The sequence below is a fragment of the Perca flavescens genome, chromosome 6, assembly GCF_004354835.1.
Source record: "Perca flavescens isolate YP-PL-M2 chromosome 6, PFLA_1.0, whole genome shotgun sequence".
Taxonomy (NCBI): Eukaryota; Metazoa; Chordata; class Actinopteri; order Perciformes; family Percidae; genus Perca; species Perca flavescens.
This window is the reverse complement of record NC_041336.1, coordinates 10,271,437-10,332,384: the sequence shown is the minus strand read 5'-3', so window position 1 is coordinate 10,332,384 and position 60,948 is coordinate 10,271,437. Positions and strand designations below refer to the sequence as shown.

The 60,948-nt window shown below is 39.2% G+C and overlaps 3 protein-coding genes across 5 annotated transcripts; all 3 read left to right on the top strand.

The window, feature by feature from the left end:
- Nucleotides 1–639: 639 nt before the first annotated feature.
- On the top strand, nucleotides 640–9,065 carry nr1d2a (nuclear receptor subfamily 1, group D, member 2a). Its single transcript, XM_028580120.1, has 8 exons — nucleotides 640–891; nucleotides 3,839–4,054; nucleotides 4,168–4,256; nucleotides 4,377–4,521; nucleotides 5,061–5,764; nucleotides 6,216–6,401; nucleotides 7,171–7,381; nucleotides 8,239–9,065. Exons 1-8 carry the CDS (start codon nucleotides 861–863, stop codon nucleotides 8,436–8,438), a joined length of 1,782 nt encoding a protein of 593 aa, XP_028435921.1. The 5' UTR covers nucleotides 640–860; the 3' UTR covers nucleotides 8,439–9,065.
- A 1,272-nt stretch (nucleotides 9,066–10,337) lies between these two features.
- Nucleotides 10,338–27,091, top strand: LOC114557681 (macrophage mannose receptor 1-like). 2 transcript variants are annotated; one of them, XM_028581292.1, is made up of 6 exons: nucleotides 10,338–10,444; nucleotides 22,735–22,780; nucleotides 23,155–23,560; nucleotides 23,926–24,267; nucleotides 25,756–25,843; nucleotides 25,956–27,091. In XM_028581292.1, the coding sequence occupies exons 3-6, from the start codon at nucleotides 23,284–23,286 to the stop codon at nucleotides 25,969–25,971; spliced, it is 723 nt and encodes a 240-aa protein (XP_028437093.1). In that variant the 5' UTR covers nucleotides 10,338–10,444; nucleotides 22,735–22,780; nucleotides 23,155–23,283; the 3' UTR covers nucleotides 25,972–27,091. The 2 variants fall into 2 exon arrangements, with proteins under 2 accessions (XP_028437093.1, XP_028437094.1); XM_028581293.1 differs by lacking the exon at nucleotides 10,338–10,444 and adding an exon at nucleotides 17,624–17,695.
- A 14,731-nt stretch (nucleotides 27,092–41,822) lies between these two features.
- On the top strand, nucleotides 41,823–59,842 carry LOC114556893 (retinoic acid receptor beta). Of its 2 annotated transcripts, none has more exons than XM_028580010.1 (8): nucleotides 41,823–42,409; nucleotides 46,655–46,809; nucleotides 47,772–47,913; nucleotides 54,575–54,738; nucleotides 55,561–55,737; nucleotides 57,409–57,613; nucleotides 57,760–57,918; nucleotides 59,206–59,842. In XM_028580010.1, exons 1-8 carry the CDS (start codon nucleotides 42,244–42,246, stop codon nucleotides 59,370–59,372), a joined length of 1,335 nt encoding a protein of 444 aa, XP_028435811.1. In that variant the 5' UTR covers nucleotides 41,823–42,243; the 3' UTR covers nucleotides 59,373–59,842. The 2 variants fall into 2 exon arrangements, with proteins under 2 accessions (XP_028435811.1, XP_028435810.1); XM_028580009.1 differs by having other exon boundaries at nucleotides 54,572–54,738.
- The last annotated feature ends 1,106 nt before the right edge of the window (nucleotides 59,843–60,948 follow it).

The window sequence follows — 60,948 nt, the reverse complement described above, 5'->3', positions numbered from 1 at the left end:
TGTGGTCCGTGAAACCTACAGGGACGGTATTTGAGCATAGTTCAGGGACATTTGTGTATATGTCATCAATGCACGTAGAGGAAGTATGACCTGCTTGATGAGTAAAAACTCTAGTAGGCAGGGAAACAATTTGTCATAAATTACAAGCATTTATGAATGATAATATTCTTTTCTTCCTATAGGGCAATTACTGGCTAACCAGTGTATGTTCAAATCACCAATCAAAAATATTTGATGTATATATCAAGTACAATTTTGAGGTAGCTTACTTGTACTTCACTTAAGTTTTTACTCATAGTTACTCCACTATATCTTTACATTTGACATTTATAGTTACTACAGAGTCCTATTCAACGTGAGTAATTCTTCCAACTCTTAAGTCAATGTGTACAGCGTCTTAGTTGCTAAAAAAAAAAAGAAGAAGTGATTTAATTGACTCAAAACAAGAATAACTTGAGACGTCAACATTCACGTTGTGCTCTGCAACGTGAGCTCCGGGTTACCATTCCTGTTACGTCCACAAAAGCGCTTGGCTCCGCCCCTCAGAATGTCCTGAAAGTGTGTCACTGGGTTAAAGTGGTAGGCTCAAGGAGGGGGCGTGGCTACGGCCGCCAAAATGGGTCAATATTGAGAGAACATTTAGTTCTTCTGACTGAACCGCAGTCACACAACAATAGTGGAGCTCCTCCGATTCAGACGCATCCAGCGGACTTGCTCTCTATCGGAGACTCGGACCTGTAGTTTAATATTTATTCTTCTCCCGTCGTCTTTTCGTGACAGTGGCAAAATTCGTGACAGACAGTTGAGTTTAGCTGAATTATCCGTTGGAGGTTAGTTTTTTTTGTTTTCTCGGAACAGAGATGCCTGAGGACATCCGGACAGCCAAGCCTGGTAAGGGGACACTCTTTGATACATTGTCGCTGTAAAATACAAAGGAATGTCATGTTTTCATTGCATGCATTGTGCACATACTTTGTTGCAGTGATGGTTTAACATGTAAGGAAATTACATCTCCTCTATAGAGGTCTAATTTGTTCTTAAAAACTGATATCACACATATAAAGCATCAAGTTTTATTACGCTTTATCTAATGTATGATACCAGTGGAAAGGAAGCCCATACAGTCATTTGTGGCATAAATATATATTTGTGGGTTTAATTGACTGAATGCATCATACTGAGCATATTTAAATACATCCAGGCAATAAGAAACTCTTTTTAGGAGGGCAGAACACAAATAAATGGCGTCCAGCCATTGAAACAATATTTTTCTTTTTTTGTTGGTTTTTTGCTGTAGTGCAGGATCATACACACTGTCCACTCTGTCAGAAAAATGACACCATTTTAGAAGTTATTTTATTACACTGTCGTGAAGGCTATTGTTGCCCAGAAACCGTGTTTTTTAAAAATGGGGTTAGGAGTGCCAGTGCGGCGCTGCGTCGGTGCTACATTTACATCGGTCACACAACAACAGTATTTATCTTCCCCGTTCTGCTCACATGGACAGCGTAGCCTGGTCATGTGTCCGTGTGTACACGCTTTCTTGGAACACTCCTCTGATTGGTCGAGGGGCGTTCCTCTCTGCACTCACGCTTTCAATTAGAGCTCTTCTCTCATTGGCCGGAGCGGGACCCGTGACGCAGAACATTGTATATAATCCACACTGTACCAGAGCACTCCAGGCGCGAGGCTGCACTGCAAGGTACACGTGAGATGGTGAAGACACAAAAGCCACTGACCTAGATTTGATCTACTCGCTCGCGCTTCGCTTTCGCAGGAATGCATGACAGGTCCACGTGTGGCTGGGCTGTGAAAGAGAGCAGTCATGGTTGGGGTTAGGTAATCCTCTGCTCTGGCCTTTTAAAGGTACTTCTTTTTTTAAATGTTGGAGAAGGAAAATCGCACAAATATTCAAGTAAAGTATATAAACATTTAATTTTTAAATGGAAACTTACTTAAGCAAAGTATGCTATTTGAAAATTGCACTGCCCTACTTTAACACCTCACACTGGGAGGAGCATCTTACATTCTAGTGCTTTGCCCAAGGCCCTTAGATAACAGAACTTTTAAGATAAGATAAGCCTTTATTGATCCCCCAGAGAAAATAAAATAAGAGGTATAGAATATAGGTATACGAATACAAGTATCATTATAAACTAGAGCAAACTCATTGTTTAATGAATTTGTAATTATTAAATAGTCAATCTCTTGTTACTCTGAAAGCTAATTCTTTGTATCCCATCTCATGTTGGAAAGTTTTTTATTTATATATATATATATATATATATATATATATATATATATATATATATATATATATATATATATATATATATATATATATATATATATATATATATATACATACATATACACACACACACACACACACACAATTCCTCAGTGTTATAACAGGGTTGCAGGCTACATGGTTCCACCAAAACTTTAAATTCCACATTCTTGTAACTAAAGAAAGCGCTAAGAGCTGTTTTCTGGCCAAGCATGTCCTTACATAACCCAGTGGTGGATGTTTTCCCCTCTGCATCATTTTATTCTACACAACAGTTGTGTTACTCCATGTGCTGAGTGACCCTGTCGGGAGCGCACACACACACACACACACACACACACACACACACACAAACTCCCTTTGCATGCAGACCTTTGTATGTTATGCAATTGTGTTATCCAACCAGCAAGCACTGGAGGTGATAAACCAGGTCAATCTTAGCAGCAGTGAATAACCCAACTAGGAATCACACACATTCTGGGCTGCTTCGCTGTCCAGGCCTGTCTAAAGGCACATGCTGTCCTGCCAAGAGTTAGTTTATTTGGCACACGGGACTATTTTTTGTCTTTTCTTCAATACTGCTGTTTCACTCCGGTGATCATCTCTGGGTTACAGTGACTTTGGCAAGCTTGATGTGCAGTAGAGTTAGTGTGTGTGTGTGTGTGTGTGTGTGTGTGTGTGTGTGTGTGTGTGTGTGTGTGTGTGTGTGTGTGTGTGTGTGTGTGTGTGTGTGTGTGTGTGTGTGTGTGTGTGTGTGTGTGTGTGTGTGTGTGTGTGTGTGTGTGTGTGTGTGTGTGTGTGTGTGTGTGTGTGTGTGTGTGTGTGGACCCGAGATACCAGTTTCCCGTGGGTGTTTGCTGAATGGTTCATATTAGAACGAAAGCAGTCGTCTGCGTCTAATACCAATTGGTAAGAGATTAAGTATAGGATATTGGATGCAACAAATACTATTTTATTACATTATTATAACAATACACTCAACTTAAAGGTGCAGTAGGTAAGACTTATAAAACTAACTTTCTGTCATATTTGCTGAAACTGACCCTATGTTCAAGTAGAACTACATGAAGCAGGTCATTTAAAATAAAATCCAGCTCCTATGTCCCCAGGGGGGGTATCTAACTGTGTGTCAATCACTGCTCATGCACACACATTCATTCTCCCTTGTGGGGGGAGGGGCTTGGGAGACCGTTTTGGGCTTTAGCGGAAAGGGGGGAGGGACTGAGAAGTTGTTGATGTTCAAATTTTTTGGGCTAAGTCCTAGATCTTCACAGTCCTACCTACAGCACCTTTTTAAGGTTCGATACGATTTTAAGTTCGCAATACGATTTATATCTTATACATGATGAAGTCAAACGAGTGTAATCAAAAGTAGATTACTCTTTAGGCCATTTAAAAATTGCATCGTGGTTCATTTTTCATCTTAACCGGTTGTAATCTTTACACATTTATATAAACTTTTCATTACATCCCCAATCGACAGCCTTAATAAGTAGTAATTAAGTAATGAATCTGCTATAACAAGTCACCGTCTCTCCCTCTCTACAGGAGGAGTCATTGCCTATATTTCCTCCAGCCCAGAGTCCTGCCTGAACAGGGGCTACCTGTCGACATCACAGACAGCGCCCCGCCCGTCGCTGCCCAGCAGGGCTGTGGGCATGGTGGTGGATATCTCTCGGCCGGCCAAGAGTGGCCACCAGCGCGGCGGCCACGGCACGGAAAAGGCCGGGCGCTCCTCCACGTCTGCCAAGAGCAGCATTACCAGTAAGCGCAACATCAAAGTCTGATTTTTAAAATGTGATGCTACTGAGAAGGAATGTGGCACATGTGATGTGGTGCGGTGCACGTGAATCACGGCTTGCCTTTCGTTTTTGCAGAAATCAATGGCATGGTGCTGTTGTGCAAGGTGTGTGGTGATGTGGCCTCGGGCTTCCACTATGGTGTCCATGCCTGTGAGGGCTGCAAGGTGAGACAAGTTCCCAGAGTGAAGGGTTGCCCCTCTGCAAGTTGAACTCATATCCTCCTGCTGACTTTTTTACATGCTCACATATGACTAATGCTGCCCGTGGGGATGTTGCTTCATTAGGGATTCTTCAGGAGAAGCATCCAGCAGAACATCCAGTACAAGAAGTGTCTAAAGATGGAGAACTGCACCATCATGAGGATCAACAGGAACCGCTGCCAGCAGTGTCGGTTCAAGAAGTGTCTGGCTGTCGGCATGTCCAGAGATGGTAAGCTCTACGTTTAGTTTCACTCACATTTACTCTTAAAGCCTATTCTTTCTTTTTTTTTTCAATCAATCAAGCTTTATTTATATAGCAACTTTCAGACATAACACAATGCAATTCAAAGTGCTGTACAGTGATTGAAAAACAGTAGACAAAACAGAGGAAAAAAAAGTGGATTTAGAAACCAGTGCATACTAAGACAAAAATAATAAATAATAATAATAAATATAGATAGATAGATAGATAGATAGATAGATAGATAGATAGATAGATAGATAAAATAAACCATATAAACAATATCAATAATTATAAATTAAATAAAACCATATAAATCTTTAGAAAAATCAAACTGTTAAGTATAAAATCCGTAAGACATACTTGAAAGCCAGACTAAAGAAGTAGGCTGTTAGTCTTCGTTTAAAGGTATCAGTATTTCTAGCTCTTCTCAGATCCGCAGCATCACCACCATAAGTCTTCTTAATCTTGACACAATCTAATGGCTGTCCTTTTTTTATTTATTTTTATTTATTTTTTAATCCTAGCTGTCCGATTTGGCCGCATTCCAAAGAGGGAAAAGCAAAGGATGCTGCTGGAGATGCAAAACGCGATGAACAACATGATGAGCAACAACAGCCAGCTGCACAGCATGCTGCACGGCCACCCGAGCCCAGCACTTTCCATGGAGGCCATGACCAGCGACGCCAGCTCTTCAGCCTCCTCATCTTCCTCCTCCTCCTCCTCCTCCTCTGCTTCTGAGTCCCCGACGTGCTCCAACCCTTCCTCCCCGCAGTGCCCCCAGGACTCCGAGTCCGTGGTTTCTATGGACACCAACTCCAGCTCTGCGTCCTCCTGCGCGTCAGACAGCGGCGAGGACGAGGCCGTCGCCACATTGAGCAGGCAGCACCGGGACGCCTTCGGCCAACAGAGGTCCCAGGCCTCGCCCTTGTCCGGCCCCGTCACCCTGGAGACGAGGTGCGACGGCCGCCTGGAGGCTCAACAGGAGAACTGGAGCTGCTGGAACAACAACGTGGTTGTGGGAGGTCACCAGCCGAGTTCATACAGTACCAGTCAACACGTCGCCGACACTGCTTACAGGGAGGAGAGGCCAGTGAACCAGCAGCAGCTCAACAGCACCCCTAGCTGTGAACTACCAGAAGACAGCCAAAGACAGCACGTATATCACACACAACCTGCCTCAAGAGGTTTTAACGGGCCGACCAGCTGTGTGAATAATAGAGCACACTTGGTGAGCATTTTACACTTTTTCTCATTCTTGAAATTCATATTACTATTTTGTTTGTAGTTTGTAAAAAAAACAAAAAGAAAAAATATATAATAAGATTAAAATAACCGATAAATGAGAACATGTACATCTCAGCACAATCTTCCAAAATTATTGTAAGTGATTCAAATAAGAAATTCCCATGTTTAAAAAGGAGTAGGAAGAAGTTCCAAAAAAACTACTCCCTTTTTTTTCTATTTTTATCCTTTAGTTAAATACAAATCAATTTGATGCTTCACTTATTTGTACGTGTTTACATACACATACATGTACCGTAAATCTACCTACCTACACTCATATAAACACATGCATACGCATAGACACAGATGCATACACACACACATTTACACGTGTAATGTATGTGTATGATCACCCTCCCTGATTGGCCTTCTGTCCTCGTGTTTTTTATCCCCAGGTCTGTCCGATGAACACGTCACCCTTCGTGGACCCCAACAAGCCGAGCCAAGAGATCTGGGAGGAGTTCTCCATGAGTTTCACCCCCGCCGTGCGGGACGTGGTCGACTTCGCCAAGGGGATCCCGGGCTTCTGCGACCTCCCCGAGCACGACCAAGTCAGCCTGCTGAAAGCTGGAACTTTTGAGGTAAGAGAGCAAACAAGCCAAAACGTGAACACACTTTTTCTATTTTTGCGCTCGCTTTGAAGTCAAACATGGCCGATTCTTCAGATACTCTGAATATAGGAGCCGCTGTGGCTTTCCCAAACAGAGCAGACGTTCAGCTGTGTGTGCTGAATAATATTAATAACTAATTAATAACAGTTGGAATGGAAATGAAAGACTTGACCAATTCTCTTTTGGTGCAATTTTTGAGATAACAAAGTTTCACATCATAAAACCAGTGATTTCTTATACGTGCAGTATAGTCCATATCGACGACTTTATCTACGGGATAGTTCCACCGGATGCCCCTAACCTTCTGCTTTCTTGGTGTTGGCATTCTAATTGATTCTTGATTCGGGAAACTAGAGCTAGAAGTGGCAATCAAATTACATTTATCTTTTTTAGAGTAAAGTTCTCATCACTCCATACGTACACACCTACGTGCCACCAAAACAAGTTCCTCCCCGAGGCTATTTTGCACTTTTGCGCCGCCCAAGACGATTGCGATATGGTTTAAAGAAATGCCAGTGAACCAGAGCCCGTTTTGGACTGTGTGGACTAGCCAGACCTTCCTTTGCAGCGCTGTGGAGGAAGGTCTGAGCCTAGACTTTTCTAGTTGTAAGAGACGGGGCTAGGCTAACGGAGTCAGTTGGATCTACAAACGTATCATAAGATGTCTCTGAGTCCTTGTTTACCTGCACAAATCCAAACCATAAACTAAATATCCTGCTCCCCTTCTCTCGACTCCCAGGTGCTGATGGTCCGATTCGCCTCTCTGTTCAACGTGGTCGAGCGGACGGTGACCTTCCTGAGCGGCAAGCGCTACAGCCTGGACACGCTGCGGTCGCTGGGCGCCGGCGAGCTGCTCAACTCCATGTGCGAGTTCAGCGAGAAGCTGGCGCTGCTGGGGCTCGACTCGGACGAAATGAGCTTCTTCACCGCCGTGGTGCTCGTCTCAGCCGGTAAGACCACTGCAGTCTGAATTTAGTGATGGGTGTGAGCAGGGTGCGATTTGCGGGGGGGGCGCTGAATAATTTGTATTCAAAATGTATCCCCCCCCCCCCTCTCAAAGTGATTAATGCTACTTCACCAATAGACCATATATTATACACCTAAAATAGAAGTATTTTAAACTAAGTCAAGCGCTGTAACGTGAACAGTCTAAAGTGCGATTTAACGATAAAATCCGAGCGGCAGTTGCTGGTTGTATTTACCGCTACCGAGCTCCGGGACACCGGCTACCAACGGAAGTCGTTTAGCCGCCAATAGGTGACTGCGAGCCGTGTACCGGCACCGCTAGATGACGGTCCTTCCAGGGGCCATGGTAGTTAGGTTTAGCCAGAAAAAGTGAGCGTCATGCGGTGCTGACCGTTAAGTTTAGGCACAAAAACGACTGGTTAAGTTTATGAAGAAGAGGATGGTTTGGGTTGAAACATTCCAGAGGAACTAACACGCGTTTCCTGGGTGACGTTTTGTTTTCACCGCAAAGTGAACTCACGCTCTCCGACTTTAAAGTGCTGTGTTTTATGTTGACACCACCTTGTGCTGTTTTATTTTCCAGTAAATATTGAAAGTGCATATTTAAGTGTTTTGGCATAGCTGGCCGAGCGGCTCTATATCCATGGTATTGAAAGAGGGATTTCATTCTTGCATGTTTTGTTTTATTGTGCATGATCCAAAAACATCTATTTTTTTCTTTTCTTTTTCACAAATCGCACCCTGGATCACATTGGAATTTGTTTGAAAATCTAAAAACATTATCCAAACCCTGTTCTGTCCTCCCGCATTAACCCTTTTCTCCCTTCTTGTTGTGGCTCAGATCGCTCAGGGATCCAGGACCTGGACTCAGTTGAGGCCCTGCAGGACAAACTGATCCGGGGGCTGCGAAACCTGGTGATGCAGAACCACGGCGAGGAGTCCGCCACCACCTTCACCAAGCTGCTGCTCAAGCTTCCCGAGCTGCGTTCGCTCAACAACATGCACTCCGAGGAACTGCTCTCCTTCAAAGTGCACCCATGAACGCTTCCTGACCTTATCCACACGCCTCCACCTCCACCAGGACCTGCCTCTCACTGGCCCCTGACTCTCCATATTCAGACCAACCCATATGCGTTTTCTCGAATGTATCAAAAGTTGTTTTTTTTATTCTATTTTCCTTGGGTAGGCCATGTGGGGTCTAAAGAGAGAAGAATATAAAATCTATTGTATTTATAGAAAAGATAGCTTACACTTGTTGCACACAAGCACACGCAAGTGCATGCGTGTCAGAGGTTTTTATTTTCCAGAGAACGAAAGAGTATTTAACTGGCTTTACGAAATGACATGAGTAGAAAACAATTAGTCCGAAAGCCATTCAAAAGTGTATTCTCTGACGAGCGGGTAAATGTGAGAGACGGTATATACCTTAACGTATGTCATATTTTTAACTGATACATGTCGGCAAGAAAGGCAAGCTATCAGAAAAGTATCGAAGAATGTGTGATGATCGCTGCTAATGCATGGCTGTACTTAATGCAAACAATTATTACTTGGATCTTCTCCCCTTTGCCTCAGAAAGCATCAGTTCATAGTTTCAGTGTATATATATATATATTGTTTGTTTTTATTTAATTTTGTACATGTTTATGTCATCTGCCTGTACACTGCCTGGTGATAAAAAATTTTTGGGAGTCGCTGGCTTCATTTTCACCAACACTACATTTGCACGTTCTGGAAAAACCAAGTAACATGTAAAGGCTACATGTAAACATAGTCACACAGGTGTGTTTGCAATTTTCCTACTTTCCGGATTTTTAGTTTTTTAATCAAACTCTGTGTATTTTCAGCAAAGCACTGAATCTGATGTGTTTGTCATGCAATTTTGTTGAAATATCTGTTAAACATAGACTATAAATAAATACAAGTGTCAAACACTATTTGTACTTTGTGTTTTTATTGATATCCAAGTATTTTTGAATGAATAAAAAAAATGAGCACAAAAATGACTCTTCAGAGCCGTAGTGACTGTTGTTCTCCACTAGGTGGAGCTATTTGCCCACAGCCACTGATTTCAATTTTAACTTGAAAATCCAGTTTGTCTTTGCAACTAGTTTCATAATATAACTTTAGTGTCCAGTGATCCATGAGGAGCCTGCAGGCTGACTTTCTAATTTACTTGCTTGCATTTCAAATCAGCTGAACTCCGAAAACAAGATGCTATAAGGTGTGTGTGTGTGTGTGTGTGTGTGTGTGTGTGTGTGTGTTTATATATAGCAGGGGTGTCAAACCCAACTTCACTAAGGGCCACACTGGAAAATAAGAATCACATCAAGGGCCAGACATATTTAGTTTATTGATAGGCTTTTATTTGATCAAAAAAGTAAAATATATTTGACTGTATTATTGGATGTGTCATATAGTCTTCTCACTTATAGTTGGTCAACATAAAGTCCTAAAGAAGTCAGGAAAAAGTTCCTCAGCCATCATAGAAAAGAAGCGCCCAAAAATGTTGGAAAAAGTGACAAAAACTAGGTGGGCCAAAATGTATTGTGAACCTAAATTGATATGTGGGCCGGATCATAATCTGCGAGGGGCCAGATTTGGCCCACGGTTCTTGACTTTGACACATGTGATATATAGTATAATAGGTAGTCAACAGGGGGACATTTTAGATTATTTTTTGGGGCATTTTTAAGGATGGCTGAAGACATGAAAGGGGATAGAGATAGTTGAGTATACAGAGGCAGCCTCAGATTTTCAACTATAAGCACAATTCTGGCCGTCTGTATTTGAAGGCCAGCAGAGGCTTATTTTCCACAAAAAATCAATGTTTTAACAAGAGATTGTATTTGTATTTGTCAAAGCTCTCCAAATGTAAATTTTCAGCAAATATTAATGACTTCAGAGTCCAACGATCCATGGGCAGCCTGCAGTCGATTTTCTAACTCACCTGCAATTCATCAAGCACAAAGGGAAAACACCTGTAGAAGTGCATGGTGCGTTTGTAGGGGCTTTCTTCAAATCATCTCCATATAAACAATGAACAGGTAAATATTGACCGTATACTTGACTGTGCTCACATAGAGACTTAAAATATGTCATGATTTTAAAAATGTAAGTCCTGAATGCTGACCTAAAAGTGTTTTTTTAGGTCAGCTTAGACTCCTTCTCACGATTAGATCCTCTTTGTATTCAAATGTCTTCATATGTAACATTCAAATCGGAGTGACCACACAGTATCAACATCCACTCTGATCTGATTAAGATGGAAATGTGGCAATCAAAGAGAAAAGTACTGGGGGGTCTGATGTTTATGTTTGTATTAAAACATACAGGTATAATTTAACTAAACAATGTGCAATACATTTTTATTGAATCAGCTCTCACCTTGTGTTAGGAGGCCAGATTTAGAAACTTGAATGTGGCTCAAAAGGACTCAAAATAGGCCAATATGCACATTCAGCAGACCGTCTTCATGAGTTTAACCCTCCTAAATAAAGAAATCTCCTGCTTCCTTTTACCTGGCTCAGCTGGCTGGATACTAACACAGGCTTTTCTGGTGTAACAAAGAAATCTGTGACCCATCAGAATGTGTTACTGTAGCGCCGTCTACCTGCCGCAAATCATTCTGTGATTGCGCGGGAAAAATCAAACTAAAAGCTATGTAAAAATAGCGTTCTTTTCACTGTTTGCTGTTACAGGTCATTTAAGACCATTGTATGAAAAATGACAGAGCTTCAGAAACATTCAAAAGTTACATATAGTCACTTTAAGGATCAAATATGTTGTGTTTTATGATTTAACCCTTGTGTTGACTTCGGGTCAAATTTACCCGTTTTCAATTTTTGTTTTATATCAGAAAATATGGGACGTAGAAATAAGCGCTGAAAATGTGTAGAAGAAAAATTTTACAATTTAAAACGTTGGAAAAAGCAAAAACAAAGATTCAAGGTTGACGGGAAGACAACACAAGTTAAAGGTGCCCTGTTGAGTTTTTTCTTGTGTTTACATTCAGTGTTAGCCTACTCACCAAAACCCACTGTGAGAAATCCTTAATATTAAGATGTTACTGGTCACAGCATACCTTAAGAATTGTTTCTGATTTGCGTGATCGCTTCAGGTAAATCATTCTTGAACCTGATCACCCAAAAAACAGTCAGCCCATTTGCAAACTTCAGACCATTTGCATTCAAGGCTTTTCAAGATGATTCATTCAAATCTAACTGCCCACATAATGTCACCATCCACTCAGGTCCGATGGCGATGTAAATGTGGCAAACCACTCGTAAACATGAATCTCCAGTCTGATGTTTTGAGTCATAAGTGTAGTTGGAATTAAATTAAAATGTTTCACTGAGTTTTTAAACATTCATGAGTTAATACAATTGAATCCTGTGGGAATACAGACTCTTTGAGTCCCTTTTGAGCTTCATTTAGGCTCTTAAAATAGGATTTTCAAGATAAAATAGATTTTTACCGTATAATGTTGCATTTAACATGTCAGAGGTTGGAGGATTTGAAGGAAAAGCACTTCTAGTAAGTCTAACCCTCTTCTCAGTTATGTACAACTACTTACATTTTTATTCCCAACTTGTACATACGTTTGTACATTCTTTCCTTTGTACTTTTTTGTCTTTATTTTTTTGAACATTTGTTCTTGTATTCTATCCTATTTATTGTTTCTTGTATTTTCTGTATATGTGCTGTGTGTCTGATATTTTGCTGCTGTAGCACTAACATTTCACAAATTGGGATCAATACAGTCTATGTAATCTAATCTATTTAACAATTCATACTCCAAAAATTGTTCTGGTCCTTAGGACTTTAAGGATATTTGAAATTTACTTTAACTCCACTTTTTTTGCTCTGACATTAAGGTTCGGAGATCTACAGATCTAATGTTATTTCATATCTTATATATGCACGTATAAAGATTAAACAAAGCTCACCTTCAAATGTTTAAATTTACATTCTTTTGTGTCACAGTTTGTCATCCAATCTGTGTCATTCTAAGTGAGTCATTCGGCTGTAGATCGTACTGTACTGATTTGCATTAATGTATAAAAACAGCCTCCGACACGTCGTAGTCAAGCACTGAAGATGGGCACACAGCTGTTCATGTTCGGCAACTGAAGACGTTTTGTTGGTAAGTGAACGTCTAAGTAAATACGTAGCTTCATATATTGTCATTGGTTTTGTAACTATCTTCCATTGCTTTATTTCTTAGTGCAATGTGACATAAAAGATTAAAGGATAGAAAAAGCGTATATAAATATGATTTTGTTTTATGCAGCTTGTCAAAATTGTTATCACCAACAGGATACAAAACGGATTGTTTATAAAGCACAGAAAAGTATAATTCATAACCCTTTAATTCTGTGTTACTACTTTTTAGCTCATTTTTAACTCATTACAAGTTTTACACTTTTTTTTTGTATATACAGTAGTTGAAATTAGCCTTTCCTTCAACAGCTGCAACAATAAAGTGATGTAGAAATGAATGCATCAGTAATCAAAATACAATAATATAACATAAGCCTGTTATTCTAGGCCATTCTGCATTATAAATACTTTACTTTTGGTACTTGAAGTACATTTTGATCCCAATACGTTTGTACTTTGACTAGTTTGAATGCAGGACTTTTCATTGTAACAGAGTACTTTTAAACTGTGGTATTGCTACTTTTACTTAGTTAAAAAATCGGAATACCCCTGGCTACATTGCAGAGGATGTCTTATGATAGGAGTCCAAAAGACTCAGCAAAGTGAAGGATCTCATTCAAATGTCTTTAAATGGCCGTGTGCTGATTCTGCCCTCATGTTGGATCTTTTTTTTCGCCCACAGTTAATGAAAGCATCATGGACGAGGCTACGTTCGTGATCTTCCTGCTCGCAGGTGTGATTTATGTGATGATTGATGGATGATGAATTATTGAAACAGAACATCACATAGTCTGATGTTTCAGCCGTGGGGTGTATGGGCGTTTTGTATTTGTACGTCTTTATATAATGTTCCAATTTTTCCTTTTTTGGTAATTACAATTTTGTCCAAACAAGTACAGGTGTCAAAACATAGGATACACACATAGTATCTTCATAAAAATACATTTTAAATTCCAGTTTGACTTTAAAAAATCCTACATTTTTAACAAATCCACTTCCCTCCTCAGGTTTCTGCGTCCCCTCCACTTCCATATCAGAGTACTGCTTTATCGATGTTATGAGGACTTGGTTTGAAACGGAAAACTATTGCATCCCTCATTACACTGCAATGGCACAAATACAAAACACAGAAGACATCATGACGATGATGAACAGTGTAGTCTCGTTGGGAAATGACAAGGCCTAGATAGGACTGTATGGGGGCATTTCAGAATGGAACTGGGTGGATGGAAAACCAGCCCCATTTGTTTTTTGGAACGTTGGTGAGCCAGAAAACGTTGGTGCCAATGAGTTCTGTGTGACCATGACTTCGGATGGATACTGGCACAATGTCAACTGCTCAGCAACGAGACCTCATGTCAATTTGGGGGAAAGTACATTTTTGACATTCTGGTACTTTAGGTTCTCATTCCGGGCTTCTGAATCTTCTGCATTTCAGAGGGAACTTTACCTTTTACTCCACTAGATTGATCTGACAGCTGTACTTACTGTGCAGATTAAGATTGTTAAATTCAAAACTTGCAATATGTTCACAAAAATCTAGTGTCATTATAAATTTGGCACCGCTTATTTTTCTACAATCTGCTGCTTGACTGAAAAACATTTCAGTTGTTAAAGCTTTAGTGCGTAACGTTTTGATATTAATAGACGTCCGTTACATTCAAGCCGTTGTCAAATGAGTTGCTACAAAGCTAATTAAGACTATCAGCGCCACACAACTCTCTCTGTATTTCTCAGTATGGCTATGTTCAGAAGATTGTGTCGTCCGGTAACTTTTTCAGTGCAGAAACTCAAGTGAAGATAGTGACCTCTTCTGAAGAGTCTATCATGTTTTTTTTAATCCTCCGTGTCCTCCTTGGCTACTAGCAACTGTGTGGGGAAGGGGTGGGGGTGGTTCTTGATCACGGGAGGCTTGTATCATGTGGACGCGCCTACAGTGTTGTTGTCATTACTTAGAATTCCTCATGGGGGCGACAGAAACTACGCACTAGAGCTTTAAGCTTAAGTTATTATTTAATTAAATATCAGTGGGGGAAGATGTACTCAGATCTGATACGGCAGTGGAAAAATACAAGTCCTACATTTAAAATGTTACTCAAGTAAAAGTACAAAAGTATTAACATCAAAATAGCCTACTAAAAATAAAAAGTGAAAGTACTCATTATGTAGAAATGGCCTGTTTCAGAATTATAGGGTTAATATATTTCTGTGTTAATTAGTGATGTTTTAAGGATTGTATGAATTTAATATTGCACCTGGTAAAGGCGGGGCTAATTTTAACTACTTTATACACTGCTGGGTATTTTGATCAATAATAATGCATCATATTTTATCTTTTGTATTTTAATGGTATCAATAATCTGACAATCTAGTAACATGAATGCAGTGGAGTAAAAAGCATACAGTAGCATAAAAAGGAAATACTCAAGTAAAGTACCTCAAAAGTGTAGTCATGTACAGTACTTGAGTAAATGTACTGTATGATATGAATGAAGTTTATCTAAAAGAATGTGATTGAAATTTACGACGCGATCCAGTGATGATTTTACTGGACAAGACTTTGTTGCGCACACAAACAAAAATGCTCATTGTACATTCAGAAAAGGTTTAACTATTTCTTCCACTTCCTCTTTGTTTCAACAGGTGGTGAGTTCCGTGTTAGCACGCTGGAGATGACTTGGAATGAGTCCAAAACGTCATGTGAAGACGATGGTGGCATTCTGGCTATTATCCCTAATTAAGCTATGAATTCGGAGGTCAAGATCAGATTGTCAGAATTTAGTGAAGCGTGGATTGGCCTCAGTAGACACCAAATGAACTTATATCGTATTGGTCAGAATCTGGAGTAAACTATATGTTCACAAACTGGCAAAATGGACAACCTGAACGTAGCAGAATTCTGAGGAAATTCAAGGTGGAAACTTTCTATGGGAATTAATGGGAATAAAATAATTTTAATTAAACATATTATATATATATAATATGTTTAATTTTCAGAAAACACCATATTTTTGTTGTACTACACATTGCTGCAACTCCTCTTTTCTCCCTGTGTGTTGAACTCTCTGTTTTAGCTACAGAGTGAGACCTCTCACTTCTATTCCATCTTTGTTACTGCACATGCGCAGTACCTAGGTAAGGACTACTAGCCAGTCATAAGCAGAGTATGAGGGCTTGCCACGCTAGCAGCTAGCCTAGGCGTGCATTATAACGTGTTACAAAGTGACGCACGTTTGTCTCTGAAGTAAAAGCTGGACTACAATAGAGCTGTTTGGAGCAGTTGGTGAACAGTGTTTTCTGTTGGAGATGGTAAGTCCCTTTGGGGTGGACTTTGGGCTTTTTCACTTTGTAAACCTATAACATGCACAAAAAAAGATATATAACACAATAAAAGAAAGGGAAAAAGTCAAAAGCATAATATGAGCACTTTAACTGATCATTTGATCTATAAAATGACAGAAAACTGCAAAGCAAAAAGTGATCAAATTGTCTGTTTTGATCAACCAACAGTCCAACATATTCTATTAAAAAATGTAAAAGGCCACCAACGTGGTTCACACAAGTACGAACGCTGACACCTCGAGCTACTCAAGATTGATTTCACACACCTAGTTGTGCTCTGGAAGGCGTCAGCTGAAAAATCTTAGCGCAAGCTGACGATGCAGTCTGAGCGTTGCAGCTAGGGGGCGTTATAGCATGAAACAACATAAGAAAGCTGACCCCTTCTGTTTGGGTTTGCTTCTGCTTACTCCAATTCTCCACTGGGTGCGTCTGTGCTGCGTTCCGGTTTTGTTCCGTCCTCCGCCATGCGCCATACCACACCGGGAGTGCCTCAGAAGCGGAGCGTTTGCCTGCCCGACTCGCGTGTTCATTTAGCTAGTATCTACCTTCCACTCCAAGCACTCCTACATTTACACTCCATGCCTTCTCTTTTCTGGCGTTGTCCTGATAAAAAAGATCTGTGATGTCGTATTATGTGAAGGAACATGTTTTGGTGGAACATGTGTACTTTCAAAAGTTGTTGTTGGCTGGGCATGGGGTTGTCATTTCCATTTACGTACAATACAGGCCAAAAGTTTGGACACACCTTCTCATTTAATGTGTTTCTTTATTTTCATGACTATTTAAATTGTAGATTCTCACTGAAGGCATCAAAACTATGAATGAACACATATGGAATTATGTACTTAACAAAAAAGTGTGAAATAACTGAAAACATGTCTTATATTTTAGATTCTTCAAAGTAGCCACCCTTTGCTTTTTTTGATAGCGCTGCAAACCCTTGGTGTTCTCTCAATGAGCTTCATGAGGTAGTCACCTGAAATGGTTTTCACTTCACAGGTGTGCTTGGTCATGGTTAATTAGTGGAAGTTTTTCCCTTATTAATAAAAAAGCAAAGGGTGGCTACTTTGAAGAATCTAAAATATAAGACATGTTTTCAGTTATTTCACACTTTTTTGTCAAGTACATAATTCCATATGTGTTCATTCGTAGTTTTGATGCCTTCAGTGAGAATCTACAATGTAAATAGTCATGAAAATAAAAAGGAAACGCATTGAATGAGAAGGTGTGTCCAAACTTTTGGCCTGTACTGTACTTGTATGGGCCATGTTTGTGCCCTAAATAGCAGCAACACTCTACATATGATGAGCTGGAACTGGGGAACTTTAAAATTTGACGATAAATGATGAATCGAAAACCGTTGCCAATTTGTCAGGCTAGCTGTTAGAAAACGAAGATCTTGTGTGTGTGTGCGTGCGTGCGTGTGTGTGTGTGTGTTTTTTGCTGAAACGCCTGCCTGTTTGTGACCCTGCAGCAGATCAGAAATCACGGAAAACAGTGGTGTGGATGAGGATCCAGTCCAGCGCAAACATGAAAGATCCAGCTTGTAGTGCTGAGCTGCTGCAGCTGTGTGTGTGTGTGTGTGTGTGTGTGTGTGTGTGTGTGTGTGTGTGTGTGTGTGTGTGTGTGTGTGTGTGTGTGTGCGCTCTCAAACAAAAGAATAAATACTTTGATTATCATCTTTCTTCTTCTTTAGTTGCATAGAGCACTTGCTAATCAAGGTGTGACTGACTTTAAACTGACCTAGAAGAAACAGCCAGTGAAGCAGACCAGGCAGTGCAATGACAATAAAGGTACACACACACACACACACACACACACACACTCAATCTACTCTTTATATCAATTTTGTCTTTCCGTTTAGATGCTTGTTGACACTATAAGAGCAACTCCCATAAAGATGCACCACAGCATCGTTCATACAAAGAAGGTTCACTGTATGTAGTTCAGTAAATTACTCTGGAAACACATAACATATATTAATATGTGTGCCATTTTAAGTTAAAGATTGGAATCAGAAAAGCTCAGCCTCGCCATTTAACTGTTTTACTTCTTGTGTGTTATATGTCGCTCTGGATAAATCAATGTGTTTCATCTGTTAAGAGCTGATTTCAGTTTTGAATGAATTTCAATTAGACAGCAGCGTGTTGTGTGACTTGGAGGTAATTTTTAGTAATATAGTGACTTAGAACCAATATATAAATTCAGAAATATTTATTTTCCATTTAATGTCTTCCATAATACTGAACGTAATTGTCATTATTCTTTTATCTTGCACTGCTGTTTTTGTCCATCCTCATAATGCTTTAGTTCTAAAGGGAGTTATAAATAATGGCAGTGAATAAATACATCCAATAAGAATGAATGCATAAGTCTGGTAATAGCCCATATTTTTGTTATCATCAAAAAATCTCATGAAAAAAAACATAGAATTGATCCAACTAGCAAGATTGTGTTTGCATCCAAAGCCTGAAATGTCTTGTTGTCTAAAAACACTGCTGCACTGGGTGACATGTTTCTTCATTACCATGAACAAACACACTGTAGTTGATTTGGACTCAATCCCACATACACTCCCTGCTGCCCCAAATACTCACTCGAGCATCAAATGCGTGTTAATCCACGGTTGAAAATAGTCCCAAACAACTGCTCTATTTTCCCACCAGTTTGAGTAACGTTGCTAAAAACTACAGCTCAGCTGTTGTAGAAAACTACAATTAAATTAAAGTGTATATTGGTTTAAAACATGTAGACGCATGTCTTTGTGAAAGTACAGACTAGAACAGGGGTGGGCAACCAGTTCAGCATAAAGAGCCACAAAAAAAACACGCACCATAGCAAAAAGCCACACAACACCTGCACGTCCATATTACAACAGTGACTTCCAGATCTAATGAAAGTCATAATACATAGCAGTTTTCATAGGTTTTTTTTTTCTTACTTAGATTGACTCAGTGGGAAACCTGACAGTCTTTGTTATCCACAATCCTTTTTAGGTCTGGTTGTACTCGGTTGTGGCCACTCTTTCACTCATTTGTCACTAGAGGGGCTGTCGTGGAAGTTTCCTTTGCAGCAGGGGGGGAAATTTCAGAGTTTAGTAAATTGAAACAAATAAGACAGACTGAGACTAAAACCAAGTTGGGTTTTTGTATTTTATTAAAAAAGATATATTTGCAAATAGGATCAACATGATTTCACAAAAGGCCGCAGCCCAGTGTGGAGTCAGTTTCTCAAATGAGTGAACAGAAACACCAGGCTTATATGCATCTTCAGAGTGACAGCACACGCACTTGGATTATTATGACGCTACAATTTTGACAGGCAATCTGATACACATGAAGACAATCAGATGAATACAAGAGACATCTCGGAGCCATCTCACCTCCTCCTCCCTGTACGACTTTCACCCCCCCGTTACATCTTAACTGGCATGAGAAAACTAGAGATAGTTTTAGGGTGACCTTGTACCTTTATCGGTTCAGGCTCACATAATGTTCCAGACTGGATGTCTCACAAAGTTAGAATCAAAATCTGCATGTGGGAATGAGAGACTCTTTCAGCATTTGTGAGAGCAGTAAAGTAGAAATAAAACATAAAAATATAATGAATTGTGCTTAAATGTAATTTTGCCATTACAGGGCTTTCAAACAATCAGCAGTAAAAGGGTTAATGAGGAAGGTGATCTGTGGCCGCTTTTTTTCCTCAGGTTGCAGAATCTGTCCATAAAAAAACTCTGCTGCATTATTTTTTTATTTTAAAATAATTGGCAAATGCATCATTCAAATGCTTTATTTTTTGTTTTTAAACTTATCTGAAATGTTTCAAAAAGTAAAAAAAAATCTACCAATAACACAGCCCCCAGCCACACAGTAAGAGCCTCAAAGGAGCAGGCAAAGACCCGCATGTGGCTCAAGAGCCACAGGTTCGCCACCCCTGGACTAGAATATTGTTGGCGTTGGGGTTTTCATGGGCTTTGTTGACAATAACAAAAATATATCCTTATATGTGACAAAATAGAATCAATTTCAGGGAAATGTGTGAGTTTTTAACATTCCAATATGTTTTCTAGACAAAAGATATTGAACCATTCTGCATAATCACAGTTGATTATATATACAAATCTATATGTGTCATTTATTTTTGGAAAGTGCCTGCCCTTTTCCAAACAGTTTTCCAATGACAGATAATGAACAACTAAACACGTTACACACTGGGCCTCTAAGTTAAGTTTTAGTTAAATGAGTGACGTCTCACGACAGCCTGCAATCAGGAAATAAATTAAATGTAAGACTTTTTTTAAATACCTTCTAAGGTCTTTTTGTTCTTTTTAAAAGACTTTTCAAGACCTGCAGATACCTTGCAATTACAGTCAGAGGTTGGACACGGTAAAACGTACTTAAAAGACCTTCTTTGACATTAACAACCTGACCTCAGCACGGAGCTTAACTTCTGGTAAACAAAGGCTGCAGCAGCAGTGAAACTACAGATCTTTTACATTTAATTTTACTGCTTTGAATAAGAAATCACTTCCTAAAAGATTTGCTTGTTCATCTCCTTTCTTTTGCCGTCTGCAAACCAAAAAAAAAAAAAAAATGATGTTTTGATACACAAATTGATTCATTCAAATGTTCCTGTCCACATGTGTTTTTGTACTTAATGGTATACAGTGGTATTTAAGGCAAAAGTAATATTTGGGGAATACCCTTTCCTGTTTTTCATCATGACATTGCCTCTGTTCATAAAGTCAAGTTTCCCCAGTTTGGTGTTGGAGGAACTTGACTGGCCTGAACTCAACCCCGTCCAACACCTTTGGGATGAACCCAATGTGTAAAGCGTGTCTTTTTATTCCGCCTTGTGTGTCTTTTCTTTCATGTCTTTTATGTAAATCACTTTGAATGGCCTTCTTGTTTAAAGGTGCTATACAAATTACTTGCCTTGCTTGGTGCCCAAGTGGCCACCAAAAAATGATAAACTGATTTGCTGCTCACTTCAATGTATGATTATTGAAGCTTAACCTATACAAACTAAACAAAATGAGGTTAAAAAAAGAATTCAACTACGCTAAACTAATGGTCTGCACGGAGTAGAATATTTATGATACAACCAACCTCCAAAGTATGACTTTGACCAAAGTCATACTTTGCATATGAAAATATTGTCATACAGTATGGGGGTTATGTTTTCTTGCTCTATAAATCTGAGGATTAATTACGAAGACTTCAGATCTCATCCCTATACCAACATTCAACAGAAGGATTTTAAACTTGTGAGGATACTTTTATAATTTTATTGCACTTTTACAATAAACAAGGACTGCAGGTCCTTATCCAAGTTTTCTTTTATTTAAGAGCTGGTAGAGTGTAAGTTTCAAAATGAACATTTTAAAGTTGCTCCTGTTCTTTCACATTTGTTAATACTGAAACTAAATAGTTAGAATCTGAAATCTTTACATCATAAAATGTGGAGCATTGTTTTGATGATTTGCAGGTCAAATGGTGTTCTATATGTACAGGAACTGGGATAACTTTGCTTTATGTAGACAACTTGTTTACAAATGAACGTTATTTTAACAGCATTTACATTTTTCAACTTTATTTCAACAGAGAGCAAACTAGTGGTGTTGAAGGTTTTTTTTTTTTTCAACCTGAACCTATTTTCCATTGTTTTTGTGTGTGACTGACTGCTGGAAACAACAATCTTTAAAATGTGTCCAGTATTAAGCTAGAACGTGGTGATCAGCAGCCGCAGATCGTGCTGCAATGTAACCCTGTAGGGCAAATGTGCATCGTCAATTTCGTCAGCTAAAAGTGTCGTCTTTGCCACTGCAGGCTCAGATTATTTTTCTAAATGTCTGCGGAATTGCGATCGCTAAACCAAGTCGATAAACCCTACTTTTAGCGTGTATAGAGCCAACATATTTGTGAGTGTAAATTGATAAACTTTGTGTATATTTCAACCAAACTAGAGTGGTAGTTGTTGGAAATGTAGAAAGATGACCCAAAACGGCTTTTCAGAGTTTTATTTTGTGTCTATCGACTTTGAATAAAGTGTATTTTACGATGATAAAATTACTCTTTATTTACATGGAGTCTGGTGGGTTTAGTGATCGCAGTTTCATGGATGTTTTTATGTTTAAAAACAGGATCTTACTCTTTAAGAGAAAGGTCGACCTCCTTAGAAATTCTTTCCATAATGTTATCAGACACTTAGAATATTAATCTGAGCCTGTCAGGGGTAAAATGAGCAATTCTGTGGACATAAATTGAAGGTGCCGATTGCCCTAATGGTTTCTCTGACTGCCGACTGCAGCGGCCTTGCTTAATTCTAGAACAATGTCAAAGATTGTTGTTCCCATCAATCACTTAGACACAAAAACATAAGAAAATAGTTTAAAAAGTTAATTTAACCCAATTTTAAGCTGGACTCTAGACGTCTAGACTACCTTAGAGCTGCGACTCAACAAAATCATGATTATTAGGCATCACCAAAAACATTAGAATGATCCAATGAATACAAAGTAAACCAACAATACATCTTTACTTTGCAGTCCTATAAGGTGCCTCTACACACAACTTATAAAAGTACACAGGTGTTTTCACTTCTTTTCTCATATGACATTTTCTTCATCTGTCTCCCATTAATGTTGCAGCCACTTGGACTTTACCTATTCATTAATGAAGTTTGGTGACCTTACATTCTTAGCCTCTCCCAGTAACAACCAGTGCGGAGATCCCAATCAGCAACAATAACTGGAAACACCTGTGTGGTCACACAGAGGTTAGTAAGTCCAGTGTTACATTTGTTATTTACATCTTTTTCTTCTTGTTTGCAGTGAAAATCAGAAATGGATTGCGTGACTCTGATTCTGCTCTTCCTTGGTAAGGTCAAATAATTTACACAATGTCATGGATGAAAGATGTGTTTGTGTTCGCACACACACACACACACACACACACACACACACCACGGTATTGTAAACTTGATGAGTCAAATAAAAGTAAATTTACAGAGGGCAGATATTTATGCACTGTTAAAATTAGGATTCATTATGATCCTTGCTGGCACTTAAAATAAAACAATTTATAAAATAATTTTCACTAGAAGAAATTTGCTTTGTATTTAATATTTTAATACAAATCCTTACATACATTTTTCAGATTTTTCTTTTACTTTGAAACCTTTAAAATTGTGTTTTTAATCCGTTCAAATGATTCACTAAACAATAAATATGCCCTGTCTCACCAACCCTCAGGATTCAGCCTCCACTCCTGCTCTCTCTTCCCCCCCCCATAAGTACTACTATGTTAACTTGGCAAAGAACTGGACCGATGCTCAGCTTTACTGCAGAGGGAAATACTCTGACCTGGCGACCATTGTAAGCATGGATGATATAAGCAAGCTACAACCTGCTTTCACCTATTCATGGGCATGGATCGGAATGGCAGATGACCCAAAGTCCTGGAGGGATAGCATGGGCAATGACTCCAACTCCTGGAGATCATCAGCAACTGGTGAAACGAGCAAAACTGGTTACCAGAACTGGGCTGTAAGCAATCCATCAGACACAAATGGAAATGAAATGTGTGTGGAAATGTACCCTGATGGAACGTGGAATGATGCGCCCTGTGGACTACTCAACAGTTTTGTTTGTTACAATGGTAAGAAAAGATTTGAGTTTATGGATTTTTCTCACTGACTGCAATTGTTCACCCGTGAATTTAGGAGAAAATGTCACAGCTACAGGCAGGAAGCTTTTCAGATGCAGCTCAGCTCTCCTTGTGAACTTGTCTGGCTCCATCTTCGACCCTTTTTACACCAAGGTCGTTCATTGAATCCAAACTGTTTAATGAACGGATTACTTTTTAATGATTATTCAGTTTTACATTATTTTCAAGTAACACCAAACAATTCCTTTAACCAACCAATCTCATTCTCACCAATGCTTTAACTCTGAGTAGCTGTGATGCAGCAACAGGAATAATTGAATGAATTGTTAAGCTGGCTTCATTTCTGTCTGTTGCAGTTACAAACCAAAACACGAAAACCTACGTGTTCATCTCAACTTTGAAAACGTGGACCAACGCCAGTGACTACTGCAGAGAACACTACACAGACTTACCGATGATCGAGAATGATGTAGAAAACAATGCAGTCTATTCTGCAAAACCAGCCTCTGCTCAACCTTGGGTTGGTCTGTACCGAGTGCCGTGGACTTGGTCCGACAAAACCCAAAGCTCCTTCAAACACTGCCGAAGTGGTAGCCCAAATAACGATGGTGGTAACCAGTACTGTAACTGTGAGAATTCTCTCCATGAATGGGATGATGACACCTGTTCAGTCAAGTATCCTTTCATCTGTCATCAAGGTGATTGTTAAACAACACAAAGATATTGATGCAACATGATGTTATGAGGAAGGATATAGTGAGTTCTTGAAGATATGTAGTGAGTTAATAGTTCTGTAAGCTGGGAGTTTGTTTCAGTTGAAAGGTGCTCTAAATTTGAAGGCCAACTTTTTTATCGGTAAAATAAGGTTGCTGAATATGTCTGAGGATAAGCAGATACATAGGGGTGTGATCTTGTTTTAAGTAGGAGGGATAGTTACATAGGAGCCAGTGGTAATGTCTTTGAGTATATGAGGGTAACCAGTTCAAAGATTTTTAATGTACTGTAATAATACTGAGACGTTCAAGATGTAAATCAAAGGTATTTTGGTAACCAATGTCAGCGTAGTCCAATATAGGCAATAAAAACTGTGAAACTATTATTTTCCTCATCTGAAAGGTAAAGCAATTTATGGAACGATAAAGTATACCCAGATTACGGCTTAATTTGTTAAAGTGATGGTTCGGAGTAATTTCACCCTAGGGTCCTTTGCACCATGACCTCGAGCCAAACACCCCCCAAGAAGCTTTTTTCAGCTGGGTCTAACATTGGGAGAGTTAGCGTAGAGTAGCATTATCAGCTGAATTGCTTAGCGCAGGGGCTAATGGACCCACGTTTGTATCTCGTAAATGACCCCACTAATAATGCCCGAAATGATAACAAACGTTTACTTTAGTACAAATAGGTTATGTACTCATAAAACGATGGATTGGAAAGTTTGTAAGTACACCAGAAGTTTATGTAAATAACACTTGCCTGCTGGCTTCTGCTCTCTGTTGTTGTTGTTGCTGCTGTAAGACGAGTGCTTAGGGCTGTCTACAAATTACAACACCGAAAAGAGATGCAACAAAAACATTTTTTAACTAAGTGCTGTAATATAACTAGCAGGAGACAAGTAATAACTGAGGTAAGTTTGGAGACATTACCTTATTTAATCATTAAATTAATAAATATTTTGTTGTATCTCTTTTCGGTGTAGTAATTTGTAGACGGCCCTAAGCACTCGTCTAACAGCAGGTAGCAGCAGCAACAGAGAGCAGAAGAGAGCAGGCAAGTGTTCATAAACTTCTGGTGTACTTACAAACTTTCCAATCCATCGTTTTATGAGTGCATAACCTATTTGTACTTGTGTAGACGTTTGGTATCATTTCGGGCATGATTAGTGGGGTCATTTACGAGATACAAACGTGGGTCCATTAGCCCCTGTGCTAAGCTATTCAGCTGATAACGCTACTCTACGCTAACTCTCCCAATGTTAGACCCAGGTAAAAAAAGCTTCTCGGGGGGTGTTTGGCTTGAGGTCATGTTGCAAAGGACCCTAGGGAGAAATTACTCCGAAACATCACTTTAACAGTGCTCTCAATGTTTTTTAAAAGAAAGCATTGGATCCATCCTTTTGAGTTTTATCAACAAAAATTGACAGAATCTGTCTTATTGTTTTGTGTCTGCATGTTTGTTGTACTGTTCAGTTTCAAAAGTGAAGACTACTGTGAGGATGAAGTTCGAGACTAGAGCTGACATAACCGATCAGCTACTAACACCCAGATCCTCCAACAGGTACAACTCTTTCTCTGTTTAGTTTTTTGAAGATGTTAAATGGTAGGAAACAAAGTCTACTGGTACAGATTAATAAATAACACGTTTGTATATTTCTTTAATTCCTCTTCAGCTGGATGCAGAGCTAAAAAGACGTGGATGGACTGACTTCAAGCTGCGATGGAAGATTCAGCCCAAAAAACAGGAGGAAGAGAAACTCACAGAACCTCCATGTAGTTAACATGTTTAATATATTTTTTATCTGCAAAACTATTACATGATATTATAATTTTGTTGCGTTGTTAATTAAGTAATTTGCCTATATAATTATGCTTCAGCTATTAGAAGATAATATCATAAATTGAGATAATTAGGTTTTTGGTTGTGTGCTGCACATTGTCCTGCTGTTGATATTAAAGATGTCCTGACGCACAACCCAAAAATGTAGCAACTATTTTGATAATCCATTAATCATTTCAATCATTTCATTTGAATAATTTTACTTAGACCCAAAGTGAAGATTAGCTGCTTTTCTCTGTTATATATTTTTTTTATTTAAATTTTTTTTACTATTTTATGAAATTGTATAGACCAAATGGAATAATGGAAATAATCGTTATACATAAATAAGCACCTACAACAAAACGTTTGTGCTTTCATGTACTACAGCCTGATGAAAAATTAATTGAACTATTTTAATCGCTGTGTGATTTTATGTGTGTCTTCAATGATGTGAATGAGTGTGTTCCTCGTTTGCTGTTATAGTTGGTGAGTACAGTTTGGCTGTGTCCCATTCTCCTTTATGGGATATTATTAAGCCGCCTACACACGATACGCAATTTGCTCTCTGTGCACCGCTAGGTAGTGCGCAGAGAGCAAAGCGCAGCACAGGTAAACCTCATCAAGGGTGGCAAGGAAGCTATTTCCTGTTGCTAGGTAACCTGCTGTTATTTAATTGGGCGGCGCTTTCGAAAAGTCAGCAGCAACTAAGTCAAAGTTGAAAAAATTTGAACTTTGAGCGCAGCGCAAAGAGGCAAATCAGAGGAAGGAAGGAAATCAATGGACCAGCCGGCGCGAAGCAGTTTTGCCGTCCATCATGTGTAGGTGGCTTTAGGCTGCGAAGAGCTCACTGAATAGCTGCCTGTGTTATGTTTGTATTGGTTATGATGCTTCAGTGAACTATTCACATTCTAGGTGTTGACCTTTGACCCCATGAAGTCAGAAAAATGAGTAAGACGGTTTGATTTGAGTAAAACATGAGTAAAGTTACTTTGAGGTTGTCTTTGTTATTTTACCTATTTTGTTTATTACCCAGCTAGAATTTTTTGGTTCCAAGAATGTTGTGAGAATGTTATCGTGCACTGTTCTCGTAATGTTTTTAGTGGGAAGTTTTATTTTTTTAAATTTTTTTTAAAGGTAGAATAACATTCTATAAAAACATTCTCAAAATGTTTGATATTTTATTTGATTGTTAGAAAATGAAGCCCTAACATTCTTTAAATGTTTTCAGTGGCACTTTTTTAATGTTATTTTAGAATAGGATATGCTTTAAAACCATTATTCAAATGTTTTGTGGTAACATTTAGTTAAAATATGTTAACATTGTTAGAACATTATGTCACAACCTTCCTGTAACAGTTTGACATAAAATTTCCTGGACTACTGATCACTGTGGTCATTAGGATGACTTAGATAATTTACCCAACTACTGGACAATTAACACAAGAAAACAGTTGATATTCAAAAGTCTTTCAGCATAATTACTTTTTTCATTCATTTATCTACAGTATATTGTGTGTGTGAAAATACTAAACCTGGTAACCTCTGTAAAGAAAGTCCTAGCTATGACATCTAATATCAATATATTGCTGCAAGGGAAGCTAGCTAGCTGATCAATTTAAATAGATTCTATTGAGCCAACAATGTTACAAATTAAACATTACAACTCTCTGACACATATAAACAAACATAAAAATATAAACCACATGTGCCTATATCAATATTTAACAGAGTAGTATGCAACAATGTGTACAAGCTTGACAGACCATGGTCATATTTCACCCTGAAAACAAAGTGAGGTCCGTGTGGCCAGCAGATATGGCGGGGGGTTTCCTTCAGTTGTCAAGAGGTGATCTTCAAGGCTGTGGCAGGACTGAAACACAAATAAAAAAAACATCTCCATATAAGCCATACATTTAAAAAATACGGCATGGAACACAATATTTGAAATAGAATTATATTGTCTTGACAAACCTTGTGAAATTCGACCAAATGATCAGTTGCCTCTCCAAAACTGATCTTCTTGGACTGCTTCCTTCCAGCTGGTTGTGGCGTGAGAAGATGCAGCAAGATGAAAAGATAAGTCATGTTGCTGTCCCATTCTGCAGACAGTGCAAATAACAAAATTTAGTCGCATTGCTGGCGAGGCTGTTATTTCAACCAGAATTGTAAGGAAATGTACAAGTCTTTACCTGGCCTACATTTCTTCACTGTAGGTCCGTATCACGTCCATTGCCGTGCTGTCTACCATTAACCTAAAGGAAACAATGTAGGTTCAGTAAATTGATAGTTAAATATGTATGGCAACATCCAGAAGACCAAATTGATGCAGATTACAGTAGCGTGTACTACAGAAAACATTTACTGTATTTATAGTAAACAATTATTTTTGTTGTGTTTTTGACAGTATTGGATTAGACAAAACCTTACAGTAATGTTGCAATCCATTACAGTAAACCTGTGTTGCATTGATGATTGGGGAAGATGTCTTCATTGATCACACTTCTGATTATGGGATAGGAATTATGGAAATAGTTTGTTGTTCAATTTCATGGGTAATGTACAGTTACATTTTTGTCTACTATAATGTGAAAACAGTGAAGCAAACAGATCATCTTTAGCACTTCAAAGAGTAATTTGGAAACATGTATCTTACATTGTTTGGTATCGGACTAAGTGATTGTTACAATAAGTTAAAGAGTAACTACGGTTTTTTTTCAACCTGGACCCATTTTCCTTTAGTGTCTAAGTGTCTGATGGGAAAGAATTTTTGATATTGGTCTTCAGAGATAAACCTTTAAACATCTTTGAGACCTTTCTGTTTAACCAGAAACAGCTCTGAAGTCACTAGTGCTAAACCCACCAGACTCCATTAAAAAATCAATACTTTTAGCCTTCATAGGGCCAACATATTTTCACATGTATAACCGTAAACTATGTGTTTATTTCAACCAAAACTAGAGGTGATAACCCAAAATGGCTTTTCAGTTTTATTCTGTTTCTGTCAACTTTGAATAAAGTGTATTTTACGATGCTAAAATTATTGTTTATTTACATGGAGTCTGGTGGGTTTAGCGAACGCATTTTGTGGATGTTTTTATGTTTAAAAAAGGATCTTACTCTTTAACAGAAAGGTCGACCTCCTTATAAATCCTTTCCATAATGTTGGCAGACACTTAGAATATTAATCTGAGCCTGTCAGTGGCAACACGAGCACTTTTGTGAAGGCAAGGCAGCTTTATTTATATAGCACATTTCAGCAACAGGGCAATTCAAAGTGCTTTACATAAAACATGAAAGAGCAGTTAGAACACAATTAAAAACAATTTAAAAGACAATAATACATTTTACAGTGCAGTATGAGAATTTAAAGAACTGAGAGATAAAAGCACAGTTAAAACATTTAAACATTACCCATGATTGACAAAAACTTTTTAGTATACTATTTCTTTTTTTGCTGACTGCAGCGATCTTGCTTAATACTGGACCAATGTCACAGATTGTTGTTCCCATCAGTCACTTAGACAAAAAAAACATAAGAAAATAGGGTCCAGGTTGCAAAAAAAAAAAAAAAAAAAAAAAAAAAAAAAAATATATATATATATATATATATATATATATATATATATATAGTTACCCTTTAACTAAAATTGCAGTATGAAATGTTTCAAGGTAACTATATTGTCCCCAAGGGGCAATTGTTTGTACAGCCAGCAGACAGACATAAGGACAAGACACACAACAATACAGCAAAACATGAAATACCCACAGTATCTAAAACACAATAGTAAATAAATACATTTAACACAGTACTGGCAAATTGTTTAAAATGGAAATGACTTAACAAATGTACTCATTGTATTTCACCAGAAACTGAAACATTGGTCTTGTAGTGAAAGAAGTTTACGAGCCAAATGAAAGGAGAATCAGGCCTAGTCCACACGGACATGGGTATTTTTATAACCAGAGTTTTTTCTCCTCCGTTTTAAAAAAAAACAACCCGTCCACACATGCTCGGTTTAAAATAAATCTCCGTCCACATGAAAACGCAAAAACACGCTGTCAAGCCATTGCAAAGAATCATCAACAAAGCAGTTAGCGGCGCACAATATAATGTCAAACACAGCAGATAACGGCGCACACTCTGACGTCGCAAGGCAAAAAACCCGGTTATACTGTCCACACGTCAACACTGTAACCGGCGTTCCTGAAAATGCTCACCCTGGCCGGAGTTTTCAAAAATGTTCGGTTACAGTGCCCTGAAACTGCGTTTTCGTGTGGACGGAAGGCCAAACCGCGTAAAAAAAGTCACGGTTATAAAAATACCCGTGTCCGTGTGGACTAGGCCTCAGTTGCTTTGAATGCAAGATTTAATAATTTACAATTATGATCAGCTGGGAGTCTTGTGCTTTGAGTTTTGAAACACTGCACCATACTATTGATAATAGTACCATAGTGACTAAAAAAAACCTGAATTCTTTTAATTTTATGATAAATCTTACGATCCTACTTGGCAAATATCATATCCACTAATCCAAATTTGCCAATTCATCTCCTCACTTTTGTTTATAGATTTCTATAATTTGAATGCAGACTCTGGAACATGTTAATAATAACAAAAGTGTTTCTACCATTCATCATTATAAGCAATTATTTGGTGATCTATCCGGTATGTAATATTTTAATGCTGTTTATTTTATTAACTTTTTCTTCATCTCATTTATTTTTCATTATATTCTTTCATCTGTCTTTTTTGACTATATGTATGACAATATATATACGGACTTTGTAGGATTTACATTCCTTATAAAGTTCAAACTGGTTTGTCAAGTTAGCTGATGACTTCACTGTATGTTTAACCTAAACCAAGATAACAAAATAAGGTTAAGAAAAAAAATTCTGCAACTATTCTTAATTAATGGTAATGGTAATTAAAGAGTATATTTATGATGCAACCAACCTCCAAAGGATGACTTTGACCAAAGTCATAATTTGCATATTCAAATATTGTCAAACACTACTTGAAGACGTTTTCTTTCTCTGTAATCTGAGGATTAACTGCAAAGAGTTCAGATCTCAACCTTATAACAACATTCAACAAATGGATTTTAAACTTGTAAGTATACTTTTTATAATTGTATTGCACTTTTACAATAAACAAGGACTGCAGGGGAATACTTATCTAACTTTTTTAAGAGCTGGTAGAGGATGAGTTTATAATCAACATTTTAAAGGTGCTCATGTTGTTTCACATTGTTAATATTGAAACAAAATAGTTGGAATCTGAAAACAAATGATCAGATGATTTTGATAATTTGCAGGTCAAAGGGTGTTTGAACACCTCATCAGAAACTGGGATAACTTTGCTTTATTAAACTTGTTTGCATATAAACATTATTTATTTAACAGCATTTCAATTTTTCAACTTTATTTCAACAGAGAGCAAACTAGTGCTGCTAATTTGCAGTTTAAGGTGCTTCTATACAAAACTTATAAAGGTACACAGGCATTTTCATTTATTTTCTTGATAAACCTTTTCTTCCTCTTTCTCTCATTAATGTTGTTGCAGCTATTATATATTATCTTACCTATTCATTAATGAAGTTTGGTGACCTTACATTCTTAGCCTCTCCCAGTAACAACCAGTGCAGAGATCCAAATCAGCAACAATAACTGGAAACACCTGTGTGGTCACACAGAGGTTAGTAAATCCAGTGTTACGTTTGTTATTTACATCTTTTTCTTCTTGTTTGCAGTAAAAATCAGAAATGAATTGCGTGACTCTGATTCTGCTCTTCCTTGGTAAGGTCAAATAATTTACATGATGTCATGGATGAAAGATGTGTTTGTGTACACACACACACACACACACACACACACACGCACACGCACACACCACGGCATTGTAAACTTGATGAGTCAAATAAAAGTAAATTCACAGAGGGTGGAGATTCATGCACTGTTAAAATTAGGATTCATTATGATCCCTGCTGGCACTTAAAATAAAAAATTTATAAAATAATTTTCACTAGAAGACAATTTTTTCCTGTGGGGATTTTAAAATAATAAAAAATTAAAATTATGAACTGTGTTAATAATAATAATAATAATGTTTCAGTAATACTGGCCAGCTCTGGCTGTTATCATTCAGGACTTTCACTACTGTGAAGCCGAACGTTTATTTAGTGAAAGAATTAAATGGTGACAGTTATCATGTCATTGACAATCTGCATGAGTTGCTTTGTATTTACTACTATTTTATTTTAATACAAATCCTTACATACATTTTTCAGTTTTTTCTTTTACTTTGAAACCTTTAAAATTGTGTTTTAATCCGTTCAAATGATTCACTAAACAATAAATATGCCCTGTCTCACCAACCCTCAGGATTCAGCCTCCACTCCTGCTCTCTCTTCCCCCCCCCATAAGTACTACTATGTTAACTTGGCAAAGAACTGGACCGATGCTCAGCTTTACTGCAGAGGGAAATACTCTGACCTGGCGACCATTGTAAGCATGGATGATATAAGCAGGCTAAAACCTGCTTTCACCTATTCATGGGCATGGATCGGAATGGCAGATGACCCAAAGTCCTGGAGGGATAGCATGGGCAATGACTCCAACTCCTGGAGATCATCAGCAACTGGTGAAACGAGCAAAACTGGTTACCAGAACTGGGCTGTAAGCAATCCATCAGACACAAATGCAAATGAAATGTGTGTGGAAATGTACCCTGATGGAACGTGGAATGATGCGCCCTGTGGACTACTCAAAAGTTTTGTTTGTTACAATGGTAAGAAAAGATTTGAGTTTATGGATTTTTCTCACTGACTGCAATTGTTCACTCGTGAATTTAGGAGAAAATGTCACAGCTACAGGCAGGAAGCTTTTCAGATGCAGCTCAGCTCTCCTTGTGAACTTGTCTGGCTCCATCTTCGACCCTTTTTACACCAAGGTCGTTCATTGAATCCAAACTGTTTAATGAACGGATTACTTTTTAATGATTATTCAGTTTTACATTATTTTCAAGTAACAACAATGAATCCCTTTAACCAACCAATCTCATTCTCACCAATGCTTTAACTCTGAGTAGCTGTGATGCAGCAACAGGAATAATTGAATGAATTGTTAAGCTGGCTTCATTTCTGTCTGTTGCAGTTACAAACCAAAACACGAAAACCTACGTGTTCATCTCAACTTTGAAAACGTGGACCAACGCCCGTGACTACTGCAGAGAACACTACACAGACTTACCGATGATCGAGAATGATGTAGAAAACAATTCAGTCTATTCTGCAAAACCAGCCTCTGCTCAACCTTGGATTGGTCTGTACCGAGTGCCGTGGACTTGGTCCGACAAAACCCAAAGCTCCTTCAAACACTGGCGAAGTGGTAACCCAAAAAACGATGGTGGTAACCAGTACTGTAGCGTTGAGAATTCTCTCCATGAATGGGACGATGGCACCTGTTCAATCAAGCTCCCTTTCATCTGTCATCAAGGTGAATGTTAAACAACACAAAGACATTCTTTAAGTGAAGGTTTATTGAAGGGTAGCCCCTTGAGATACAAGGTCTAACATGAAACAAACACATACAACTTACATACACATAGTAAGAGAGTAAAGTACCCCCAAAAATGAATATTAATATTATTGATAACGTAAATCTGAAGACAGCCCAGGCTCCACAAACTGCGCCAACCTGCCCCACGAACCATAACAAACAGTGTTCCAGCCAATAGAAGGAGCTGGTTGAGCCATCACTATAGCCGCGTTAGCACGTAGGCTACTTCCACAATGCGTATTCATGACACAACCAGCTCCTTTTTGTCGGTTATTGGCTGGAACACTGTTTGTTATGGTTCGTGGTGCAGGTTGGCGCAGTTTGTTTTTGTTGACGTGTGTGGAGCCTGAGCTGTCTTTAGAGTCCGCGTTTTTTTACAGTGTGTTCAGGGGACAGGCAGCTGGCGGATAGTGAGGAGATGTTTGCTGTATGTGACAAAAAATGTTGTAGCCTAAAAAGCTGCGTCACATCACTTAGAGCACCTTTAACAGTGCCCTCAATGTTTTTTAAAAGAAAGCATTGGATCCATCCTTTTGAGTTTTATCAACAAAAATTGACAGAATCTGTCTTATTGTTTTGTGTCTGCATGTTTGTTGTACTGTTCAGATTCAAAAGTGAAGACTACTGTGAGGATGAAGTTCGAGATTAGAGCTGACATAACCGATCCAGCTACTAACACCCAGATCCTCCAACAGGTACAACTCTTTCTCAGTTTTGTTTTTTTAATTTGTATGACAGGAAACTACAGTCTACTGTACTGTAAGTCTACTGGTACAGATTAATAAATAAAACGTTTGTATATTTCTTTTATTCCTGTTCAGCTGGATGCAGAGCTAAAAAGACATGGATGGACTGACTTCAAGCTGCGATGGAAGATTCAGCCCAAAAAACAGGAGGAAGAGAAACTCACAGAACCTCCATTCTTTTAAAGAGCCCCTATTATACTCCTTTTCATCTTCATATTTGTACTCTTGTACTCTACTAGAATAGGTTTACCTGCTTTGATGTTCAAATAACATATTATGTTTCTCATACTGCCCATTGCTTCAGCGCCTCCTACTGAAACAGTCAGTTTGAGCTCTTGGCCCACCTTCCTGAAAAGCCCCATCTGGTCTGATTGGTCAGCTGCCCCACTCTATTGTGATTGGTCAACCAAATTCAAACAGGCCACATGTTTTAATCCAAACCAAGATCTTTTTCCTGAACTGAACTAGTCGTTTTGGTGCCTAAATATAACACATCTTTGTGGTTGTTGTTGTGTATCATCATGTAGAAACCAAAGTCACCTTTGTCTAACTCCTTATTTGTGTATTTAAATTTAAGCAAAACAATTGTAGCACAATACTGTCAATGTCACATTGAGGTTAGCAGATGTTTACCAGCAGATCTGCATTTATATTTAATATATTTTAAATCATATAATGATTTTGGTGTGTTTTTAATCAATTAATTTGTCCTTATAATTACGCTTCAGCTAATAGAAGATATCCATATAATAAATTGAGATAATTAGGCTTTTAGTTGTGTGCTGCACTTTGACTATTAACTATGTGAGCAACAATGCCCAAAACATTGACCTGATATTTAACCCCAAAACGAATTATATTTAGCTATTTTGATAATAGATTAAACATTGCAGTCATTTTAATAATTAATAATTAATTAGTTCCAGCTTGTAAATGTGAATATTAGCTGCTTTTCTCTGTCTTGTATGTCCAGAAACAGAATATTTTGAGTTCTGGTCAAGACATTTAAATACATAACCTTGGAATTCAATATATTGTTTTGTAACTTTTAACTATCTTCTGACAAATAGAATAATGGAAATATTTTTTAGCCCTACAAAAAAGGCTTGGCTATTCTGTGTTTTAGCTTTCATGTACTACAGCTAAATGAAAAAAAAAATTAAACAATTTTCATTGCTGTGTGATTTTATGGCTCAATGATGAGAATTATGTTGTTGCTCTCCTTGTTTGCTATCCGCATTACTGTTTTCTTACTTTTATTTGAATGTACTCACACCTGCACTTAAACAAATCTGTCAATTTCTTACTGATTGATTGACTTACTGTCATCACCAGCTTTGTTTTAAATTGCTTTTATTGTCAGACATCTTTTAAGATATGATATTCTGCTTCAAAAGTAAATAAAAACAGTTACTTAAGTACTCTACTTAATACTGTACTCAATATTGGTATGACTTTTTAGTTTTTGATGCAAACAACATTACGTAACCTTCCTCTAATTTCTCAATTGCATTTTAACAAATGACCTTGTCACAAAGCAGCAGCAGCAGCAGCAGCAGTGTTTTACTTTTACCTGTAAAATGATAAAATACTGTAAAATTATTGTTGTGTATCATCATGTAGAAACCAAAGTCACCTTTGTCTAACTCCTCATTTGTGTATTTAAATTTAAGCAAAAAATAGCACCACAATACTTTCAGTGTTACATTGAGGTTAACAGATCTTTACCAGCAGATCTGAGTGATTCCAACAGTGGGAAATGTGCAACTTTGGGGATTTAAGAGTTGAATATAAGGGAATGTTAAAACTTCTTACAACACTGTTCACCAGGATTTAAAGCTATAGTGCGTAGTTTCTGCCGCCCCCGTTTGGAATTCTAAGTAATGACAATAAAACTGTTTGCGCGTCAACATGAGACAAGCATAATGGCCATTTTATAGTCGTGCGAAAGCTTTTGAACAGTAGATACATATGTAAATGCAATACATTTATATATATATAGCTACAACCATTTTGTGAATTTTTGCTTCCAATAATTTGCATAACATCCAAAAATGATCATGAAACAGGTCTCTTTACTTTGACTAAATAGACCTACTAAGTAGGTCTATTTATCAAGCAGTGTTGATGTTTTCTGCCTCTACTTCAGTGTGAATGTAATAGATAATGGGTCTACAGTAAGCAAACACAATATGTGAGTTTATGGATAACTTACCGACTGTGAGTTGAAATCTACCAATTAATTTAGTTGTTTTAGGTTCAACATTATAAAAATGAATAAAGGATTTATCAGTTTGACTAATGTCATTGTATTCATTGTCATGAATGTATAACTTCCCGTAATCCCCAACAGGTCAGGGTTACAGTTTGGTTGGAGACCAGAGAATATAACTACCATGTTCCAAAACACACGGCAACCGTTTATTAATCGGCATGAGTGGCTTTGACTTTGATTTTCAGTTGTTTAATAGGCCAGATGCAATCCTTTAGAAAACTTCAAAGAAGAGCTTGACTTACAGAGAACCCTTTTAAACCTGTTCAGTCCTTGTCTTCCCATTGCTGCGTGTGTGACAGTGATAATAAAGAGATATATTGCACTAATAAATAACCACTCAGTGGTACCAGGCTCCAAGGTTTACAACTGCTTGTAAAGAATCGAAAGGAAGGCTGAGGATCTGTTATAGTTGGTCATTCTGCTCCTACTTACTATTTGGTGCAACGCCATATTTGGACAAAATGAGGAGAATTTTACAGTTTTAACAAACCCAAGATCTGATTTGTGTTTGTGGGGTTTTGTATATTTATGGTTTCCTTGGTGACTTTGACACAATCACAACAAACACCTTAATAATAATAGAGAAAATCTAAAAAGTAAATAGTTTCCAATGGTTTATGGTTAGGGTTATTTATGTATGTATGTACATGGTACATGCTCCTCTTTGGATAAATCCTAGTGACTTCGGAGATCCTCTGACTCATCTGGTACCACCAATAGATCAAAGTTTGGACTTGTCGAACACAACATGATACTCCTATCAACCTTAACTGTACTTCAATGTCAGTACTATAACATGGTTAATACACACTACCATGCTAAATGTACTCATTTCAATATAATATGTTAACATCAGTATGTAAGTATGCTAACAAGCCAGCATTTAAATGTTACATGTGAAAGTCAGCATACTGTAGTTGTGTCATGCATACTAATCATAATGTTAATGTTATGTTACGCGCAAAGCTAAGCCTTATTCCAGCTGGATGATAGCTCATTCACTGTGCAGGAGACAATCCCAGATGTTTCCCATAGAAAAGCTCACCAGACAAAAACCAACCAGTAATAGTCTTCATCAATCAGTAAGTCTTAATCCTTGAAACTTTTTCTCTTTTAAATCCGACACGTTAAAGGTGTTGACACTCAGTATGCCAGTTTCTTTCGGTAACCAGGGTCATAGAAATGTGGTCCTGAAAATGCAGCTTCCTCTACATTAGGAACATGTGGTGGGTGTTTTCTTCTCTTTGGCCACAGGGGTCAGTAGTAACAGTGTTGGTGCATCAGAATGAGGCACAGACAGATGCCACACTTGAAAACTTACTTGGACAAGTTGCACTAAGGTGGGATTCATGTTTTGGAATTGCTTTCAAACAATGTATTTCGGTTGTACAGGAGAGTAGGCTTCAAGGACGACGACTAACTGGTTTGGCAAATGTATGTCTTTAACTTAAGTTAATATAAGTATTTCCAAAGCATTTCTATGGGAAGTATCCAGGACATGCAGGGTACAGCCAGACTAAATACAATACCTCCATTTCTTACACTTGAGCTGTCAATCCAAATGGAGTTTAGTAATAGTCCTGCCCCAGAAAATAATTGATGAATAGCTGAATAGATGCACTGTCATCGCAGAATGAAAACAAATGAATGAGTGAACATTGGAAAGAGCGATCAAGATGGAGAGATAGGAAACGTGAGCGATTCTAAATGGGACAGAGGGATGAGGAGGAAGACAAGGAAACGGGGGAGGATGGATAAAGGAGGAGAATGGAGGACAGGGGAACAGCCAGACTAAATACAACAATACCTCCATTTCTTAAACTTGAGCTGTCAATCCAAATGGAGTTTAGTAATAGTAATTTTGAGGTACCTTTGGTAAACATTCTACCTGCTTAACTTCAGAAAGTTGGCATTGTCATTGTGAGCATGTTAGCATGCTGACATTAGCATTACTTCAAAGCACAGCTGTGTCTCAGTACAGCCTCAGAGACCTGTTATTTAATCAGAACAAATCAGTGTATCCGAACGTCCTGCCCCAGAAAATAATTGATGAATAGCTGAATAGATGCACTGTCATCGCAGAATGAAAACAAATGACTGAGTGAACATTGGAAAGAGTGATCAAGATGGAGAGATAGGAAACGTGAGCGATTCTAAATGGGACAGAGGGATGAGGAGGAAGGCAAGGAAACGGGGGAGGATGGATAAAGGAGGAGAATAGAGGACAGGGGAAGACTGAGCTGGGAGGGAGGTCCAGCAGCAGGCTGCAGGAATGTTTCACATGGCTGTCCTCTGGATGACCTGGCCTCCCTGGAGTGTGGGAGATACTGGGAGTAATTAGCCTCCTTTAACATTGGATCTGAGCTGCCTCTATGCCTCAATGGGGTTAGCAGTGGCATTGAAGGAGATCAAGTGTATTTATATATTCAAACAAAATAGCTTCAGCATTCTTCTTTGGCACCACCCGCCTGCAAAAATTTTATCATTTTGCAGACTATTCATTACAATAATTTTCTACGTATTTCTTTTTTGTTTTAGGTTTTTAGGGCAGTGAAGTTGTATTCAGTCATTTTCAGTTGATGAATGCCGTAAATTAGGTCCATTATTTTGAAGTGGAAAAGATTTCCTTCCCCCCACCCACCCATCTTGCAGCTGACCTACTTTATCTCTGTGTAGATTTAATTATGGATCCTCCTAGCTGCAAATATGTCTCACTTAAAGTCAAGGATCAAGAATTGAAGTGGACAGGAATGAAGAGAAACAGAGCCTAAAAAGTATTGATTTTGTAAAAGGCCACATGGTTTCAATCATGAAATGCCAATACGGGATCGTCAGTGTTAATCTGCTTTGCTTTGATGTCCTTTATTTAAAACAGGCAAGTGTCCCTTTATGGCAAAACATGAATTCAGAGCTAAAATCCTGAATGTTCTCCAGCATAATACTAATCTTACTGCACTTGTGTGATTTTGGGGGGAGTCGGAAGAGTATTTCACTCAGTTTAGGAATAATTTCAATATCATCAACGTCCAGTGAAAAAAACTATTCTTCTTCTTACACTTATGAAAACATTTTAAAAGTCACTAGAGTATTTAAAAAATGTATCCCCAAGATCAACAAGACACGTAGTTTTAAACCACTCTAATGTGGTAGCTAGAGCCACAAGGCTATTAGCTTAGCTTAGCATAAAGACTAATTGTTTATATTTTATAATTTGTACATGTAAGGTGTCCTTGAGTTTTGTGAAAGGTGCCTATAAATAAAAATGTATTATTATTTTATTAAAAGCAGGGGGAGCAGCTAACCTGATTCTGTCCTACCAAACAACTCAAAACTCACTAATTAAAAACACAACTTATCAATTTTACTTTTAAGTTTTTTGACAGTTTGACTAATACCTGGAGCAATCATTCCCATCCTATGAGGTTCTTATGCAACACAAATGTTGTTCACTCCTCCAGGAAATAGGAAGGACCTTAGATACGACTTGCTTCCCTTAGCAACGGGAGATATTTATAGTCCGCTCAGCTACGAGCCAGAAAGCTAACGCAATAGAGAGCCAAAGTCACGCCCCTTCCAGTGGACCTCATGGGACCTTAACTCGGAAAAAATATGAACGGTAGTGAACGGGGAGAGGCAAATTATCTTTTGATCCCATTTGAATTGAGCCATGGATTACAAATATGTTTGTCAATTTAAAAGCTAATTTTTCAACCGAAGAAAGTCTCAGTTAGCCATAGGTTTGTCATATGACCACTTAGTTTTGTGTGAAACCGCTCAGTGAACTACATCTCTCGTCTCACACAAATTATGTCACCTAGCTTGATTCTCAACTTGCTCGCTAGCTAGCTAGCTTAGCTCTGTTCCACAACACATGTAATGTTATCTTAACTGCTGTGTTTTATCCAGTGAAGTGTTTTCAGCACATAAGCAAAAGAACAAGCAAGATCATCTGCTCATTTGAGTAACGTTACATCCCCGGTACGATACACACAGACATTGTAGCTTCAGCGAGAAGTCATCCATGAGACATTGAAGTGTGTAGTCTTTCTAATTAAGTATTTTCACAGTCTTATACTTCAACAGTTTAACAATAAACTGAGACTTTCTTCAGTTAAAAAGTAATGTTTTAAATTGACGAACATCATATTTGTAATCCATGGCTCAATTTAAACGGGATCAAAAAAAATGTATTATCTCTCCATTGACTCTCGTTCATATTTTTTCCGAATTAAGGTCCCATGGACCGGAAGTAGAAGGGCGTGACTTCGGCTCTCTATGCTAGCGAGATCCAAAGTCAATAACATTGTGTAAAGTTGGCAATCAGTAAACATAATTTGACAGTATATTGAACAACAAGACAAGCAAGCTATCCAGCCATGTGATTGTCCCAAAAACAATATAACAACTTTAACAAACAATTTTATCCGTGATGTGTAGCTAACATTACAGTCGGCCACAGCCTGAAGTAGCGACCTGAACAGTGAACGGGATGTGAGATAACGTTATTCGCTGTGAAACTAAGTCAGTTCAGAGGGCAGTACTTCTTGCAGCTTGTGTGTTTTAGCGCCATCCTGTGGTGTTCAGAGGATGAGTTGGAAAAAACAGATCCACATTTCCTTCTTTTTTTAATGTAGCACATTAATTTAGAACAGTAAACAGTCAGTTTCACCGAAACTCGTTTAGTAGGTGTCCTACATCACTTTTTTATGGACACCCTGCAGCCAATCAGAATCGAGTATTCACCCAGACCATGGTATAATTTGCAGTAAAATCTGAGTCTGTAAAGTAACTAATGCTGTTAACTAATGTTGTCAAACAAATGTAGTGGAGTAAAAAGTATTGTAGCTTCAAATTGTACTTAAGTACAGTACTTTAGTAAATAAATGAAGGCTACAATTACAGTAACTTTAGATACATTGCACAGCTGATTCAGCTACTAGCATAACACACAGCCATTTTTTTCAACTGTTGACAGTTGCATTGTGGTAAGTGTAGGCGCCATGTTTTTAAAAATGTAACTCTGGTTCTGCTGCATATATTTTAATACTTTTTTCAAGTTAAACTTTAAATTGAGGTGGGCCACTTTAACTTTAGTCCACCGCGGTTGAGTAAAGGACTTTGTTTCCAACCGCTGCTGGTGATGTCAGACAGCGGCTGGGTCATGCGGAGGTCAGCAGCGGAGGAGGTTCACGGGGAGTTCACTCGCATACATTAGGCAACACCATCGCTCGCTCTGACATAACTAGTATGAAGCAGGTTGAGTTGAGACATTCGTCAATAAAGAAGAGATAAGAGGACGAAGTCCTGGGACTAACTTTGTTATGCAAAACAGCCTCCAAATCTGGTTGTGTTTAGCGGTTATCGTCTCTCTGCGGCAACATGCAAACCGTCTGTGGGAAATATAGGTCCGTTCCTGAGCGCTCACGCCCCTTTGAACGCATCACAGACATGTTTTACAGTTGAAACACCGTTTGCATTAAACTCAAAACCGAGAGAAAAAACCCTGCTGTGAAGGATTAACATCGACACACGGACTTCGCTAAGACTGAAACCAGAAAATGTTTGACTATGTTGAATTTCAAGCTTTCGGTCCGGGTGAAATCATGGACTTGTACGCTTCTACATCCAGCCCGGCATGCACGCTGCCGGACCAGGACCAGGATCTGGCAGCCTTCTTCCCCGAGCTGATCGAGGCGGACTGGCAGCAGCACCGGTGCTCGCAATGTAGGTGGAAAATATATGTTTGGGTTCAAATTTTTTGCAGTGATGTTATGGTGAACCTGTGGGTTTATAAGGAAAATATCAACTCGTTATCATTCACGTTATATCAAGTTATTTTATTCATGTGGCCCAAATTCAATCAAAAAGTGGTTTATTTTCAAATTTGTGGTAACCACAAATTTGCCTCGAAGGGCTTTTACAATTTGTGCTTAACACCCTCCATTCTTAGACTCTCAAAATACTTTAATATAATTGGCTAAACAAACATTATATCAGGTGAGTTTAGTCACAAAGAGGTCAACCATTTTTAGTCATGCATAATTAATTTTCAAGTGAAATCCCTTATCTGACTGTAGTCTGGTATTTACCTGGCTAGGTGTGCTAAAACAAGATAACACTTTATTTATTCAGAGGGAAATTGTTGTGCAGCAGTTGCACTACAAAGTAGTAAGAGTGTAAATATATAGAGTGACAATATAAAATAATAAGGTGCAAATACTAAATATACACAATGACAAAAACATCTAAACAGGTTAACATTACTGATCATAAAATATGAACAGGTTAATTTTAGGCCTGTTGGTTGCATATAGAAATGCATGTATAAGAACAACTGTCCCATTGGAATAACATTTCAAAACATTAGGGTGCACTGATAGGTAGATGGAAGATATGTGGCCCATCCCATTAAAATTCTCAAGGCCAAGGGCTTTTGCAGTAGGTTGCCATTGTCAGAAGGTGTGTACAGTATGTGTACAGACATGTGTTGTGTGTGTTGTGTTGTGTTGTTGAACTTCATGCAGAAGTTGACATATACTGTACATTAATAAACAGTTAAAAATGTCTTTATAGCTGTGTACAACTACATTATATTGTTATAATAACCCCATTTAATACTTGTTTTGTAAACTGCTTATATATGCCCAGTAGGGGAGGTTAAAGTAAAAGGAAAACACTCTTAAACTTTTTACTGTGATACTTTTCATGATGAGTTTCTACTTGCAGGAATTTTCTTTTAAGTAGAAAAGGGGGCATGGAGAGCAGCAGTAAACAGGATACAGTTTTAAAGCACAGAGGAGTTCATGGCAGTGTGGTGGTCTGTGTTTGGGACGGCAGGTTCACCGGACGGTCATTGGCTCAGGAGGTCAGAGGAAAGTCAGACTGTTGTCAGTGGTGGAAGACGTACAAGGACAACAAATGTTTAAAAAATTAAATTAAAAGTCCTGAATTTAAAATTAAATTCAAAAGTAAAAGTACAGAATGTAACTTGTTCTGCAGAAAGATGGCCCCTGTGACTGATGTATTGTGTATGTGACATTAGCAGAATCACAAAAGGATTTATTGCCAAGTAAGTAACACTTAGAAGTAATTTGCCTTGGTTGATGGTGCATACATAAACATAAATATATTAAAAGAAAATAAGCAATACATGTAAAAGAAACAAAAACATAAATAAACTAATATGTACACTATAACTGTTAAGAAAAAGACAATAAGAAGAAGGCTGTCATATATGACAGCAAATAAAAATTGTGTGGGCTTTGGTTTGTTGGTTGGACAATAAAAGCAATTTAAAGATGTCACTTTGGGCTCTAAGACATTATGAGCTACTTTTTGACATTTTATGGAATAAACAAATAGGCCTATACAAATAATTGAGAAAATAAGTTAATTAGTTGCTAGGGCTGCAACAGGGAATATTCTATTTAATTATGATTTATCGATGTTTAATTTAGCTTGAAGCGGTTTATCAAAAGAAATAGCCTCGTTCTTAATATCCGTACAACCAAAATAACATTAAGCAGCATGTAGCATCTACAAATAAGCTTATACACAACTTTTTTTTTGCCTTTTAAACTTATCTCCTTATCTTTCAGGCAGCTATTTGACTCACACAATGCATTGTCTCGTACATCACGTAACACCACCTAAATTGGGATGGGGGCAACCTCTTTCTCCCTTCCCCCCGACCAAATCACTTACACCGCCCCACTACACACATTTTCTGTTTCTTCTCCCTCCCTCTCATCAGTCAGCTGGGCTTGTGGCATGCTCCTGCATTGTTTTCTGTTGGGAGAGCACTCGGGCGGATGGGGGTGTCCTCAATTGACCCGCTGATTCCAGGTTCAATCAGAGGCCACGGGTTTGAGGGGACGTAGATGGGCAATTTTTCTCGTTTTGTCCCCATTTTCAAAAATGTCTTTCTCTGTTTTCGGTGGAGGCGATCAGAGAGCCGGCGGGGAGGCTGAGCGAGCCCCACAGAATGGAGCAATTCTCCTCTCGAAAGTGGTTTTAAAGTGGAACCGTAGACTGTTGTGAAATGATACAATCAATTGGAAAAATAGAGAAAAGGCTTTACTACAATATGTGCAGCTGTATATTATGGAGAGGTAAATTCTACATTAAATACATTTCCAAAAAAATACGGTTTAGGACTGGTGAATAGTCCAGTTTTCTCTGGACAGAGCACCAACTCTCCTTATTCATGAGACAGTTTGGGTTTCACTCGGTAGTTTTGGTTTCTTAGTTGCAGATATATGCTTTCTGCAAACAGCCTTATTTTCGTTAGTTTGTAATTTTGCAATCTACAGTGTAGAACCGAAAATATTTCCATGCACTGCTTCTCAGATGCTTCAGTGTTGTGATTTTCCAATTAGCTCGCTAGTATTTTCCATTTTCATTTATTAGCTTAGTTTACCGATAGGCGAAGAGGCAGTAGGCATTGACCTCGAATGGTTAGGGTCAGGATATCCCATTGGTCCGAGACCATTGTCAGGGACCTGAACAAATCGGGTTTCCGATACACTATAGTACCCAATACTATAGTGTAGGGTATACTATAGTGACAGGGCATGCCATACTTCAAGACAGCGCTGTATATTAGAGAGAGTTTGGCCAACTAGGGAATCAAATGTTCTGAGGTGGTCACGTGTTTCGTGGACTCCATGTTGGATACCAACATTCATCTGATTCCCATTGACATAGTGCAGGGAATAGTGGAAACATTTTATAAATAATTTAAAAAATGGCATAAATCACCGAAAAAATGCCCAAATGTTGCACGTTTGGCTGCACTGAAAGACAAGGAAGCGGCAAAAGATTTCACAAGTTCCCCCGTGAACCAAAAAGGCAAAAAGTTAGGGAGCTGAAGGTGAAAAGAGCAAACTGGAAGCTAGCTAAATGACTGCTCATTATTGTGTGAGGTAAATGTCAATTTCTCTCTTCGATATGATAACAAATTACATAGGACAAATATAGTAATACTATCGTTAATGTGTACCATGTTGTCAAAAAAGTTCTAACACTGCTTTAGAAATTAATGAAGTTTGAAGTTAGCCTTATGCTAGCGTTAGCTTTTTCGCTAGCACTCCATGTACCTAAATGCTTGTGATCTTGCCATAGTCATATGGCTTTTGGTCTCGACCGAGTCCAGGTGTCTTTATTATGTTCATAATAATATTGGAGGGAAAGTGAAACAGCTTGGACGGGGATGTTGTTCGGAGTTTCCTATAGCTGCTTCCATGTTGTCATCATAAGACTTGTGGCGTTAGTGCTCCTTTTGTACCATAATTTTATTGAATGAAATATTGAGCTTGGCTCCTCTGAGATGGGTGGGTTTTTGTTACGTTACGCACAAAGCTAGCTATAGTTAGCCTGTATGCTAGCGGACCTTAGAAAGGTAAACACTGCTAAGAGACTTATTAGGCGACAGTGGTCACTCACTACAATGGGCATTTTTTAGAGGCCCATTTACGATATAGAAGGTAAATATATACTGGAATATTTCCATAAGGGCCTTTTATATATTGACAAACGTTGATAATAACATGTATATACCTGTTTATGGTGAAGATAAGCAATTTATTTCAAGATAGCATATTCGTTGGTATCCAATATGGCGCCCATGATTTGAGTTGGCCACACTCTCTATATAAAGGGTGCTACTTCAAGAATTTTAAGAGCGCCCTCTTCTGGATCACAAGGAAAACTTCTTTAAATTATCTTACAGTTACACCAATGTTCAAACAAAAGTTCAAATTTTGATCAAAAAGTGACAGCCCCATAATAATCGATTGATGAAATGTCAAAAAGAATGGTGAAAAATGCTTGTTAACATTTCCCACGGCCAGACATACAAATAGCTTGTTTTAAAGAAATCAGATTTCTTTGATAAGCGAAAAGGTTTCGACCTATGAGTTTGAGTGCTTGTTTATGAGTGTTGTACGGTGTCATATTGTGTGTTTGCAGCCGTTGGAAGCCAGAGCTCCAGCTCCAGCTCAGACGACCTGTTCGCCAGCCCCGCCTCCCCGCTGCCGCCTCCTCGCACTTACAAGCCTTGTTTTGTGTGTCAAGACAAGTCCTCGGGTTACCACTATGGCGTCAGCGCCTGCGAAGGCTGCAAGGTAACATGTCAGCCCTGCTTCACAACATCTCTCCAAATGCTCTAAAAAAAAAAGTACAAAAAACTGTATTCTCATTTTGTAAATATGTGGCATGCTCTAAAAAAAGAAGATGTCTGTCTCATTTTGGGATGAAATATTTTAATTGACACCACCTCCAAAGCTCACAAGTAAATTTGTAAATCACATTAGTCAGTTAATGATTGCCATATTTGCTCGGAGAAAACACCAACATCACTACAGGGCCTGAACTTTGTCCTGATAAATAAACATGTGTGTGAGCAAGTTGTTGTCCGGTCAATATTACAGTAACTGTGACTTCCTTCTAGACACACTCTTTTAAATAATCTGATTTGTGTAATTCCAGATTTGTGTTGTTTCTACCCTACAGTTTTAAGTTTGTGTGACATTTTCTAGAGACATTCATGGTTCCCACATGAGGTACCCTAATTACTTTGGTAATCCCCTGACCATGAATGAAGTAAATATCTTAATGCCTAATACATTTATGCACAATGTCTTTTTGTGTCCTGTCACATTAGTTAGTTATTAGTCTGGCTCAATGGATCTACATTGCTGGGGTATAAAGCCTAAATTCCCTCCACTTCAGCTATCGCCACTATTTATTTTGCAAGGGCACTGTTGCTGGATGCGGGGCTTAGCGCTGCCCATGACGGTTGTGATTGATTTAAAGAAATACAAACAAGCCAGAGCGTCCCAGAATAGATAAGCAGTGTAGCCAGACCATACTCCAGCGCTGATACAGCACTGTGGAGATAGGTCTGGCAGTGCGAGATTAGTCAGTTATTGACTGCTGTATTTGGACAAAACATAACCCCAATATCACTATAAACACTCCAAGTATAACAGTAAATATACCTGTTCACGTTGTCAAAACGATTCCAGACGACTCTGGTCATTTAAATTAGTAATGTCTTCTCTTTACTCTCCTGTTGCCTTCGCAGGGCTTCTTCCGCCGCAGCGTGCAGAAAAACATGGTGTACACCTGCCACCGAGACAGAAACTGCATCATCAACAAGATCACGAGGAACCGCTGTCAGTACTGTCGGCTCCAGAGGTGCTTTGCAGCAGGAATGTCTAAGGAGTGTAAGTGTTTGATCCGCTCTGACTCACCAGGAGGCCTCTTAAGACATCCTCTTCAAGCTGAATGCTGTGAATAAATTTAAAGGACATGATGACACTTTCAAGGACAGGGTAGATAGTAGGTGGTGGACAGTGGATTATAAATGCCATTGATCAGAGAGAGGAAGATATAAGGCAAGGCAGCTTTATTTGTATAGCACATTTCAGATATGTGTAGCATAAAAACTGAGCGCTGCTTCTCCCTGTTCAGTTCTGACTCTGGGGACAGCAAGCAGACGTATCCCAGACGACTTGAGAGGTCTGAATGGTTCATAGTGTAGCAGCAGATCAGAAATGTATTTCGGCCCTAAACCGTTTAGTGATTTATAAACCAGCAAAAGTATTTTGAAATCAATTCTTTGAGGCACAGGAAGCCAGTGTAAAGACTTCAGAACAGGAGTGATGTGATCCACTCTCTTGGTCTTAGTGAGGACTCGAGCAGCAGTGTTCTGAATCAGCTGCAGCTGTCTGATTGATTTTTTAGGGAGACCTGTAAAGACACCGTTACAATAGTCAAGTCTACTGAAGATAAAAGCATGGACAAGTATTTCCAAATCCTGCTGAGACATAAGTCCTTTAACTCTTGATATATTCTTAAGGTGATAATAGGCTGACTTTGTAATTGTCTTAATGTGGCTGTTGAAATTCAGGTCTGAGTCCATGTCTGTTGTTTTTAACATTATCGTCTGAAGCTGAGCGCTGACTTTTAATTGTTCCTCTTTTGCTCCAAAAACAAGCAACTCAGTTTTTTCTTCATTTAATTTAAGAAAGTTCTAAGAGGTAACTGAAAGGACAGTATCACAAATGTGAATTATCAACTCCATGTTTTTGCGTAAGCAGTAACATGTTACATAAGTGATTTATAAAACAACAGTGCAAGTAATGCATATGAAAGAGAAATCTTTAATTATTACCATGTGCACTCATAATAAATCAAACTAAATGGGATTTTTGAGTAGGAATGGTGCTTTAATAATTTGGCAATTTGGAGAATTTCACATTTTTATCACATTATTTGAGTTTTTTGGAACTATAATTTTTTAATTATATTTTTGAAGACCTTCAACTTCAATGTTCTTCTGAAACCAAACTCACGCCCTTGTGTGGACCCACGAATACGGAGGCCGGGAAGGGTCATGGCAATATTTTATCAGGGGACTACTATTGCGTTCTCTCGCAAAACTTTTCTTCTATTTCCAGAGACAGTAACAGATAAATATATTCTTTGTCAGACAGTAAACAAACACTTACAGATCTAACCTATTTAGACACCACCTAAATTAGAAACCGCATAATATGCGGCAATAGACCCGAAATGTAGACACTATAAATTTAAAACCAAATATCCTAATACTTGTAAATTATTATAACACCATTTTATCTAATTTGAAAGCAAATACAATCCTATTAGATCCCACATGTGTTACAGTAGAAGCCATGCTACCAAATTGTAGACTTAGACACTTTTACCCACCTGGACATATACTTTAATTAGACAGCAGGTTGTTATAAGAATGTAATGCCATATCGGGTGTTTGGTGTTTTAAGCCTCCAATGTGATCTTCCAGGCAGCGGTGCCTGGAAGGCACAAGGATTAGGCAATGGTTAGGGTTAGGATTAGGGTTAGGTGCCTTGAAATCGACGGTCGCAGCGCTGCCTTGAAGTCAATGTTGGGGGCTTAAAACACCATTGAGCCAGTTGATTGTAACCACAGTGCAGGCTGGATTTTCACGTTTTTGTCCCTGAACTAACGTTCTCTCTTTGTAACACTACTAGGGAGCTGCACATTCTCTGATAATTAAGTGTTTGTTCATTGCCACGTCATGCGAACCTCTGACATCACACATTCTCTTTTATATACATTTATGAAATAGGCTATTGATTATACCCTATATTGGATACGAATGTGCCCATTGAGCAGTATATCAGCATAATTCCCAACTCAGAGTAAAATGCAATGAGCTGATTTATTGCGCTGAGCAGCTTAGTGGAAATAGACACATGGCTCAGAAGGAATGGAAAAAGAAAAGTTTTGCGTGGGAACGCAAAACACATTGCGAGGTAACGCAAAAATAGTCCCCTGAAAAAATCTCGCCATGACCCTTCCGGCGCTTCATACACGAAAGAGGTACAGCTAAAAGAACCGAAAAAATAACATCCAGTGAGTATCCGTGCTAACGTTAGCAAGCTGGGCTAATGTTGGCAAGCTGGGCTAACTAGCTTTCGCTTTTCACATGAAAAACTAACTTAACAGCACTAAATTATTTTTTCAGATTTCTTCATGAAAAGTGTTTTATTCAGTTTCTGGAAAGACAGGGTGCTGTTGAGTCATTGAAATGTCATTTTTAAATGCTTTGCGCATTTAATCCCTGCTATATATTTGGGGTGGCAGCAGAACTCCCTCAGGAAACCCATGTGGAACTCATTGAGAAATTCTCGGTGAACTTGAGCTCCAGCGGAACAAAGTCGTCGACCCAGATAACAAGAGTGTGTGTTATGTGTAGGAGGGCAACCATAGGGCAGCAGTGAAGGATCCACCCATCCTCATGTTCTCATTGTTGCTTGTTCACACTCAGACACACACACACACACACACACACACACATACCCATTACATAAATACATCACATGTAGCAGACAGGTGGATGCTATGTAACTGCTGGCTGGCCGCTTCAGTCACTCAGTGTGTAATATGATCTCACTTGGAGGGTTCACACAATGACGACTGAATGTAGGGCGCCCAGAGATGAGGAGGGAGGAGTGTGTGTGTGTGGGGGGGGGGAGGTTGGTGAGTAGCTCCTCTGACATGTGTGTAGCTGCCTGAGCCGAGTCAGTGGGATGCATTGAAACGTGTTGACGCGGTTACGAAGTGATTATGAAAGACTAACCTGGTTAGGCTGTGCCAGCCGGCTTCACATGCTCCCTGGATTAACAGTTAATCCACACAGTCTACTGCCAACTGCTTTCATTGGAAACTATTTTCCACCAGAGAAAGAGTTCCACTAAAAAATGTTATGTTATTTTTTAGAGGCTTTAAGAACCACCATTGAAATTCCATTCACCTCCATTGTATTGGAATGGAGGCATTCCTCTGAGTGACTGGTCTCTTAACCTCAGTAATAAAACCAAAACTTAACTATCTGGCTAAAATCTGTCTACATACTTGTTTTTACTTTTGGTCTGGTTTTACAGGCTTAGTTTGGAGCAACACTTAAGGCCGTTTTATGGTTGTGCGGAGGCTCCACGCAGAGCTTTCGCCGTAGCCTACATAAGTGGCCTGATGTTTATACTTGTGCGCTGGCGTGTGTTGAGACGGAATGGGTGTGTGTGTGTGTGTGTGTGTGTGTGTGTGTGTGTGTGTGTGTGTGTGTGTGTGTGTGTTTGTGTGTGTGTGTGTGTGTGTGTGTGTGTGGGGGATTATGTGTTAGAGCGAGGGAGAAGTGAGAGAGTGACAGCGATTACCATTGGAGCAAGTACTGACTCTAGAGTCACAGTGAGAGAAACAAAGTGTCTCCCCTGTTCTTTCTGACCACTGGGGGAAATCTGGAGCAGGAGAAGTTAACCCTATCCTTGATTTCATGTTGTTTACGGAGAAGGAGAACCAGGAAATGCGTCAGGAGAAATGCAACGCTACCAAACCACGGCCGAGCGACGTGTGTCGCCGCAACGTGTATTTTTCGAGAGGTGCACGCCAGGCTACGGCGTAGGGTCCGGCAGTAAGAGTCCAGTCGGACCTCAGCAGCCACCCAGTCTGCTGATGTCCACACTGCGACAGAATGGGGATGAGTTCAAAAGTTTGGTTAACTTTGCCCGCCCAGAAAATTTAGCCCACCCATGAGAGAGAGACATCATGGCTTTCAAACAAGCAAAGTGGCAGTTGGTCAAGGCCACACCCCCACCTTGCCCCCCCCCCCCTCTCTCCTCCTCAATAGCTACAGACACAGAAATGGCACATCCTAAGGAAAGCTCATTGTGAGACTGGCTCTAGTGGCTGTAATTCTGCACCAAGGCTGAATTTCGGGAAAGAGACTTTAGATACAGTATTAGGGGACCACTAAGGTCTATATAAAAGAGACTTCAGATACAGTATTAGGGGACCATCCAAAGAGCACCATGTCATGTGACCTTTAACGTTAGCTACTTGTCGACCAGCACATACATTGTAGCAACATTAGTCGATACATACCCTTCTCATCTCCGTGCGTGCTGTAACTAGGGCTGCACCATTATGGCCAAAATGATAATCACGATTATTTTGATCAATATTGAGATCACGATTAATTATCACGATTACAATATTTGTTGATTTAACCAAAACAAATTTTATTGTCACATAGGCCAATTATAACTGCTTTTACATCCATATTGTGCTACATTCGTCCTTTATTGAAGGATACTGTGAAGGAGTATGCCATTTCAGCTGTTGTGCAACCGCTTTCCATACATGCACTTTTGCCGTAAGGTATCTACCTGACGAAATAGCAACGCGGATTTCATTGGCTCATTACACTGCTAATTACATTTCTGCGTTGCACTCTGATGCTCCGAAACCCACGTTAGAGTCAACATAAACATCGCTGCATGTCACGCTAGTAAACACTAATAACACGTTACACAGCAGGTAACGTTAGCCTACTGTTAGCCACAGTAGTAACTGGATTAAACACGGCTAAAAAGCTGACAGCTAAACGGTGTAGTGTGACTGTATTTCCAACAACGGGACGTCAAAACAGTCTGCTGCTAAAGCTATGAGCTGACAGACACAAACTAGCACTATGGTCACTGCTGTTGTCTGAAAAACAAAACATACGGGACATAATGTTGCATTTACTGGTAAACTGGTAAACATTGTGACCGGCTTATGATGACCGACTGCTACCTGTTGTGGACGGTCCACATCTAGAAACTAAGCTGCGCGGTGCAGGGAACAACTCTGATTGGCTCACGGAGGCACGTGATCAGAGAGTGGTTTATGGAGCGCTAGAGTGGCTTTTCAAAAACTTTGATAAGGAGCGGTCTATGACACATTTTAAATATCGCTCGATCACACAAATTTGATCGTGGGAAGCCAAAATCGTGATTAAAATTCGATTAATTGTGCAGCCCTAGCTGTAACGCTGTCTGACGGTTCCAGCATTAGCTTAGCCCAGCACAGATGCTGCAGGTAACTGGTTCCAACTAGCCTACTGCTCCGAATTGTGACAAAAGTGACAAAATAACGCCAACATGTTCCTATTTACATGTTGTGATTTGTATAGTCTGGCGTGTACAAAAAACAACGTAACATGAGACACAGCCATCTTCTAACAGTAAACAAACCGGGAACTATATTCTCAGACAGGCTTGCTGCGAGCATATCACTCCGCCCAAGTACTATATTCTTCCGCCTGAGAATATAGTTCCCGGTTTGTTTAGGGTTAGAAGACGGCTGTGTCTCATGTTACGTTGTTTTTTGTACACGCTGTGACTCTATAAATCACAACATGTAAATAGGAACATGTTGGCGTTATTTTGTCACTTATTCGGAGCAGTAGGATTACTGGAACCATTCACCTGCATGTTCTGTGCTGGCCTGATGCCACTGGAGCCGTCAGACAGCACGCACGGAGATGAGAAGGATATGTATCGACTTGTCTAACTCTGGGGGTTACGGTGAATAAGCTAAATTCTCAATAAGTCGGCGTGTTCCTTTAAGCTGGATTAATATTTGCTATGTATCAATAAATAAGGTTTCTGCTGTTTTACTGTGTTGCAAAGTGGCATGTAATTAATCACAAAATGATGCCTTTTGGCAGAAAAAGCAGTGTTAGCAGTATTTTTTTCTGTGACATTGTATGATTTACAATTACTCTTGAACGTAGTATCTGGGTGCCCGTGTTTTGACGTAAATTACGAGTAACTAATGATACATAAAAGTGTCACTGTAAAAAAAAATGGGGAAGAAAATGGATCTAAAAGTTAAACTGGCATTTCAATTCTCCTCACTTTTTATGTAAGGAAGTAATAATAATACTGGAGCTGGAGTTTTTGGAAACAGTATCTAAGATTCAATTCACTTTTATCTAAGATTCAAGCCTCTGGGTGGGTTTTTCACTTGGCAGGGGTTGACTGACATGACTGAGAGCTGCTGTTGCTAGGAGACAGACGCGGTGTTCTACTGGTCTGAAAAACATTGGTACAAAAAGCTCACAGTGTTGTTTATGCTCCGTTGACTTAAATTTAAGTCAAGCAATGTTACATTGTGACATTTATGTATGCACACATCTTGGATATATATATATATATATATATATATATATAGATATACAGTAGATACACTATTTCCTTCCTCCTTGCATCTACAGACCCTGTCACTGTTAAATAAGATTCTTGTGCAGATCACTGTTTTCTATCATTTCCAACAATGTCTTTGTCTTTTCTGAATTGTGTGGACAAAAAATAGGTATCTTGTATTTTCAACATCAACCACATACACTTAAAATTTAAGAAAGAACCACATCAAAATGCCAAATGTTTTTTTACTTTAACTTTTAAATCAAGCACCATTGTTTGAACTGTTTGAATCCCTTGTAGTTATTTCCTAAAGATCTTTATAACCTTCTTATAACATTCTTCTCCTCAGCAGTGAGAAACGACAGAAACAAGAGGAAGGGGAAGAAGGAGGCGGTGAAGATGACCATCATGGAGACGTACGAGCTGACGGCGGAGCTCGGCCTGATAGTGGAGAAGATCTGCAGGGCTCACCGAGAGACCTTCCCCTCTCTTTGCCAGCTGGGAAAATACACCACAGTGAGTCACGACCTGAGACCTGACTGTTGAAATAATACTCCTCTACAGAGAGAAAATAATCTGCAAGAAAAAAAAAGGTCAATGCGGTCCTCTCAGAGGTTCATTTGATTTAGTATTTTATGGGTGATAGTTGAAGGATAGCATGCAGAAAAAATACAACAGGACCTATACATGATAGTGGCTAAATAGTCCCAAAACTTGACACATTTCTCTTATTTTTTTAAACATTGCTTTGTGAGGTGAGTTATTAATGTACAAAAGAGAAGCAAAACAAGTGTTGAGTTGCTGATCTTTTCCCCTTGAGCTTAAAGCCTGATGGGAAATGTAGGATTATTGAATGTGATTTGTAGCAAAAAGGTATCTTAAAGGGATAGTTTTGATATTTTGAAGTGGGGTTGAATTGAGGTACTTAGTACATAGTCAGTGTATTACTTACAGTAGACGACGGTTGTTACGCCCCCAATTTGGAGAAGCAGGCAGGAGTACCGACGTTTGTGTTCTGTTTTTAATTGCACTCAAATTGCTTTTGTCCCCATTTACTAAAGGACTTGAAAGCAAACATCATGGCTGCTGTTGTTGTTGTCAAAGTTAGATTATCATTGTGTGGTAACTTTATCAGTGCCAATTGAATTGAAATATCTGCGTACCTTAAACACACAATGCAAACAGCATGCTTTGGTGGTTGGTTTGGACATTTCTACTCACACCATGTGTTTTTAGCATTGTTAATGTGGCTTTCTGAATCCTGCATCTTCCCCGAGACATGAACCTAAACATCTCTTTAACTACAAACATCTTCTTCGTCTTTTCTCCTCCATCCAGAACTCCAGCTCAGACCACAGGATCCAGCTGGACCTCGGGCTGTGGGACAAGTTCAGCGAGCTCGCCACCAAGTGCATCATCAAGGTGGTGGAGTTCGCCAAGCGAGTGCCGGGTTTCACCGGCCTGACCATCGCCGACCAGATCACTCTGCTCAAAACTGCCTGCCTGGACATCCTGGTACGGCTCTGTGTTTCCTGCAATTACTTTTTACTTCTCATAGACTTTAAGAAATTGTAGTAGGAACTTTGTGATAATGACTTAAATAAGTTAGTAAGCTGTAAATAGTTGTATTTTACCTGCAACCACACACGATTTTGAACAAATTAATGAAATCTTTATTTCAAATGATTAATATATAATCAATTATATATTAATGGGAGTTGGGTTAGGGAGTTGGGTTAGGAACCAGAGGGTCGCTGGTTCAAGTCCCCATATGGACCAAAGTACGGTGGTGGACTGGTAGCTAGGTAGATAGGAAGAAGCCTGGGCTTTTCAAGTCCTACCCCCAGTCTTTACCATAGACAAAATCACAATCTGATAAAATACACTTAACAGACATCTCAAACTCAAAAAACTCAGTGACCTAAATTACACTTAAATGCAGGTGTACATAAATACACAGCTCCTACTGCGAGTCACACCTTCTCTGGATCATGACTCACACTCACACAAATACACTCATACACACTCGTACAAAAAGACAAACTGACAGTTCGGCTGGCAGAGAGCAGCCCTCCTTCGTTCACTGCCAAGTCTGTCTCTCATCATCACCACCAGGGCCTGATCATTTACTCTCGCTCTCTGACACCATCAAGAGAGTGCCATGTGCGATCAAAAGTTACACATTTTTCCCTGATGAGGTGTTCTGGGAGTTTTGTTTGCCAAGTTGTTTGGTCTTCATATTTGTCACTTCCTGCCTGGCAACATTGCCAGCCAAATTTTCTGGGCGGGCAAAGTTAACCAAACTTTTGAACTCATCCCCATTCTGTCGCAGTGTGGACATCAGCAGACTGGGTGGCTGCCGAGGTCCGACTGGACTCTTACTGGGCTTACAATTATATTCAATGTAACTTCTGGCAAAGTCTTTTTTAAGTTATATAACTACACAATTACATACATTTTGCATATTGTATTCATGTACATGTTTAAAGTGCATACTATCTATCTATGTATCTATTTATCTATCTAAAGTCAATAATAATATATGAAAAAAAACAAGTCTGATTAGTTCTGCTGGTTCATTTTGACAGATTTTGTGATCTCGTCTATCTAAACCGCAGGCAGTCTTTTAATGTGAAAACAGATGGAGGAAGTTTTAGGTTTGCATGATTAGAAAACAGCAGCAGCAAATTATCAAAGCAGGTGTAGAGCAGAAAACAGGAAAGCATCTCATAGAATACTCTAATATATTACGCAATATACTTATTTAACAAGAAGAATGTATAAAAGCCTGACTCTCTCTGCAGTCAAGGTTATAATAGCCTTGAGAAAATACAAATGATTTGAAAACAAGCTGATTGAGAAAGTGTCTCACTATGATGTGTGGTGGGTGGAGCATAGCAGGTTGAACTCCACCTGCTGTTCTTTCACTGATTTAATTAACCTCTGGCAAAAATAAAATGTACAATATAAAGAGATGCAAGAGCACACTTGGGTACAAATATGATGTGCAGCTTGATTAGAGCCAACACAGGATGTCATTTTTTTTGTCTTTCTGCAGCTGCTTCTGTCCCATATTATAACAGCATGTGCCACAATTTCATACTACTACTAACTATACTTGTTCCCCTGTTAAACACATACACATTTATTAAATCTGTCTTTCTTTTTTCCTCTTCTTCCATCCAGATCTTGAGGATTTGCACTCGCTACACTCCTGACAAGGACACCATGACGTTCTCCGACGGACTGACCCTGACCCGCACCCAGATCCACAACGCCGGATTCGGACCGCTGACAGATCAGGTCTTCACATTCGCCGGCCAGCTGCTGCCACTGCAGATGGACGACACGGAGAGCGGCCTCCTCAGCGCCATCTGCCTCGTCTCTGGAGGTACTGAATGTCAGAAGAAAATACGACCTAAACTTAGTATATAGTTTGGTTATGGTTTTGGGGGGAAAGTGATACATGAAAGCTATCAGCTATTTCTTTAACAAGCCAAACATTCACATCACATCTTTTTTTGTCTATCTGAACAGACCGACAGGACCTGGAAGAGCCGTCTAAGGTGGAGGTGCTGCAGGAGCCGCTGCTGGAGGCGCTGAAGATATACTCCCGCAGAAGGCGGCCCAGCATGCCCCTCATGTTCCCCAAAGCCCTCATGAAGATCACTGACCTGCGCAGCATCAGCGCCAAAGGTCAGGAAGCAATCCCCTGCGAGTAGATCATTCTCCATAAAGTCCTTCATTTGTCACAAATTATATCAGTGATATAATAACTTACAATAACAACAACAGTGTGTTCACACCGCCCACATTTCGCATTTCCCACAAAGCCAATGCAAAGACGCGAATAGATGGGAATTTGCGGCGTCCAAAGTGAACGGCCAGTGTTTGTGTGTGTGATTGTTGGCCCGCCCCAGCATTTGGCGACTGGCGAGTGTTAATTTCAGTCTCTGCACACGCAGTAGCATGTTTTTAAGGAGAAAGTAAGCCTTTAAACAGAAATAAATTATCGGAATTATCGCCATGGGAAAAATACGTCGATAATAGCTTTGTAATTTCGATGTCGATCAAGTTTTGATTAATTGTCCAGCCCTAGGTGTTCCTACACAGCCCTGGCTGTGTAAATGCTAAACAAACAGAATGGTGCGCTCAAGCCAAACAACACTGTTCCAGCCAATCAGCACCAGGTGGCGCGTGCAAGCAACTGATGGGGGCGTGGGGTGAGAGGGGGGAGGCAGTCCAATCAGCGAACAGAGGGAAGTGGCTGAGAACGATGACGTTGAGGCCGTGCACTAGAGTTGTAGTTCCGTAATGGCGGCGGAGAAAGATGTGAGCGAAGCCATTCGGTCCGTTGTGGCAACGCTGCCGAATATCCAGAAGTTAAAGCCCGAGCAAGAACAATCTTTGCTGAGTTGTGTTGGTAGCCGTGATGTCGTGGCCCTCCTCCCCACGGGGTTCAGGAAAAGTTAGATTTTTCAGCTCTTTCCATTAATGGTTAAGGAGTTAAGGCTAAGGCTAACGCTAGCGATGCTAAGCCAACGTCACGGCCAAACGTTAGCGATTGGTTATGGCAGATCCAGAGTGGCTCTGGGCTGATCTATTGAGAAAACTATTGCGTTTTAAACTTCAACAGAGTATCTGCTTTCAAGGAAGTTAACACTTGTCAATGGAGAGTGGCCAGACTCTGTACAAATGAAATGTACGAGAGTCTGGTAGGACCAGGCTATATTTGTTTGGCAGTTGAGTTCAAATATCAACAATCTTCGCGCAGCATCGGTTACTGCACCTTTTAAAATAAAATTAAACTTGAGCGATCACACACACACACACACACACACACACACACACACACACACACACACACACACACACACACGAGTAGCGTGACATAATATTATAACAGATAATATGCCGCCGCATATTATCTGATAATGACAAAAACTGGCAGTAATGTGTGCTTTGTGAAAAACATGTACACAGGAGCTGAGAGGGTGGTGACTCTGAAGATGGAGATCCCGGGCTCCATGCCGCCTCTGATCGAGGAGATGCTGGAGGATCTGCAGGAGCTGGAGAAACACTCTGAGGAGAGCAGAGCGGAGGCCAGCACCAGCCAGCACTCCCACACACCGCCTCCTCACAGTACATGATCTCTTCTGACTCTGTACTCTGAAGTCGCTCAAAAGAACATTGGCTCCCGTCTTCCCTCCCAGAGAAAACACTAACAATATCAACTACAGATGCAGTCCAGAGGGTTGCTAGTGTCTTACCTCAGTTTCACAGATTGGTTGGCAAAGACGCCACTGTGTTCAGTTGTCACACTAGTGACCACGCTGATGAACGAAGAGCTAATTTCTGCTTCGAGGGGAAAAAAAGAGAATGACGCAGTAACGTTTTAATTTGTCACAATTGCATTTTTTAACCCCTCCTGGCAGACACCTCATAACCACTGGGAATCACACAGGTTTCTACTGTATTTATATTTGCATGAGATATCACATGGATTCATTTTTACCTCATTAAATAACAATGCCTTTAGCATTAGTCTAGCAAATTTAGTAAACATATGGAACATAAACTTAGCACAAAAAGTAAGGAAATTTGTGTTTGGTAGATTATTTCTCTGTGGTAACAATGCTTTTTGCCAACAAATCTTATACCGTTGGAAAGCCTGTTTAGTTCCCTTTCAAATGGTGCCCCATTTGTAAGGAACATGCATTTGTGGGATGAGCAGCAGCGCTGAGTATGTGGGTTGCGCCCATGAAAAATTTGCCAAATCTTCTCTGCCAATGCCAAACAGCTTATTCTGCCATTGACTCGTTTGGTGTTTGGTGGATTGGATGATTGAAGTTTGAAGAAACAAGACATATTGGCAATTTAACAATTTATTCATTTCACAAACAGGAGCCTCAGTAGTGTGTAGAAGAACCATACATAGCCACAACAGCCTGGCACCTCCTCCTCATGCTGGTCACACACTGCTGTGGGATGGCATCCCATTCTTCAACCAGCATTTGTCGCAAGTCAGCCAACGTGGTTGTGTTGGTCACTCTGGCACAAACAGCACGCCCAAGCTGATCCCACAAGTGTTCAATGGGGTTGAGGTCAGGACTGCTGGTAGGCCATTCCATCCTCTCCACTCCCACATTCTGGAGGTAGTCTCTGATTAAACCCTGCCTTGTGGGGGCGAGCGTTGTCGTCTTGGAGGATAGAGTTCGGTCCCAGACTGTGGAGCTATGGGATTGCCACTGGTTGCAGAATCTCATCTCTAAAGTGTCAATAGCAACAGCAAAATAACCTGTTTGACAATGGCAGAGAAGATTTGGCACATTTTTCATGGGCGCAAACCCACATACTTGCTGCTGCTCATCCCACAAATGCATGTTCCTTACAAATGGGGCACCATTTGAAAGGGAACTAAACAGGCTTTCCAACGGTACAAGATTTATTGCCAAAAAGCATCGTTACCACAGAGAAATAATCTACCAAACACACATTTCCTTACTTTTTGTGCTAAGTTTATTTGGAGGGAAAAGAATAGATAGAAAAATAATTTCTGCACAAAAGGGAAATGTAAATGCAAAAACATGATGGCGATCCATACAAGTGAATGTTCGTAACTGGCATTAAGTTCACAAATGTATATAACTGATTTTATACAGGAACATAGGAAAGTAAGAAAACAAAAAACTGCTTAGCTACTACTACTCTAGCATAGTCGCTCAA

Bases quoted from the DNA above. Each gene is read 5' to 3' on its own strand.
- nr1d2a (XM_028580120.1), top strand. From the start codon at position 861: ATGCCTGAGGACATCCGGACAGCCAAGCCTG. The intron at 4,257-4,376 runs GTGAGACAAGTT...TTGCTTCATTAG, and splicing joins ATGCCTGTGAGGGCTGCAAG to GGATTCTTCAGGAGAAGCAT. The intron at 6,402-7,170 runs GTAAGAGAGCAA...CTCGACTCCCAG, and splicing joins TGAAAGCTGGAACTTTTGAG to GTGCTGATGGTCCGATTCGC.
- LOC114557681 (XM_028581292.1), top strand. From the start codon at position 23,284: ATGGATGATATAAGCAAGCTACAACCTGCTTTCACCTATTCATGGGCA. The intron at 23,561-23,925 runs GTAAGAAAAGAT...TGTCTGTTGCAG, and splicing joins CAGTTTTGTTTGTTACAATG to TTACAAACCAAAACACGAAA. The intron at 24,268-25,755 runs GTGATTGTTAAA...TGTACTGTTCAG, and splicing joins TCCTTTCATCTGTCATCAAG to TTTCAAAAGTGAAGACTACT.
- LOC114556893 (XM_028580009.1), top strand. From the start codon at position 42,244: ATGTTTGACTATGTTGAATTTCAAGCTTTCGGTCCGGGTGAAATCATG. The intron at 47,914-54,571 runs GTAAGTGTTTGA...TCTTCTCCTCAG, and splicing joins AGCAGGAATGTCTAAGGAGT to CAGTGAGAAACGACAGAAAC. The intron at 57,919-59,205 runs GTCAGGAAGCAA...ACATGTACACAG, and splicing joins GCGCAGCATCAGCGCCAAAG to GAGCTGAGAGGGTGGTGACT.